Source organism: Triticum aestivum, chromosome 2B (assembly GCF_018294505.1).
Source record: "Triticum aestivum cultivar Chinese Spring chromosome 2B, IWGSC CS RefSeq v2.1, whole genome shotgun sequence".
Taxonomy (NCBI): Eukaryota; Viridiplantae; Streptophyta; class Magnoliopsida; order Poales; family Poaceae; genus Triticum; species Triticum aestivum.
Genome location: NC_057798.1, coordinates 537,424,635 through 537,496,723, shown reverse-complemented (window position 1 = coordinate 537,496,723; position 72,089 = coordinate 537,424,635).

Sequence of the window (72,089 nt, the reverse complement as noted above, 5' to 3'; positions counted from 1 at the left end):
GTTGTCTTCTAGTCCAAGAAAAATCATCGCGAAGGTTTTATTCCGTTTGGTATTCCTTTTCTGCGAAACTCGAAAATAGAGAAAAACAGGAACTGGCACTGGGCTCTAGGTTAATAGCTTAGTCCCAAAAATAATATAAAATAGCAAATTAATGCATAGAAAACATCCAGAATAGATAATATAATAGCATGGAACAATCAAAATTATAGATACGTTGGAGACGTATTAGGTACGCGTACCTATCTATCAGGAGGTTGGCTGACAAAGACAATTGCGAGAAGACACATTCTCTCTCCGCCATTTCTCCATCTCCTCCAGTTCCTTCTTCTTATTTTTCACCCGACGGTCGAGCGGCTTGGCTGCCTTCTTCCCCTTGGGGTCAGCTTTTTTAGGCGCCATGGCGGGCTCAAGAAGAGCGAAGGAAGATTGGGCTGGTGTGGGAGCAGCGGCGGCGACAGCGGAAGAAGTTCTGGTAGGAAGAAGAAGATGGAGAGGGGGAATAAGGGCGAATGAGCAGCGCCTCTTCGCGGTTACCTTTTTATTGGGAAGGCGCGAGGAGGCTGGATGTTCACTGTTCTCCCAGATACGTCCATTTTGCATCATGTTTCCCTACTGTTATTTATAATGTTTTATGCATAATAATGCCTTTTGGAGTATTTCTAATGCTTTTTATCTCATAATATGCAAGGTTTGCGCAAAGAGGGGGGATGCCGACAGCTGGAATTCTAGACCTGAAAAAGCTATGTCAGAGTTACCTATTCTACACATCTCCAAATGAGCTAAAATTTCCTGGAGGATTGTTTTGGAATATTTCAGAAATATTGGAGAAACTAAATACTGGAGGGTGGCCACCTGGAGAGCACAAGACACCAGGGCGCGCCAGGCCACCCAGGCGTGCCCTGGTAGGTTGTGCTCAGCACGGGCCACCTCCAGAGCCCATCTTCCGGCATATAGGTCACTTTTACCTAGAAAAAAATAGGAGGGGACTTTCGGGACAAAGCGCCGCCATCTCGAGGCGGAACTTGGGCAGGAGCACTTTTGCCCTCCAACGGAGCGATTTCGCAGGAGGAACTTCCCTCCCGGAGGGGTAAAGCATCGCCATCATCATCACCAACAACTCTCTCATCTTTGGGAGGGACATCTCCATCAACATCTTCAACAACACCATCTCCTCTCAAACCCTAGTTCATCTCTTGCGTTCAATCTTTGTACCGGAACCTTAGATTGGTACTTGTGGGTGACTAGTAATGTTGATTACATCTTGTAGTAGATCACTATATGGTTTATTTGGTGGAAGATTATATGTTCAGATCCATTATGCTATTTAACACCCCTCTGATCTTGAGCATGATTATAATTTGTGAGTAGTTACTTCTGTTCCTGAGTCACGGGAGAATTCATGTTGCAAGTAATCATGTGAACTTGATATGTGTTTGATATTTTTATGATATGTATGTTGTGATTCCCTTAGTGGTGTCATGTGAACGTTGACTACATGGCACTTCTGTTGGGGAACGTAGCAGAAATTCAAAATTTTCCTACGTGTCACCAAGATCTATCTATGGAGAAACTAGCAACGAGGGGAAGGAGAGTGCATCTACATACCCTTGTAGATCGCTAAGCGGAAGCGTTCAAAAGAACGGGGTTGAAGGATTCGTACTCGTCGTGATCCAAATCACCGGAGATCCTAGTGCCGAACGGACGGCACCTCCGCGTTCAACACACGTACAACCCGGTGACGTCTCCCATGCCTTGATCCAGCAAGGAGAGAGGGGGAGGTTGAGGAAGACTCCATCCAGCAGCAGCACAACGGCGTGGTGGTGATGGAGGAGCGTGGCAATCCTGCAGGGCTTCGCCAAGCACCGCGGGAGAGGAGGAGTAAGAGAGGTAGGGCTGCGCCAATAGAGGGAGAAACTCATCTGTTGAGCAGCCCCCAGGCCTCAAGTATTTATAGGGGGAGGGGAGGGGGCTGCGCCCCCTCTAGGGTTCCCTCCCCAAGGGTGGCAGCAGCCCCCAGATGCCAGCTGGGTGGCGGCCAGAGGGGGAGAGAGGGGAGGCGCGCCTGGGGTGGGCCCTAGGGTTTGCCCCTTCCCACTCTCCCTTGCGCCTTGGGCCCCTTGTGGGGGGCGCACCAGCCCACCTGGGGCTGGTTCCCTCCCACACTTGGCCCATGCAGCCCTCCGGGGTTGGTGGCCCCACTTGGTGGACCCCCGGGATCCTCCCGGTGGTCCCGGTACGTTACCGATAAAACCCGAAACTTTTTCGGTGACCAAAACAGGACTTCCCATATATAAATCTTTACCTCCGGACCATTCTGGAACTCCTCGTGACGTCTGGGATCTCATCCGGGACTCCGAACAACATTCGGTAACCACATACAAACTTCCTTTATAACCCTAGCGTCATCGAACCTTAAGTGTGTAGACCCTACGGGTTCGGGAATCATGCAGACATGACCGAGATGTTCTCCGATCAATAACCAACAGCGGGATCTGGATACCCATGTTGGATCCCACATGTTCCACGATGATCTCATCGGATGAACCATGATGTCAAGGACTCAATCGATCCTGTATACAATTCCCTTTGTCTAGCGGTATTGTACTTGCCCGAGATTCGATCGTCGGTATCCGATACCTTGTTCAATCTCGTTACCGGCAAGTCTCTTTACTCGTTCCGTAACACATCATCCCATGATCAACCCCTTGGTCACATTGTGCACATTATGATGATGTCCTACCGAGTGGGCCCAGAGATACCTCTCCGTCACACGGAGTGACAAATCCCAGTCTCGATTCGTGCCAACCCAACAGACACTTTCAGAGATACCTGTAGTGCACCTTTATAGTCACCCAGTTACGTTGTGACGTTTGGTACACCCAAAGCATTCCTACGGTATCCGGGAGTTGCACAATCTCATGGTCTAAGGAAAAGATACTTGACATTATAAAAGCTTTAGCATACGAACTACACAATCTTTGTGCTAGGCTTAGGATTGGGTCTTGTCCATCACATCATTCTCCTAATGATGTGATCCCGTTATCAATGACATCCAATGTCCATGGTTAGGAAACCGTAACCATCTATTGATCAACGAGCTAGTCAACAGAGGCTTACTAGGGACATGGTGTTGTCTATGTACCCACACATGTATCTGAGTTTCCTATCAATACAATTATAGCATGGATAATAAACGATTATCATGAACAAGGAAATATAATAATAACTAATTTATTATTGCCTCTAGGGCATATTTCCAACAGTCTCCCACTTGCACTAGAGTCAATAATCTAGTTCACATCGCCATGTGATTAACACTGATAGGTCACATCGCCATGTGACCAACATCCAAAGAGTTTACTAGTGTCTAAACTAGTTCACATCACCATGTGATTAAGTCTCAATGAGTTCTCGGGTTTGATCATGTTTTGCTTGTGAGATAAGTTTTAGTCAACGGGTCTGCAACATTCAGATCCGTATGTATTTTGCAAATTCTCTATGTCATATTGTAAATGCTGCTTCCGCGCTCCACTTGGAGCTATTCCAAATGGTTGCTCCACTATACGTATCCGGTTTGCTACTCAGAGTCATTCGGATAGGTGTTAAAGCTTGCATCGATGTAACCCTTTACATCGAACTCTTTATCACTTCCATAATCGAGAAACATATCCTTATTCCTCTAAGGATAATTTTGACCACTATCTGGTGATCCACTCCTTGATCACTTTTGTACCCTCTTGCCAGACATGTGGCAAGGCACACATCAGGTGTGGTACTCAGCATAGCAAACTGCAAAGCCTACGTCCAAAGCATAGGGGACGACCTTCGTCCTTTCTCTCTTTTCTGCCGTGGTCGAGCTTTAAGTCTTAACTTCATACCTTACATCTCAGGCAAGAACTCCTTCTTTGACTGATCCATCTTGAACACCTTCAAGATCATGTCAAGGTATATGCTCATTTGAAAGTACCATTAAGCGTTTTTAATCTATCCTCATAGATCTTGATGCTCAATGTTCAAGTAGCTTAGTCCAGGTTTTCTATTGAAAAACACCTTTCAAATAACCCTATATGCTTTCTAGAAATTCTACATCATTTCTGATCATCAATATGTCAACAACATATACTCATCAGAAATTCTATAGTGCTCCCACTCACTTCTTTGGAAATACAAGTTTCTCATAAACTTTGTATAAATCCAAAATCTTTGATCATCTCATCAAAGCGTACATTCCAACTCCGAGATGCTTACTCCAGTCCTTAGAAGGATCGCTGGTGCTAGCATACCTTTTAGCATCCTTAGGATCGACAAAACCTTTCTGATTGTATCACATACAACCTTTCCTTACAAAAACTGGTAAGGAAACTCGTTTTGACATCCATCTGCCAGATTTCATAAATGCAGCTAATGCTAACATGATTCTGATGGACTTAAGCATCGCTACAGATGAGAAAACCTCATCGTAGTCAACTCCTTGAACTTGTGAAAAACTCTTCACCACAAGTCGAGCTTCATAGACGGTGACATTACCGTCCACGTCCGTCTTCTTCTTAAAGATCCATTTATCTCAATGGCTTGCCGATCATCGGGCAAGTCCACCAAAGTCCATGCTTTGTTATGACACATGGATCCTGTCTCGGATTTCATGGCTTCTAACCATTTGTCGGAATATGGGCCCACCATCGCTTCTCCATAGCTCGTAGGTTCATTGTTGTCTAGCAACATGACCTTCAAGATAGGATCACCGTACCACTCCGAAGCAGTACGCGTCCTTGTCGTCCTACGAGGTTCAGTAGTGACTTGATTCGAAACTTCATGATCACTATCATAAGCTTCCACTTCAATTGGTGTAGGTGCCACATGAACAACTTCCTGTGCCCTGCTACACACTTGTTGAAGTGACGGTTCAATAACCTCATCAAGTCTCCACCATCCTCCCACTCAATTCTTTCGAGAGAAACCTTTCCTTGAGAAAGGACCCGATTCAAGAAACAATCCCTATTGCTTTCGGATCTGAATTAGGAGGTACACCCAACTTTTTTGGGTGTCCTATGAAGATGCTTTTATCCGCTTTGGGTTCGAGCTTATCAACCTGAAACTTTTTCATATAAGCGTTGCAGCCCCAAACTTTTAAGAAACGACAACTTAGGTTTCTCCAAACGGTGTCATCTCAACGGAATTACGTGGTGCCCTATTAAAGTGAGTGCGGTTGTCTCTAATGCCTAACCCATGAACGATAGTGGTAATTCGACAAGAGACATCATGGTACGCACCATATCCAATATGGTGCAACTATGATGTTCGGACACACCATCACACTATGGTGTTCCAAGCGGTATTAATTGTGAAACAATTTCCACAATGTCTCAATTGCGTGCCAAAGCTCACAACTCAGACACTCATCTCTATGATCATATCATAGACATTTTATCCTCTTGTCACGATGATCTTCAACTTCACTCTGAAATTACTTGAACCATTCAATAATTCAGACTTGTGCTTCATCAAGTAAATATACTCAGTATCTACTCAAATCATCCGTGAAGTAAGAACATAAGGATATTCAATGCATGCCTCATCACTCAATGGACTGCACACATCACAATGTGTTACTTCCTACAAGTTGCTTTCTTGTTCCATTTTACTGAAAACGAGGCTTTCAGTCATCTTGCCCATGTGGTATGATTTGCATATCTCAAATGATTCAAAATCAAGTGAGTCCAAACGATCCATCCGCATGGAGTTCCTTCATGCGTATACACCAATAGACATGGCTCGCATGTCTCAAACTTTTCAAAACCGAATGAGTCCAAAGATCCATCAACATGGAGCTTCTTCATGCGATTTATACCAATATGACTTACATGGCAGTGCCACATGTAAGTGGTACTATCATTACTATCTTATATCTTTTGGCATGAAAATGTGTATCACTACGATCGAGATTCAATCAACCATTCCTTTAGGTGCAAGACCATTGAAGGTATTATTCAAATAAATAGAGTAACCATTATTCTCTTTAAATGAATAACCGTATTGCGATAGACATAATCCAATCATGTCTATGCTCAACGCAAACACACAATGACAATTATTCAGGTTTGATACTAATCTTGATGGTAGAGGGAGCGTGCGATGTTTGATCACATCAAACTTGGAAACACTTCCAACACATATCGTCAGCTCACCTTTAGCTAGTCTCCGTTTATTCCGTAGCTTTTATTTCGAGTTACTAACACTTAGCAACCGAACCGGTATCTAATACCCTGGTGCTACTAGGAGTACTAGTAAAGTACACATTAACATAATGTATATCCAATATACTTCTATCGACCTTGCCAGCCTTCTTATCTACCAAGTATCTAGGGTAATTCTGCTCCAGTGGTTGTTCCCCTTATTACAGAAGCACTCAGTACCGGGTTTGGGTTAAACCTTGGGTTTCTTCACTAGAGCAGTAGCTGATTTGCCGTTTCATGAAGTATCCCTTCTTGCCCTCGCCCTTCTTGACACTAGTGGTTTCACCAACCATCAACAATTGATGCTCCTTCTTGATTTCTATTTTCGTGATGTCAAACAACGCGAATACCTCAAGGATCATCATCTCTATCCTTGATATGTTATAGTTCATCACGAAGCTCTAGCAGCTTGGTGGCAATGACTTTGGAGAAACATCACTATCTCATCTGGAAGATCAACTCCCACTCAATTCAAGTGATTGTTGCACTCAGACAATCTGAGCACAAGCTCAACGATTGAGCTTTTCTCCCTTAGTTTGTAGGCTAAGAAAAAAAAACGTCGGAGGTCTTATACCTCTTGACGTGGGCACGAGCCTGAAATCCCAATTTCATCCCTCGAAACATCTCATATGTTCCGCGATGTTTCGAAAACGTCTTTGGTGCCTCAACTCTAAACCGTGTAACTGAACTATCACGTAGTTATCAAAACGTGTATGTCCGATGTTCGCAACATCCACAAACGATGTTTGGGGTTTAGCACACTTAGCGGTGCATTAAGGACATGAGCTATCTATTGTCCGCATAATCGCTACTGTCAACTTTCAACTATATTTTCTCTAGGAACAAAACAGTGGAACTACAGCGCGAGCTTACGACATAATTTGCAAAGATCTTTTGACTATGTTCAGGATAATTAAGTTCATCTTATGAACTCCCACTCAGATAGACATCCCTCTAGTCATCTAAGTGATTACATGATCCGAGTCAACTAGGTCATGTCCGATCATGACGTGAGACGGACTAGTCATCATCGGTGAACATCTTCATGTTGATCGTATCTACTATATGACTCATGCTCGACCTTTCGGTCTCCGTGTTCCGAGGCCATGTCTGTACATGCTAGGCTCGTCAAGTTAACCCTAAGTGTTTCGCGTGTGTAAATCTGTCTTACACCCGTTGTATGTGAACGTAAGGATCTATCACACCCGATCATCACGTGGTGCTTCGAAACGACGAACTTTAGCAACGGTGCACAGTTAGGGGAGAACACTTCTTGAAATTGTTGTAAGGGATCATCTTATTTACTACCGTCGTTCTAAGTAAACAAGATGCATAAACATAATAAACATCACATGCAATTATATAGTAGTGACATGATATGGCCAATATCATATAGCTCCATTGATCTCCATCTTCGGGGCTCCATGATCATCATCGTCACCGGCATGACACCATGATCTCCATCATCATGATCTCCATCATTGTGTCTTCATGAAGTTGTCTCGCCAACTATTACTTCTACTACTATGGCTACCGGTTAGCAATAAAGTAAAGTAATTACATGGCGTTGTTCAATGACACGCATGTCATACAATAAATAAAGACAACTCCTATGGCTCCTGCCGGTTGTCATACTCATCGACATGCAAGTCGCGAATCCTATTACAAGAACATGATCAATCTCATACATCACATATCATTCATCACATTCTTATTGGCCATATCACATCACAAAGCATACCCTGCAAAAACAAGTTAGACGTCCTCTAATTGTTGTTTGCATGTTTTACGTGGCTGCTATGGGTTTCTAGCAAGAACGTTTCTTACCTACGCAAAACCACAACGTGATATGCCAATTGCTATTTACCCTTCATAAGGACCCTTTTCATCGAATCCGTTCCGACTAAAGTGGGAGAGACTGGCACCCGCTAGCCACCTTATGCACCAAGTGCATGTCAGTCGGTGGAACCTGTCTCACGTAAGAGTACGTGTAAGGTCGGTCCGGGCCGCTTCATCCCATAATACCGTCGAAACAAGATTGGACTAGTAACGGTAAGCATATTGAAGAAAATCAACGCCCACAACTACTTTGTGTTCTACTCATGCAAAGAATCTACGCAATAGACCTAGCTCATGATGCCACTATTGGGGAACATAGCAGAAATTCAAAATTTTCCTACGTGTCACCAAGATCTATCTATGGAGAAACCAGCAACGAGGGGAAGGAGAGTGCATCTACATACCCTTGTAGATCGCTAAGCGGAAGTGTTCAAAAGAACGGGGTTGAAGGAGTCGTACTCGTCGTGATCCAAATCACCGGAGATCCTAGTGCCGAACGGACGGCACCTCCGCGTTCAACACACGTACAACCCGGTGATGTCTCCCATGCCTTGATCCAGCAAGGAGAGAGGGAGAGGTTGAGGAAGACTCCATCCAGCAGCAGCACAACGGCGTGGTGGTGATGGAGGAGCGTGGCAATCCTACAGGGCTTCGCCAAGCACCGCGGGAGAGGAGGAGTAAGAGAGGTAGGGCTGCGCCAATAGAGGGAGAAACTCATCTGTTGAGCAGCCCCCAGGCCTCAAGTACTTATAGGGGGAGGGGAGGGGGCTGCGCCCCCTCTAGGGTTCCCTCCCCAAGGGTGGCGGCAGCCCCCAGATGCCATCTGGGTGGCGGCCAGAGGGGGAGAGAGGGGAGGCGCGCCTGGGGTGGGCCTTAGGGCCCATTTGCCATAGGGTTTGCCCCTTCCCACTCTCCCTTGCGCCTTGGGCCCCTTGTGGGGGGCGCACCAGCCCACCTGGGGCTGGTTCCCTCCCACACTTGGACCATGCAGCCCTCCGGGGTTGGTGGCCCCACTTGGTGGACCCCCGGGACCCTCCCGGTGGTCCCGGTACGTTACCGATAAAACCCGAAACTTTTCCGGTGACCAAAACAGGACTTCCCATATATAAATCTTTACCTCCGGACCATTCCGGAACTCCTCGTGACGTCCGGGATCTCATCCGGGACTCCGAACAACATTCGGTAACCACATACAAACTTCCTTTATAACCCTAGTGTCACCGAACCTTAAGTGTGTAGACCCTACGGGTTCGGGAACCATGCAGACATGACCGAGACGTTCTCCGGTCAATAACCAACAGCGGGATCTGGATACCCATGTTGGCTCCCACATGTTCCACGATGATGTCATCGGATGAACCACGATGTCAAGGACTCAATCGATCCCGTATACAATTCCCTTTGTCTAGCGGTATTGTACTTGCCCGAGATTCGATCGTCGGTATCCGATACCTTGTTCAATCTCGTTACTGGCAAGTCTCTTTACTCATCCCGTAACACATCATCCCGTGATCAACCCCTTGGTCACATTGTGCACATTATGATGATGTCCTACCGAGTGGGCCTAGAGATACCTCTCTGTCACACGGAGTGACAAATCCCAGTCTCGATTCGTGCCAACCCAACAGACACTTTCGGAGATACCTGTAGTGCACCTTTATAGTCACCCAGTTACGTTGTGATGTTTGGTACACCCAAAGCATTCCTACGGTATTCGGGAGTTGCACAATCTCATGGTCTAAGGAAAAGGTACTTGACATTATAAAAGCTTTAGCATACGAACTACACGATCTTTGTGCTAGGCTTAGGATTGGGTCTTGTCCATCACATCATTCTCCTAATGATGTGATCCCATTATCAATGACATCCAATGTCCATGGTTAGGAAACCGTAACCATCTATTGATTTAACGAGCTAGTCAACAGAGGCTTACTAGGGACATGGTGTTGTCTATGTACCCACACATGTATCTGAGTTTCCTGTCAATACAATTATAGCATGGATAATAAACGATTATCATGAACAAGGAAATATAATAATAACTAATTTATTATTGCCTCTAGGGCATATTTCCAACAACTTCACCATATTTGGGCCTAAGGGAATGCATTGTGGAGTAGTTTTTAGATGAGGGTTGCTAGAGTGACAGAAGTTTAAACCGTAGTTTATGCGCTACTTTGTAAGGGACCGATTTGGATCCAAAAGTTTAATGCTATGGTTAGATTTTATCTTAATACTTTTCTCGTAGTTGTGGATGCTTGATGTTTGCTTGAACTACGTCGGTATTTCCCCAAAGAGGAAGGGATGATGCAGCAAAGCAACAGTAGGTATTTCCCTCGATGATGAGACCAAGGTTTATAGAACTAGTAGGAGAACCATGCAACACCACGTAATTAGCTCCTCCATACAAAGAACAATACTTGCAACCCGACGTAAGAGAGGGGTTGTCAATCCCTCACGGGTAAAAGATAGATAAAATTGTAGTAGATTGGATAAATAGAACTCACGGGAACGCGAGATAAAATAAATTACTAAAAATTGCAGCAAGGTATTTTTGGTTTAATATATCTGAAAATAAAAGCAAAAAAAATAGATCACGAAGGCAAATATATTAAAGAAGAGACCCCGGGGCCGTAGGTTTCACTAGTGGCTTCTCTCGAGAAAAATAGCAAATCATGGAATAGAAAATTACTGTTGGGAAATTGATAGAACTTCAAATACTCATGATGGTATCCAGGAAATGATCATTATATAGGCATCACGTCCAAGATTAGTAAACCGACTCATGCCTGCATCTACTACTATTACTCCACACATCGGCCGCTATCCAGCATGCATTTAGTGTATTAAGTTCATGGAAAAACGGAGTAATGCAATAAGAACGATGACATGATGTATACAAGATCTATTTATGTAGAAATAGACCCCATCTTGTTATCCTTAATAGCAACGATACATACATGTCGGTTCCCCTTCTGTCACTGGGATCAAGCAGCGTAAGATCGAACCCATCACAAAGCACCTCTTCCCATTACAAGATAAATAGATCAAGTTGGCCAAAGAAAACCCAAATATCGGAGAAGAAATACGAGGCTATAATCAATCATGCATATAAGAGATCAAAGAAGACTCAAATAACTTTCATGGACAACAACATAGATCTGATCATAAACTCAAAGTTCATCGGATCCCAACAAACACACCACAAAAAGATTTACATCATATGGATCTCCAAGTGACCATTGTATTGAGAATCAAACTAGAGAGGGGAATCCATCTAGATACTAACTATGGACCCATAGGTCTACAATGAACTACTCACGCATCATCGGAGAGGCACCAATGGACATGATGAACCCCTCTGTGATGGTGTTTAGATTGGATCTGGTGGTTCTGGAACTTGCAGCGGCTGGAATTGATTTTCGTCGACTCCCCTAGGGTTTTTGGAATATTGGGGTATATAGAGCAAAGAGGCGGCGCGGGAGGCCACCGAGGTGGGCATAACCCACCTGGGCGCGCCTGGGCCCCTAGGTGCGCCCTGGTGGGTTGTGCCCCCCTCGAGGCACCCTTCTGGTACTTCTTCGGCCCATCTTGTGTCTTCTGGTCCAAAAAAAAATCCACAAGAGGTTCTGCTGCGTTTGGACTCCGTTTGGTATTGATTTCGTGCGATGTAAAAAACAAGCAGAAAACATCAACTGGCATTGGGCACTATGTCAATAGGTTAGTACCAAAAAATGATATAAAATGATTGTAAAACATCCAAGAATGATAATATAATAGCATGGAAGAATCAAAAATTATGGATACATTGGAGACGTATCAGCATCCCCAAGCTTAATTCCTGCTCGTCCTCGAGTAGGTAAATGATAAAAACAGAATTTTTGATGTAGAATGCTGCCTAACATGTTCATCACATATTCTTTCTTTGTAGCATGGACATTTGGACTTTTATATGGTTCAAAGCAATAGTCTAGTTTTGACATGAAGACTTTAATACTCAAGCATATCAACAAGCAACCATATCTTTCAAAATATCAACACTAAAGCAAGTTATCCCTAGCCCGTTATGCTCAATCATTGATCCATTCATGAACACACTCGAATACTAGCTATACCCAATGCTCAAGTACGATCATAGTGCCCCTTAGTTGGTGCTTTATAAGAGAAGGTGGAGACACAAGTAAAATAAAAATTGCATAAAGTAAAAGGAAGGCCCTTCACAAAGGGAAGTAGTGATTTGTAGAGGTGCCAGAGCTCAAAGCGAAAATTGAGAGATAAAAACAATTTGGGAGGCATACTTTTCCCACCAACGAAAACGACTTAGAGTTCCCAACACTTTCCATGCTAGATACATCATAGGAGGTTCCCAAACAGAAAATAAGTTTTATTCCTTTTTCCACCATGCTTTCACTTTCCATGGCTAACCGTATCCACGGGTGCCCTCCATACTAACACTTTCCAAGGAATTTATTATTTGACAACATAAAGTAAATTCATTTTTCATTTCGAGACTGGGCATCCCTAATACCTTTGTCGTACTCTCGTGCAATGATAAGTGAATAAACACTCATCGTGAGAATAACACATCTAGCATGGAAAACATTGGCCACCCCTCACCGCCTTGCGAGCGGTAGGAGCACACAAAAGAGAAATTTATTTTCAAAATTAGAGATGGCACATACAAATTTGATTAGAACGGCACGGAAATACCGCATATAGGTAGGTATAGTGGACTCATATGGCAACTGGTTTAAAGGGTTTTGGATGCACAAGTAGTGATCATACTTAGTGCAAATGAAGGCTAGCAAAAATACTGGGAAGCGTCCAACCAAGAAACAAAAAATCTCGTAAGCGAGCATTAAGCATAACTAACACCGAATAATGCACCACAAGTAGGATGTAATTTCATTGCATAACTATTGACTTTCATGCTTGCATTGGGAATCACAAACCTTAACACCAATATTCTTACTAAAGCATAATTACTCATCAACATGACTCACATATCATATCGTCATATCTCAAAACCATTACAAAGAACCAAGTTTATTTTGTCCAATGATCTTCATGAAAGTTTTTATTATATCCTCCTTGGATATCTATCACTTTGGGATTAGTTTCATATGTTGCTTTTAATAAGCTCAAACAAATATAAGTGAAGAACATGAGCATAATATTTCTTTCTATCAAAATAATTTAAGTGAAGCAAGAGAGAATTTATTAAAAAAATTACTAACTCCCAAATAAATCTAAGTGAAGCACTAGAGCAATTCCATAGCTCTAAAAATTTAAGTGAAGCATAGAAGAAAGCATAGCATAGTTTTTGGCTTTCTCAAAAAGGTGTGTCTAGCAAGGATTAAAGACCTAAAACACAAAGAAAAATAAGCAACGGCTCATATCATACAAGATGCTCCAAGCAAAACTCATAATATGTGATGAATAAAAATATCGCTCCAAGTAAAATACCGATGGTTGTAGAAGAAAGAGGGGATGCCACTCGGGGGCATCCCCAAGCTTAGTTGCTTGCTACTTCTTGAATATTATCTTGGGGTGCCTCGGGCATCCCCAAGCTTAGCCTTTTGCTAATCCTTATTCCTTCATCCATTGTAATATCACACAAAACTCAACAAAACCTTCGTGAGATCCGTTAGTATAAGAAAGCAAACCACTACTATAAGTATTGTTGCAAATCCATTCATATTTTATTTTTGCATTATATCTACTGTATTCCAACTTTTGTATGGCAAAAACTCTTCAAAGAAAACCATAGAGTCATCAAAACAAGCACACAACGCAAAGAAAACAGAATCTGTCAAAAACAGAACAATCTGTAGCAATCTAGAAACTTTGAATACTTCTATATCTCTAAGAATTCTGACAAATTAGGACAGTATAGACAATTTGTTTATTAATATTCTCCAAAAAGAATCAACTCAAAAGCACTCTTCTATTAAAAATGGGAATTATTTTTGTGAGCGCAAAACTTTTTTGTTTTTTAGCAAGATCAAATCAACTCTCACCCAAATCATCCAAAGGCCTTGCTTGGCACAAACACTAATTTATACCACAAAAACACATCTAATCACATGCATAATTGGGTATTTTATTGAAAACAGCAAGAAAACCAAAAAGCAAAAAGATACAAGTTGGGTTGCCTCCCAACGAGCGCTATCGTTTTACGCCCCTAGCTAGGCATAATGTGAAGGATCTAAGTGTTGTCATTTTTGTCCTTGTTTTCCTTGGGGGCATTTTTGTTAGGGGGTTTTGCAAATAAAACATAAAACACATTATCCATGGAAACCTTAGCACTATCAAGTTGCTTATCATCATAACACTTTTGATTTCCGGCAGCAGTCCAAGAATAGTGTTGATTAACATCATTGAAAACTTGTTGGATCATGTCTAAAACAGGGACTTGCTTTTTAAGATTCTCATCAAAGATTTGATTATTCCCTAGCAAATGTCTCAATGCATAATCACTATTGAATTTCATCAATCATTGGTTTTTCATGATTCATACCATAAAAATCAAAGATTTCCCTAGCTTCCCGTATTATGTAGTCAAATTCATTCATGAGAACAAGAGTGGCTACCTTTTTAGCTTTAGGATTCTTTATAATGGGTAACTCATAGAACAATCTTTGCAAAGTAGGATGAGTATGAAGAAATTTATTTGTAAGTTTCAGAACTAGTGCCGAAATAGCTTCCGCATAAGATTCAGTCTTTTTAAGTATAGGAGCATCATCAAGACTTAATTTTCCAACACAATTGAAAAATTCTTGGATAAGTTCGTTTCCCATAAAATTCCCCTGCCCCAAGACAAATGTTTTGGCATCCAGATTACCCATACACTCCATTTCAGGAGTTAGGCCATCATCTGTTTCTGCCATACCAAAATCACTCATGATTGCAAGCAAAAAGATAGATCTAATGGGAAAATGGTGAACGAAAAAGAGGGCGAATAAAACGGAAATTTTTTGTGAAGTGGGGGAGAGGAAAACGAGAGGCAAAATGGCAATGTAAATTGCAAGGAGATGATACTTGTGATTAGGAACTTGGTTGAAGTTGATGATGTCTCCCCCGGCAACGGCGCCACAAATTCCTTTTGATGTTTGCTTGAACTACGTTGGTATTTCCCCAAAGAGGAAGGGATGATGCAGCACAACAACAGTAGGTATTTCCCTCTGTGATGAGACCAAGGTTATTGAACCAGTAGGAGAACCACACAACACCACATAATAAGCTCCTGCACCCAAATAACAAATACTTGCAACCCGACATAAGAGAGGGGTTGTCAATCCCTCACGGGTAAAAAGATAGGTAAAATTGTAGTAGATTGGATAAATAGATCTCGCGGGAACGCGAGATCAAATAAATTACTAAAAATTACAGCAAGATATTTTTGTATTGTTGGTTTAATAGATCTGAAAATAAAGCAAATAAAAATAGATCGCAAAGGCAAATATATTAAAGAAGAGACTGGGGCTGTAGGTTTCACTAGTGGCTTCTCTCGAGAAAAATAGCAAACGGTGGAATAGAAAAATACTATTGGGCAATTGATAGAACTTCAAATACTCATGACGATATCCAGGCAATGATCATTATATAGGCATCACGTCCAAGACTAGTAGAGCAACTCCTGCCTGCATCTACTACTATTACTCCACACATCAACAGCTATCCAGCATGCATCTAGTGTATTAAGTTCATGGAAAAACGGAGTAATGCAATAAGAACGATGAAATGATGTAGACAAGATCTATTATGTAGAAATAGACCCCATGTTGTTTTCCTTAATAGCAACGATACATACGTGTCGGTTCCCCTTCTATCATTGGGATCAAGCACCGTAAGATCGAACCCATCACAAAGCACCTATTCCCATTGCAAGATAAATAGATCAAGTTGGCCAAACAAAACCAAAATATCAGAGAAGAAATATGAGGCTATAATCAATCATGCATATAAGAGATCAAAGAAGACTCAAATAACTTTCATGGATAAAAACATAGGTTTGATCATAAACTCAAAGTTCATCGGATCCCACCAAACACACCGCAAAAAGAGTTACATGGATCTCCAAGAGACCATTGTATTGAGAATCAAACGAGAGAGAGGAAGCTATCTAGCTACTAACTATGGACCCGTAGGTCTACAATGAACTACTCACGCATCATCGGAGAGGCACCAATGGACATGATGAACCCCTCCGTGATGTTGTTTAGATTGGATCTGGTGGTTCTGGAACTTGCGGCAGCTGGAATTGGGTTTCGTCGATTCCCCTATGGTTTCTGGAATATTGCGGAATTTATATAGCAAAGAGGCAGTGCGGGAGGCCACCGAGGTGGGCATAACCCACCTAGGTGCACCTGGGCCCCTAGGCGCACCCTGGTGGGTTGTGCCCCCTCGAGGCACCCCTCTGGTACTTCTTCGACCCATCTTGTGTCTTCTGGTCCAGAAAAAATCCACAAAAATTTAAGCTGCATTTGGACCCCGTTTGGTATTGATTTCCCGCAATGTAAAAAACAAGCAGAAAACAGGAACTGGCACTGCGCACTATGTCAATAGGTTAGTACCATAAAATGATATAAAATGATTGTAAAACATCCAAGAATGATAATATAACAGCATGGAACAATAAAAAATTATAGATACACTAGAGACGTATCAGTGCTTGCGAGTGGGTTAATCATAAGTAGGAGGTTTGTTTAAGTAAGAACAACGCCTAAGCACTGATCCCCCCACATATCAAGTTATCAAAGTAGCGAACACGAATTAAACCAACATGATGAAAGTAGAATGGTGAAATTCCCGTGTTTTGGCCTGTCCTTTGCCACAAAAGAATTGGGCTACCTTGTTGCACTTTCTTTCCTATTACCGTTACTTGTCTGTTACAAAGTATCTTGATAGCAAACTACCTTTTACTGACTATTTCAGTGCTTGCAGAAAATAGCTTGCTGAAAACCACTTGCCATTTCCTTCTGTTCCTCGTTGGGTTCGACACTCTTACTTATTGAAAGGACTACGATTGACCCCCTATACTTGAGGGTCATCAAGGCTCTTTTCTGGAGCTATTGCCGGGGAGTGAAGCGCATTTGGTAAGTGGAAATTGGTAAGGAAAATTATTATTAAGTGCTGAAATTTATTGACACTTGTTACTATGGAAAACAATCCTTTGAGGGGTTTGTTCTAGGTATCTTCACCTCAACCGGAACCACAATTAGTTGCTCCTCAACCTACTGCACCTATTGAAAATATTGGTTATGAAATTCCTTCGGGTATGATAGAACAACTACTAGCTGATCCTTATGCACGAGATGGAACTGAACATCCCGATATGCACTTGATCTATGTGGATGAAATTTGTGGATTATTTAAGCTTGCAGGTTTACCCAGAGATGAAGCTAACACTACTGCAGGATGCTGCTAACGCGACACTACGATCAGCGACCCTTCGACGAAACTGTGTGCGATGCAATAATCGCAAACGATGGTGTGAAAAACCCGTCAAAAAAGGTGCAAAATGTTTGCAATGGTAGAGACATCAAACACGGTTCAGATTTTACTTACGTGTGCGATGTTGGGCATACGGTTGATCCAACAGAACTGTTTGCAATGAGGAAGAACAACATAAATGGGCAGCCATATCAATGTTTGTGCGATATACGGCATACAGTTCGCTCCGATGAACTGTGTGCTATTAGGGAATGCAACAGAAATGGTCAGCCAGATCAAGGTGTGCGTGTGATATATATACGGCATACGGTTCATTCGGACAAACTATTTTTGATTAGGCTAGACAACGGAAATGTTTCATCTTAACAAGATGTGTGTGATATGCGGTATTTGCAATGATCCGAAAGAACACAAACGATTCGTGTAAACTAGATTTGTGTGATACGCATCAAACAGCCCACTCGGATGAACTGTTTGCGATGAGAAATTATAACAAAGACGGTTACTATAGTAAGTTCGTGTGCGATTCTATTCGTACAAAAAACTTTGGAAAATGCAAACTAGTTGCTTGTGGTGGATAGGAGTATCGCACATGATGCGTCTGCGAGTACTCGTGTGCGATGATTAGTACGTTATACATAATGAACGGCTGCAAGGGTGATATGCTGATCATGGAGTCTGAGAAGACCATCGTCGGAAGGCCGTCGGCTCAGCTTTTAGCCTACATTTTATTATATATGTATGCATAAGTAGGTCGTGAGTGTTTTATGCCTTGTCGCATGTGACATTTTAAAATATCCTGAATATGTAAGACAATTATTAACCGTTGCCATTGTAAATTTGCCTCAATGGTGAGCAAAGCGCGTGCAGGGACGCCACGATGAGCAACCACGTGGTCAACGTTCTGGCACCCCGTGGGAGACGCGGCGACGCATCCATAGGACAAGATGGTGATATCATGACCGTGTGTGATAGTGGGCATACACGTACACGTACATCCGAGAACAAGGGCCCATGTTTCAGGCTTCCGATGCGTGGCATACGCTTGATCCAAAAGAACTATTTGCGATGAGGTAGAACAACAGAAACAGGGCTTTGTAGGCCCAGAACCATCAATAAATTTTGACTTTGTTTCTCGTCACATCACAGAAATAAGTAATTGCAAATCTGTTCACACCGATCAAACTAATATGTGTTCACACTTAGCACCGGGCTATAAAAACTACCCACTCGAAAATTACTTCACAGTTCCTCTCTTCATCACCCACAAAACTGGTCTTTCCTATCAAGTCATTCCGCCATGACCGGTAGGAGGAGTTTCAGGTGGGCATATAACCAGGCAGCAAAGACCAAGGCTGCGGAAGCACTAGAGAGGTCCCGCCGCAAAGCAGCAGCCGTAGAAGAGATGTCGCGGCATGCTGCGGAGCCCTTGATCGAGCTCCCACGGAAACGCGAGGGCTCTCACAGCGCACTCAACGCATCGGCGATCGCGATGAGATGGCATTGCTGAAGTCCTTGGCCGGCAACGATGACATTCTTGTTGACCTCATTAAGCAGCAGGAGCTGGTCGGCGGCTTGATGAAGCTGCTCGATGTTAATGATGCCTTAGTTGACAAGGTGACCGGCCTCGTTGAGCAATTCATGGGAGACAATGCAAAGCTCCTCAAGTTGCTTGCTGAGAAAGAGGAGGAGGCCGCCGACTGGAGGATGTTGCATGAGCAGAGCAGTGCCTCGGGGATGACGCTGACAGCGGTCGTCGAGGAACTGATGGGTGACTTGAGGAAGCTTCGGATCGAGCGTGAGCAGGAGGTGGAGGAATTCGTGGCTGCTTTCAAGCAAAGTCGTGAGGAATTGAAGAAGGAGCTGGAGGATGTCATCGCCCGGCGATCCATCGAAGAGTAGATACAGTAGCGATCCAGATTGTTGTGCGATTTCCTTCTTCTCTTGCCCACGTGTCTTTCGGGCTTTGCCGCATGTGGCATTTTAGATTATCCGGAATATGTAAGACAATTATTATCTGCGCCATTGTAAATTTGTCGTTGTACTATCCGTTGCCATTTTATTTTTGTTGTATTATCCGTTGCCCTATGTGGCAATTTAAATTAGGCTGGAATACGAGTTGAAAACACGAACAAAGCAAATACTGCCATGGGATCACAAGCAAACACCCTCCACCCACCCATAAAAAACCCTCTGTCCAGGCGCTTTAATTAACCCATTAATGGAGAAGTTGTGAGCGAGGCGGGCGACGGCTGGTGCATGGAGGTCAAAGAGCTCGCTTTCCGATGAGGATGGGCGGCCTTGCTGCTCGCACGTGTCTCGTCGAGCCTACGCGGCGGACTGCTCGCACGCGTCCCGTCGAGCCTGCATGGCGGACTTCTCGCGCTCGCCCCGTCTAATAAAACAACTACACACACGCCACTGAGTATGGTTAAATTTTGACACGGTTCATATAATACAACCGTTTATGATATTAACGTGTCGGCTTTTTGTTTCAAAAAGGACTTCGTTGGCTACTAATGTGTGTGCCTCTTCTCAAACTGGACGATTTTTTTTACCACGACATATATGTGCCACGTCATGAAACCATGCCAAGTTTCATGTTTTTTGGGTGAGTTTTTGATTTACTAGGATTTAAAAACCGAGATTCTCAATGTTTCAGGACGACGACAAGTCTGTAATTCATTCTCATTCCTTAAATGAGACCTAAACATGCACCCAATGACACATGTACGATTTCCAACCCATTTTTCTTCACTGGAGCATGTGCTTGTAGTTCAAATTTGAATTATGGACTACATTAAATGCGTAGAAAACTTAATTAGTAATATATACAATGGCCAAATGAACCCTGAACAATTTCAAATTTCAGCACGACACTCCTGTTATTCTATGTTGCCTGTAGAAAACAAAGTTCAAGTCTTGAAGAGGCAGTGATTATCGTTTCGCCCACCGAAACCACGAGGGTGGTGAGAAGCTTCAGTTTATAAGAGGCTTGTAATACAGCTTCGCCCAAATTGGACAATTATATGTACCGTGTAGTGACACCCTGCCAAGTTTCATGATTTCTTGGTGAGTTTTGGATTTACAGAGATTTATAAACCGAGATTCGCAATGTTTGTGGCCAAGGCAAGACGGCGAGACGGTTGAATTAATTCCCATTTGTTCCCTGGGACCTAAACATGCACCCCAAGGACACATGTATGTTTTTTCTAGCCATTTTGGTCCACTGTAACATGTATTTGTTGTTCGGATTTCAATTATGGACATTAAATGCCCAGAAAACTCAACTGATGAATAAAAATGGTCAAACGAACCCTGAATAATTTCAAAGTTTAGCGCGAATCTCCCGTTGTTCCATGTTGCTTGTAGAAGAAAATACGAGGCTAGAAGAGGGATCGATTATCGTTTGGCCCACAAGGGGACATGTTTCCCTATCAAAACCACGAGGGTTCTTGCGATAGGCTCTGGTTTGTAAGAGGTTAGTAATAAAGCTTGGCCCAAATTGGTAATGTTTTTACCACGACATATATGTGCCATGACGTGACACCATGCCACCTTTGATGACTTTCTCGTGAGTTTTGGATTTACGGGGATTTAAAAACTGAGATTCCAAATGTTTGAGGATGAGCCATGATGCCGACAAGGTTGTAATTCATTCCCATTCCTGGCATGGAACCTAAACATGCACCCAAGGACACATGTATAGTTTTTCTAGCTATTTTGGTGAACTGGAGCATGTATTTATAGTTCAAATTTTAGTTATGGACATTAAATTCCTAGGAAACTCAACTAGTGTATAAAAAGGCCAAACGAACCCTGAATAAGTATAAATTTCAGCATGGATATCAGGTCGTTCCATGTTGCTCGTAGAAGGAAATACAAGGCAAAAAGAGGGAGCGGACTATGTTTCGCCACAAGGGGAACACGTTTCCCTATCGGAACCACTAGGCTTCCTTGAGAGAAGCTCCGGTTTGTAAGAGGTTTGTAAGAAATCTTGGCCCAAATTGGCAATGTTTTTAACACGACATATATGTGCCATGACGTGACACCATGCCACCTTTGATGACTTTCGGCTGAGTTTTGTATTTATGGGGATTTAAAAACCGAGATTCCAAATGTTTCAGGATGAGCTAGGACGCCGGTATAGTTGTAATTCATTCCCATTCCTGGCATGGGACCTAAACATGCACCCAAGGACACATGTATAATTTTTCTAGCCATCTTGGTGAACTTGAGCATGTATTTGTAGTTCAGATTTGAATTATGGACATGAAATGCCTAGGAAACTCAATTAGTGTATAAAAAGTCCAAGCGGACCTTGAATAAGTTTAAATTTCAGCAAGGATATCATGTCGTTCCATGTTGCCCGTAGAAGAAAATACAAAGCGAAAAGTGGCAGTGATTACGTTTCGACAACAAGGGGAACATGTTTCCCTATCAGAACCATGAGGCTTCTTTGAGAGAAGCTCCGGTTTGTAAGAGGTTTGTAATAAAGCTTGGCCCAAATTGGATAATGTATTTACCATGACATATATGTGCCATGACACCATGCCCACTTTCATGACTTTCTGGTGAGTTTTAGATTTACGTGGATTTAAAAACCGATATTCCAAATGTTTGAGGATGAGCCAGGACACTGAAATGGTTGTAATTCGTTCCCATTCCTAGCATGGGACCTAAACATGCACCCAAGGACACATGCATATATAATTTTTCTAGTCATTTTGGTGAACTGGAGCATGTATTTGACGTTCAAATTTCAATTATGAACATTAAATGCCTAGGAAACTCAATTAGTGTATAAAAAGGCCAAACGAACCCTGAATAAGTTTAAATTTCAGCATGGATATCATGTCGTTCCATGTTGCCCGTAGAAGAAAATACAAGGCGAAAAGAGGCAGTGATTACGTTTCGCCATAAGGGGAACATGTTTCCCTATCGGAACCACGAGGCTTCTTTGAGGGAAGCTCCGGTTTGTAAGAGGTTTGTAATAAAGATTGGCCCAAATTGGACAATGTTTTTATCACGACATATATGTGCCATGACGTGACACCATGCCAACTTTCATGACTTTCTGGTGAGTTTAGGATTTACGGGGATTTAAAAACCGAGATTCTAAATGTTTGAGGACGAGCCAGGATGACGGTATGGTTGTAATTTGTTCCCATTCCTGGCATGGGACCTAAACATGCACCCAAGGACACATGTATAATTTTTCTAGCCATTTTGGTGAACTGGAGCATGTATTTGAAGTTCAGATTTGTTAGGGACATTAAATGCCTAGGAAACTCAATTAGTGTATAAAAAGGCCAAAAGAACCTTGAATAAGTTTAATTTTTAGCACGGATATCCTGTCGTTCAATGTTGCCCGTAGAAGAAAATACAAGGCAAAAAGAGGCAATGATTATGTTTCGACAACAAGGGGAACACATTTCCCTAACGGAACCACGAGGCTTCCTTAAGAGAAGCTCTGGTTTGTAAGAGGTTTGTAATAAATCTTGGCCCAAATTGGCAATGTTTTTACCACGACATATATGTGCCATCACGTGACACCATGCCACCTTTGATGACTTTCTGGTGAGTTTTGGATTTATGGGGACTTAAAAACCGAGATTCCAAATGTTTCAGGATGATCTAGGACGATGTTACGGTTGTAATTCATTGCCATTCCTGGCATGGGACCTAAACATGCACCCAAGGACACATGTACAATTTTTCTAGCCATTTTGGTGAACTTGAGCATGTATTTGTAGTCCAGATTTGAATTATGGACATTAAATGCCTAGGAAACTCAATTAGTGTATAAAAAGTCCAAACAAGCCTTGAATAAGTTTAAATTTCAGCATGGATATCATGTCGTTCCCTGTTGCATGTAGAAGAAAATACAAAGCGAAAAGAGGCAGCGATTATGTTTCGACAACAAGGGGAACATGTTTACCTATCGGAACCACGAGGCTTCTTTGAGAGAAGCTCCGGTTTGTAAGAGGTTTGTAATAAAGCTTGGCCGAAATTGGACAATGTCTTCACCATGACATATATGTGCCATGACGTGACACCATGCCCACTTTCATGACTTTCTGGCGAATTTTGGATTTACGGGGATTTAAAAACTGATATTCCAAATGTTTGAGGACGAGCCAGGACACTGGTATGGTTGTAATTTGTTCCCATTCCTAGCATGGGACCTAAACATGCACCCAAGGACACATGCATATATAATTTTTCTAGCCATTTTGGTGAACTGGAGCATGTAATTGAGGTTTAGATTTGAATTATGAACATTAAATGCCTAGCAAACTCAATTAGTGTATAAAAAGGCCAAACGAACCCTGAATAAGTTTAAATTTCAGCATGGATATCATGTCGTTCCATGTTGCTCGTAGAAGAAAATACAAGGCGAAAAGAGGCATTGATTACATTTTGCCATAAGGGGAACACGTTTCCCTATCGGAACCACGAGGCTTCTTTGAGAGATGCTCTGGTTTGTAAGAGGTTTGTAATAAAGCTTGGCCCAAATTGGATAATGTTTTTACCACAACATATATGTGCCATGACGTGACACCATGCCAACTTTCATGACTTTCTGGTGAGATTAGGATTTACGGGGATTTAAAAACCGAGATTCTAAATGTTTGAGGACGAGCCAGGATGCCGGTATGGTTGTAATTCGTTCCCATTCCTGGCATGGGACCTAAACATGCACCCAAGGACACATGTATCATTTTGTAGCCATTTTGGTGAACTGGGGCATGTATTTGAAGTTCGGATTTGAATTATGGACATTAAATGCCTAGGAAACTCAATTAGTATATAAAAAGGCCAAAAGAACTCTGAATAAGTTTAATTTTTAGCACAAATATCCTATCGTTCAATGTTGCCCGTAGAAGAAAATACAAGGTGAAAAGAGGTAGTGATTATGTTTTGACAGCAAGGGGAACACGTTTCCCTAACGGAACCACGAGGCTTCTTTGAGAGAAGCTCCGGTTTGTAAGTGGTTTGTAATAAAGCTTGGCCCAAATTGGACAATGTTTTTAGAACGACATATATGTGCCATGACGTGACACCATGCCTACTTTCATGACTTTCTGGTGAGTTTAGGATTTACGGGGATTTAATAACCAAGATTCCAAATGTTTGAACGAGCCAGGACGCCGGTACAGTTGTAATCCATTCACATTCCTGGCATGGGACCTAAACATGCACCCAAGGACACATGCATGTATAATTTTTCTAGCCATTTTAGTGAACTGGAGCATGTATTTGACGTTCAGATTCGAATTATGGACATTAAATGCCTAGGAAACTCAATTCGTGTATAAAAAGGCTAAAAGAACCCTGGATAAGTTTAAACTTTAGCACGGATATCTTGTCGTTCCATGTTGCTGGTAGAAGAAAAGACAAGGCGAAAAGAGGCAGTGATTATCGTTTCCCCCACAAGGGGGCACGTTTCCCTATCAGAACCACGAGGCTTTCTTTGAGAGAAGCTCCGGTTTGTAAGAGGCTTGTAATAAAACTTGCGCCAAAATGGACGAAAAAATTCCTTGACGTATATGTGCCATGTCGTGACACCATGCCAAGTTTCACAATTTTCGGGTGAGTTTTGGATTTACTGGGATTTAAAAACCGAGATTCTTCTCACGAAATATTTTCAAATAGCACACGGTTCACTCACGAAAGTCGCGTGCCTACCAAACCATGGGTGCCCCCCTCCCCCTGCTGCGCAGGCGATCTAAGTCGTGTGTTCTGATTGGCCAGAACCCAAACCCCACGGATCATACGTCTGCATCGTTGGATGCTCCTAGATTGAGCGACAACCCTCAGCCTTTTCGATCGCACATGTAGTACATGGGTAAGCACTATGTGCATGCGTCGTGGTAGCTCACACATCCTTCTCTTCTACGTTTCTAAACAGGCTGCCATTTCCCACCAGTCCTCTCATCAGTTTCCCGCCTCTTCTCCCATCGGTTTCCCGCTACCAATGTTAGTGCTCATTGAAGGCTAGGCAGCAACACACCAGCCATGTAAATATTGCACACAGTTTCTGAAACAACAAATGTGCGTGATAGGAGGGAGTAGGTCCCATAGGGTGACCAACGTGAAACTCCTTAAAGGCAAGGAGGCAATTCCTATCAGCAAAGTGCCGCTTCCCATCTGCTAACATAGTCGAATAAAACACAGAAGTTAACCATGCTCGGGCTGGAGTAGTCCAGGGATGGGTGACCCAATGGGAAGTTGCATATCTCAAGATCCATTTAATTGCCATGACACGGTCATTATAGAGATAAAGAGATAAATATCTCTATAGTGACCTGACATGATGATTATATAAACCTTGGGATCCTTGTTTTGCTAATTTGTAGACTATGTTTTTATAGGGTTTTTTTGCTGTAAAATCACCACGACTGCGCAAGAGCGAGCAAATGGTGCAGGTACTGGCTTAACCGTGTGCGATGCAAGTGTGCTGTAAAATCACCACGACTGCGCAAGCGCGAGCAAATGGTGGAGGTACTGGCTTAACCGTGTGCGATGCAAGTGCGCTGTAAAATCACCACGACTGCGCAAGCGTGAGCAAATGGTGCATGTACTTGCTTAACCGTGTGTGATGCAAGTGCACTGTAGAATCACCACGACTACGTAAGCATGAGAAAATGGTGGAGGTACTGGCTTAACCGTGTTTGATGCAAGTGCGTTGTGAAATCACCACGACTGCGCAAGCTAAAGGTGGGTAAGTTTATTTAGAAACGAGGACGAACCGTGTGCGATAGACCAGATAGCTAGAAATATAAAAACAAACTACCCTCCTTGAGCGTTGCAAAAATCGGCGGTTCCGCCACTTTTCCTTATTATCATACACGCATATTCTTATTGGACCGTGCGCGATCTTGGGCACTCCCGCCCCACATCAATTCCTTTACCCAAATTTTAGTAGCTGTCGTACTTCAACCATCGCCCACACTCCTCCAGCACCGACCTTACAATAAAATTGCAGTAGCTGAGGCATTTGAACCGTCGCACTCCCTCGTCCACCACCATCTCCACCAACCATTACTAAAATTTTCAGTAGTCGTGGCGTAACCTCAAACAACACCATCCCCCTCCACATTCCCCCCAGCTGGCCCCCTCTCCCCCTTGAACCCTAGCTCGCGGCCGCCGCCAGCACCGCCACCAACTCATGCAGGTCTACCAGTTCCTCCTAGCTTAGATAATAAAGTTCATGTTACCGAGAGATTCCCATACCATTGCCCCACTCCCCTGAGTTTTTAGATGAGGCCTACGGTGTCTGTCCCCGCCAGATCCACATCCCCTGCTCCAGAATGTCGTAGCCTAAGCTCGACAATGTATCCCAGGGAGCCCGACGAGCGTTTGGCCAAGAAGAGATTTATCATGGCCTCTCTGGCGGAGGTTGGCGAGGTGGCTACCATTCGCCCTGATCTGTCGATCCTGGAGCAACACGTCTCTGCGGAAGCCCACGAAGACGTTGACTATGTTGCAATGTCAAAGGCTTCATGTCAGCGGGCTTGCGTATTACTGTATCTCAGGAAAGCTGGCGACGACATAAAGCTCATCGACATCGACGGCTTCACGTGGGCCATGTCACATGTTACGTGGTCCATCCCCAACCCCTCTGGTTCAACCGCCATCGATCTCTTTGACGGCCCTACTGCTGATCTCCTCCGCCAAGCAGTTAAGGATTTGCGATCCTTATACACCATCGAGCCTATTTTGTCATTTCTAAAGGACACGTTCTATGGCGGAGGCTTGGGATCCTCAATTGCCAAGTCAGATTTCATCGACCATGACCACGACCACGAGGAGGGCCCCCACAAGGTTCTTCCAAGGTGAAACAGCCCATCGGTGACATCAAAGAGCGCACCATGGGTATGTGCTCTTCCAACTGGAAGAATCCCGTCCATGAAATGTGAGGCAACATCCTATCAGAAAATCTTACCTTTTCTAGCTTGCCAACCTGTACCCTTTGTTGTAGTAGCATTTGTCGTGCGGTGCTATAACTATGTCGTGTTTAATTATTTCAGTTATGCAAAAATGTATTGTTTAATAGGGCTATGTGATGTTTAAATATGAATTGTCCACTTCAATTTCACGAATGGCTATATTTGGTTGTTTATAGTGAGTAGATGCCTTGTTTATCAGTGTTTGGTTGCTAGGTTGGTTGCAATGAGCATTTTTCCAGTTATCGAGCCGATGCCTTGTTTATATGTATTTGGTTCTTAGTTTGGTTGTAGTGAGCATTTGTCCAGTTATCAAGCAGATGCCTTGTTTATCTGTATTTGGTTGTCAGGTTGCTTTTTTAGCATTTGTCCAGTTTTCAAGCAGATGCCTTGTTTATCTCTATTTGCTTGTTAGGTTGGTTGAGTGAGCATTTGTCCAGTTTTCAAGCATATGCCTTGTTTATCTGTATTTGCTTGTTACGTTGGTTGAAGTGAGACTCTGTCCAGTTTTCAATGGCTATATTTGGTTGTTATACTGATCATTTATGCCTTGTTTATTTCAGTCATTCACAATGTGTTGTTCATTATGTGCAAGTCGGAACTGTGCCGCTCGACTGCATCAATACCAGTTTGAATGGCTATATTTGGTTCCAGTTATGCCTGGTGTAGTTAACACATGCCCTTTATTTCAGTTTTACACATTTATCTAGTGTGATGTTTAAGCATTACTATGTTTTATTCATTTTCAACAATACCAATTTGAATTGCAATATTTGATGGGTGTTAAGCCTGCTGCCGGTAACATTGCCTTCCATTTTATATATGCTTTAATAGCATGCTGAAACCAACACATTCAAGCTATCATTTGGATATGATGTTGTTTACCTTTGCTATATTTGTTTGATGTTAAGGTTGTTGTACTTATCATGCCTTTCCACTACTTATGCAGGACAACTATGGGAGTGGCCACCATTTTCCGCCGAGGTTAGCTTCATCCCTCGGCTTGTACTCCCCCGTTGTTCCATAATGTAGTGCATATAGATCCAGGCCTAGACACTTGTTAGCTTCTAATATTGACTTGTTGCTTGTAGGTACATATGCCCTAGGCAAGGATCCACGCATCGACCCTTTTTGCGTATGGGGCAATGAGATATTCATGAACAAGCATCAAGTGAGGAAATTGATAAGGATTATTAGCAAAAAGATACGAATGGTGGCAAGCAAATTATTTATTTATGCTCTATCCAACACAACAGTGAGATGTAGGATGGTAACTACAAACTCTGCATCCTTCTCCTTTTACTGCCCATAATGAGTTGTTAGACAACAATGTCTGAATCTTTTTCATTCGTAGTGGTTCCCGAAGCAGTTCACTCAAGATTACCTCGCAAAGTACATGATTGGTGGACACGCAATGAAGGTTAAAGTATTTCATCCAGACTATAATGAGCATCGAGAAGTTGTAATGAAGACAGTGAAAGATGGACGTGCAACCATCACAAGGGGTTGGCCTAGAGTCATGTGCGCAGTACGCATGGAGGAGGGCACAATATGGGCATTCTACTTCAATTTCTCCAGCAACCAGAATGTCTTTCGCCTCTCTCTTTACAGTCTTTAGTACAACTATGGTTCATCATTATTTACTTGGTGCTTCTGTAGTTCTTCAGTACATGTACCTGTGCATCGAATTATGCATCCATGGTTGAACCTATATTTTTAATAAACATGGTTGGATATGAAATAAGTGATTGCCTACTATCAAATTCAAAACATACGATTTATAAATTAGGGATTACACTCACACGGTTGGCAAAATTGAAACGTGTGTGATAGACGTGTAGATCAGACACATTTCTAGGATCCGCTACGTGTGCGATCAATCTCCACTGGACACACGATCGGCCAAGAAAAAAACTTGTGCAATTAATCTCCACAGCACACACGATCAGCCAAGAAAAAACATGTGCGATTAACAACAACATCACACACAGTTCTTTCTTATTAAATGTTTGCGATAGTCACCTTATCGCACACGCTTCAAAATTATAGACTCTTTGTGATGTTGTGCGCATCGCAAACATTTGGTACTTCTTGGATTAACTATGTGGGATGTACATACTATTGGAAACGTATTCCTTAGATGGATTGTGTGGAATGTACATACAAACGGAAACGTTTAGCGAGGACTAATTGTGTGGGATGTACTTACGACTGGAAACGATTTCGCATGTATACTTGTATTTTTTTAGCACTACTATACGTATAACTGTATTTGAGTGCTCACCGGTCGCACACGACCTCATTTTGCCAAGCGTCTGTGCTAGGAGGGCATATCCCCGACAGTTTTTGGGTCGTGTGGGAGGGACCCCCCCTATCGCAGTCACTCACTTGGCGACGATTCCGAACGCCGTCGCAGAAAGGGGTTAAAAACTGTTTGTATAGCACCGACACGTACCAGTGTAAGAAGAAGGTTTTCCCTTTATCTTTGAAGGGAAAAGCATTGACATGGTACATGCTATGTGATGATATTGGATCTTGGAACTGGAAAAATTGATCAAAATTGGAATTTCACCAAAAAGTGTGTCCTATGCATCTAGTTCATCGTGATCGAAATTATATATATAATTTTTGGCCTCGTGAAGGAGAAAGTATCGCTCCAGCTTGGGGGAGGCTTAAGTCAATGTTATATTCATGCACCAATCATGAGCTCTCAAGAGTAATTATTATTCATAATTTTTATGCTCAGCTTTCTCGTGATGATCACTCAATGCTCGATACTTCTTGTACTGGTTCTTTTATGAAGAAGACTATTGAATTTAGATGGGATCTTTTAGAAAGAATTAAATACAACTCTAAAGATTGGGAAATCGATGAAGGTAAAGATTCAGCACTAACCTTTCAGAACATGGATAAGAAAGATTATTAAAAACTCTGAGGAAGCACTGTGCTGTTATTGGATATACTCTTGATGATCTTAAGGGCATAAGTCCCACTCAACGTCAACATAAGATTAATATGGAATCTGATGCTAAACCCATTGTTGATCACCAACGATGTTTTAATCCTAAGATGAAAGAAGTGGTAAGAACTGAAATACTAAAGCTTCTGGAAGCAGGTATAATCTATCCCATATCTGATAGTAGATGGGTAAGTCTCATTCATTGCGTCCCTAAGAAGGGAGGTATTACTGCTGTTCCTAATGATAAAAACAAACTTATCCCACAAAGAATTGTTACTGTCTATACAATGGTAATTGATTTTGGAAAGATAAATAAAGCAACTAGAAAAGATCATTACCCTTTACCATTTATTGATCAAATGTTGGGAAGATTATCTAAGCACACACACTTTTGCTTTCCCGATGGATATTCTGGTTTCTTTCAGATACCTGTTTCACAACTTGATCAAGAGAAAACCACCTTTACTTGCCCTTTTGGAACTTATGCTTATAGACGTATGACTTTTGGTTTATGCAATGCACCTACTACCTTTCAGAGATGTATGACTACTATATTCTTTGATTTTTGTGAAAAGATTGTTGAGGTTTTCATGGATGATTTTTCTATTTATGGAACCTCTTTTGATGATTGCTTAAGCAACTTTGATCGAGTTTTGCAGATATATGAGCAAACTAATCTTGTCTTGAATTGGGAGAAGTGCCACTTTATGGTTAATGAAGGTATTGTCTTGGGGCATAAAATTTCCGAACGAGGTATTGAAGTGGATAAAGCCAAAATTGATGCAATTGAGAAAATGCCATATCCTAGAGATATTGAAGGTATTCGTAGATTCCTTGGTCATGCTTGTTTCTATAGGAGGTTTATTAAAGACTTCTCAAAAAATTAGGCCTCTTACTAATCTTTTACAAAAGGATGTTCCATTTGTTTTTGATGATGATTGTGTAGAAGCCTTTGAAACACTTAACAATGCCTTGACTTCCGCACCTATTGTTCAACCACCTAATTGGAACTTGCCTTTTGAAATTATGTGTGATGTTAGTGATTATGTTGTTTGTGTTGTTCTAGGATAAAGATTTGATAAGAAATTGCTAGCAAAACTCTAGACAGTGCTCAAAGAAATTATGCTACTACTAAAAATGATTTTTTAGCAGTTGTGTTTGCTTGTGATAAATTCATATCATACATTGTTGATTCCAAAGTGATTGTTCACACTGATCATGGTGCTATAAAATATCTTATGAAAAACAAAGATGTTAAACCTAGTCTCATTAGGTGGGTATTCTTGCTACAAGAATTTGATTTACATATCACTGATAGGAAAGGAGCTGAGAACCCCGTAGCTGATAACTTGTCTAGGTTAGAGAATATTCTTGATGACCCACTACCTGATAGCTTTCCTGATGAACAATTAGCTATAATAAATGTTTCTCATAATGCTCCTCGGTATGCTGACTATGCTAATTACATTATTGCTAGATACATACCACCGAGTTTCACATACCAACAAAAGAAAAAAAATCTTCTATGACTTAGGACATTACTTTTGGGATGACCCACGTATTTATAAAGGAGTAGATGGTATTATTAGACGTTGTGTACCTGAGCATGAACAAGAACAAATCCTATGGAAATGTCACTCCGAAGCTTATGGAGGGCATCATGCGGGAGATAGAACTGCTCACAAGGTATTGCAATCCGGTTTTTATTCGCCTACTCTCTTCAAGGATGCTCGTAAGTTTGTCTTATCTTGTGATGGATGTCAAAGAATTGGTAATATTGGTAAGCATCAAGAAATGCCTATGAATTATTCACTTGTTGTTGAACCATTTGATGTTTGGGGTTTTGATTATATGGGACCATTTCCTTCCTCTAATGGGTACACACATATTTCGGTTGTTGTTGATTATGTTACTAAGTGGGTAGAAGTTATTCCAACTAGTAGCGCTGATCATAACACTTCCATTAAAATGCTCAAAGAAGTTACTTTCCCAAGGTTTGGAGTCCCTAGATATTTAATAATTGATGGTGGTTCACACTTCATTCATGGTCCTTTCCGTAAAATGCTTGCTAAATATGATGTTAACCATAGAATTGCATCACCCTATTATCCTCAATCTAGTGGTCAAGTTGAACTTATTAATAGAGAAATAAAACTAATATTACAAAAAAATGGTAATAGGTCCCAAAAGAATTGGTCTAAGAAATTGGATGACACACTTTGGGCCTACAGAACAAGTTGTAAAAACCCTATGGGTATGTCTCCCTATAAAATGGTTTGTTGAAAAGGTTGTCATTTACCTCTTGAGTTAGAACATAAAGCACATTGGGCAATTAAAGAACTGAACTATGATTTCAAACTTGCCGATGAAAAGAGGTTATTTGATATTAGCTCACTAGATGAATGGAGAACCCAAGCGTATGAAAATGCAAAATTATTTAAATAAAAAGTTAAAAGATGGCATGACAAAAGAATCCAAAAGAGGGAATTCAAAGTGGGAGAATATGTTCTCTTGTACAACTCTCGTTTCAGATTCTTTGCAGGAAAACTTCTCTCTAAATGGGAAGGACCATATATCATCGAGGAGGTTTATCTCTCTGGAGCTATCAAGATCAATAATGCTGAAGGTACTAATCCAAAGGTAGTCAATGGGCAAAGAATTAACCATCCACCCATAATGGAGAGAATAGTGAGAGAGTGAACCACTAATAAGAGAGTGAGCGCCAGAAGCCAAAAATGAGTGCCTCCATGATGAGCAACAAGAAAAACTTAGTGCTTTTAGCTACCAAAAGAGACATGAGAGAAGTGTGTGAGAACCCATCTAGTGTCATACACTATGTTCTAGTATGCAAAGATGAAGCGGCAAGGACTAACACTTCTAACCATCTTCCTCTAGTGTTGTCTAATTTGTTACAGGAGTTCGCGGACATGTTCCACGATGAGCTACCTCCCGGCCTTCCTCCACTATGAGGCATCGAACACTGGATCGACCTCATCCCCGGCGAACCTATATCAAACAAGGCTCCATGTCGCGTCAACCCCGAAGAAACTAAGGAGATACAAAGGCAAGTACAACACCTCATTGACAACGGACATGTACATGAAATCTTAAGTCCTTATGTCATTCCGGTTATTCTTGTGCCTAGGAAAGGTGGTAGTTTTCGCGTGTGTTCTGATTGCCGTCCAATAAATGCTATCACTGTTCGCTATAGACATCCCATTCCACGCTTTGACGATATACTAGATGAGCTTAGCGGCGCCACCATTTTCTAAAAAATTGATCTTAAAAGTGGCTATTACCAAAATTCGCATTCAACAAGGTGATGAGTGGAAAACTGCTTTTAAAACTAAATTTGGCTTGTACGAGTGGTTAGTTATGCCTATGGGCTTATCGTAAGCACCCGGTACTTTCATGCATGTCATGCGTTATGTTCTTCGCCCCTACATTGGCATATTTGTTGTGGTCTACTTTTATGATATACTTGTGTTTAGCAAATCTCTAAAAGATCATGTAAATCGTGTTAGGGTCGTTTTGTAAACTCTTAGATACGAGCATCTTTATGCTAATATGGAGAAATACACATTCGGTGTTGACAAGCTTGTTTCCTTGGGTTTTGTTGTGTCTTGTAAGGGTGTTCATGTAGATGAAGCTAAAATTGATGCTATTAAAACTTGGCCACAACCAACCAACTTGCAACAAGTGCGTAGCTTCCTTGTCTTAGCCGGATTCAATCGCCGGTTCATTAAGGACTTTAGCACTATTGCATCACCTTTGCATGCCTTGAGTAAGAAGAATGCACCTTTTGTTGGGGACCATCCCAGGATACCACATTTCATGAACTTAAGAATTTGCTTACACATGCTCCATTGCTTGCATTGCCCAATTTTGATAAAACTTTCAAAGTCCATTTTGATTCTAGTGGTAATGGTATTGGTGGAGTTTTGATGCAAGAAAAGTGATCCATTGCATATTTTAGCGAAAAACTTTCCGGTGCTCAACTTAACTATCCCATCTATGACAAAGAATTATATGCTTTAGTGCGGGTATTGCATGTTTGGGAGCATTACCTTCACCCACATGAATTTGTCATACATACCAATCACGATATGCTTAAATACCTTAAAGGTCAAACCAAGTTGAACAAACTTCATGCTAAATGGAGTGAATTTATTGATCTTTTCCTTATGTGATCAAGTACATTAAGGGTAAAGAGAATGTTGTGGCGGATGCCCTTTCCCGCAAGTGCATAATTACTCAACTTGAAGTGAATGTCATTGGCTTTGAGCATGTTAAAGATCTATATGCACATGATCCTTCATTTGCGATTCCTTATTCCAAATGTCTTGCTAATACTTGTTGGGAGAATTATTACCTCAAGAATGGTTATCTTATGCGCGCTGACAAACTTTGTATACCCGAGTCGTCTCTTCATTTGTTATTTTTGCAAGAGGCTCACGACGGGGGACTTATGGGACATTTCGGGCGCGACAAGACCTTTGCAACACTCTCCTTCAAGTAATTTTGGCCCAAGATGTTTCGCGATGTTGCACGCTTCACCAACCGGTGCTCTACATGCCGCAAAGCTAAGTCACAAGCTCAATCTCATGGTTTACATATGCCACTTCCTACTCCATATTAACCATGGGAAGATATAAGCATGGATTTTGTGTTTGGATTACCTAGGACTCAAAATGGCAAGGATTCAGTATTTGTTGTTGTGGACCAATTTTATAAAATGGCACATTTCATCCCATGCAATAAGATAGATGATGCTTCACATGTTGCAAATCTCTTTTGTAGGGAAATCTTGAGTTTACATGGAGTGCCAAGGACAATTGTGTCGGACCGCGACGTCAAGTTCCTAAGCTACTTTTGGAAGACATTGTGCACCAAGATCGGCATCAAGCTACTATTCTCGATGGCCGATCACCCTCAAACCGATGGCCAAACGGAAGTCACCAACCGGACGCTATCTACTCTCCTATATGTGTTAATCAATAAGAACATCAAGGAGTGGGAGGAGTGTTTACCCATCGCCAAGTACACCTATAATCGCTCAAGACACCCGACTACCGGCAAGTTCCCCTTCGAGGTCGTCTACGGCTTCAACCCTTTGTCGCCCTTGGACATCCATCCTCTACCGCTACAAGAACGAGCTAACATGGACGAAAGTGCAAGAGAAAGTTATCTCAAGAGGGTGCATGAAGATACAAGGTCCACGATCAAGCGTCAAGTACACCGCCTTGCCACCAAACTCAATATTAACAAGACTCCAATGGTGTTCAAACCGGGCGATCTCGTATGGCTTCATCTCCGCAAGGAGCGCTTCCCCAACGAGCACAAGTCCAAGCTACTACCCCGAGCCGATGGACCCTTCAAGGTGCTACCACGATACAATGACAACGCCTACAAGATCGACATCCCACACGACAAGTACAACGTAAGCGACATCTTCAACGTCAAAGACTTGGCCCCATACCATGGTGATGAAGATCTCAATCCAAGGTCGGATCTCTCCCAAGGAGGGGATGATGTAGAGCATCCTTCCATCATCCCCATGGACTCTACACCAACACATCAAACACGACGTGGACCCATGATAAGAGCCCGAGCATGCGCCATTGAAACCGAGGTGAACTCACTCCTACTTGAGATCGATATGAATATAAATGGAACTTGGATGCTACGCCACCAAAACATGCTATGTGTCATTAGGTACGCAGACTAACGCCACCAAGAAGCTAAGGGACACCCCAAAGGAGGAGGGGAAGCACTGCAAGCCACGAGGAAGGAGAAGGAGCCCAAGAAAAAGAAGACTGCACCTCCCACGCGACCCCATGCCCAAGGCGCTCAAGACCCCATGCTGGGATGACCATGATGGCTTTGTCTATGGTGTCCTCGGTCTTGTCCTCCTAGTCACCTGATGAGGCATTTCTAGAGTTGCGGAAGCCGAGGCCTCCTCTTGGATCTCTTGGATTTTGACAGGTGCCTTCTGCAGGAGCTTGATACGTCTCCAGCGTATCTATAATTTTTGATTGTTCCATGCTATTATATTATCTGTTTTGGACGTTTAATAGGCATTTATATGCTATTTCATATTATTTTTTGGGACTAACCTATTAACCGAGGGCCCAGTGCCAATTTCTATTTTTTTGCCTATTTTAGAGTTTCGCGGAAAAGGAATACCAAACGGAGTCCAAACGGAATGAAACCTTCGCAATGATCTTTCTTGGACCAAAAGCAAACCAGAAGACTTGGAGATGAAGTCGGAGACGCAACGAGGCAGCCATGAGGCAGGAGGGCGTGCGTAGGGGGTAGGGCGTGCTCCCCTACCTCGTGGGCCCCTCATAGCTCCCCTGACCTAGTTCCTTCGCCTATATATACTCTTATACCCTGAAAACATCCAGGAGAGCCATGAAATCACTTTTCCACCGCTGCAACCTTCTGTACCCGTGAGATCCCATCTAGGGGCCTTTTTTGGCGTCCTGCCGGAGGGGGATTCGATCACGGAGAGCTTCTACATCAAGACCATTACCTCTTCGATGAAGCGTGAGTAGTTTACCATAGACCTTCGGGTCCATACTTATTAGCTAGATGGCTTCTTCTCTCTCTTCGATTCTCAATACCATGTGTGTAACGCCCACGATGCGGCTATATCTCCCACGGGTCGAGGCATGACTTAGAGGCATAACCGCATTGTGGTTTTGTCGCAAGAAGGGTCATCTTCACACAATCCCATGTAATGAACAAGAAAGGGATAAATAGAGTTGGCTTACAATCGCAAGTTCACACAATGAACAAATAATGCATACATCATTCAGAGTACACACATAGTCTGACTACAGACAAATCCAAATGAAAAGAAGATAACCCCAAATGCTAGATCCCCGATTGTCTCAATTGGGTTCCACTACTAATCATCAGGAAAAGACACGTAGTAACGACCAAGGTCCTCGTCAAACTCCCAACTGAGCTCGGTTGCATCACCTGCACTGGTATCATCGGCACCTGCAACTATTTGGTAGTATCTGGTGAGTCACGAGGACTCAGCAATCTCAAAGCCCGCGAGATCAAGACTATTTAAGCTTAAGGGTAGGACAAGGTAATGAGGTGGGGTTGCAGCAGACACTAAGCAAATATGGTGGCTAATGATGTCTACTACACAACCTTCTTCTTGTAGACGTTTTTGGGCCTCCAAGTGCAGAGGTTTGTAGGACAGTAGCAAATTTCCCTCAAGTGGACGACCTAAGGTTTATCAATCTGTGGGAGGCGTAGGATGAAGATGGTCTCTCTCAAACAACCCTGCAACCAAATAACAAAGAGTCTCTTGTGTCCCCAACACACCCAATACAATGATAAATTGTATAGGTGCACTAGTTCAGCGAAGAGATGGTGATACAAGTGCAATATGGATGGTAGATATGAGTATTTGTAATCTGAAATTATAAAAACAGCAAGGTAGAAAGCGATAAAAGTGAGCGTAAATGGTATTGCAATGGTAGGAAACAAGGCCTAAGGTTCATACTTTCACTAGTGCAAGTTCTCTCAACAATAATAACATAACTGGATCATATAACTATCCCTCAACATGCAACAAAGACTCACTCCAAAGCCACTAATAGCGGAGAACAAACGAAAAGACTATGGTAGGGTATGAAACCACCTCAAAGTTATCCTTTCTGATCTATCTATTCAAGAGTCCGTAGTAAAAATAACATGAAGCTATTCTTTCTGTTCGATCTATCATAGAGTTCATACTAGAATAACACCTTGAGACACAAATCAACCAAAACCCTAATGTCACCTAGATACTCCATTGTCACCTCAAGTATTTGTGGGCATGATTATACTATATGCATCACACAATCTTAGATTCATCTATTCAACCAACACAAAGTACTTCAAAGAGTGCCCCAAAGTTTCTACCGGAGAGTCAAGACGAAAACGTGTGCCAGCCCCTATGCATAGATTCCCAAGGTCACAGAACCCGCAAGTTGATCACCAAAACATACATCAACTAGATCACGTGAATATCCCATTGTCACCACAGATAAGCACGGCAAGACATACATCAAGTGTTCTCAGATCCTTAAAGACTCAATCCGATAAGATAGCTTCAAAGGGAAAACTCAATCCATTACAAGAGAGTAGAGGGGGAGAAACATCATGGGATCCAACTATAATAGCAAAGCTCACGATACATCAAGATCGTCGTGCCAAATCAAGAACACAAGAGAGAGAGAGAGAGAGAGAGATCAAACACATAGCTACTGGTACATACCCTCAGCCCCGAGGGTGAACTACTCCCTCCTCGTCATGGAGAGTGCCGGGATGATGAAGATGGCCACCGGTGAGGGATTCCCCCTCTGGCAGGGTGCCGGAACAGGGTCCCGATTGGTTTTTGGTGGCTACAGAGGCTTGCGGCGGTAGAACTCCTGATCTATTGTGCTCGTCGGTGCTTTTAGGGTATATGGACATATATAGGCGAAAGAAGTTGGTCAGGGGAGCCACAAGGGGCCCACAAGGGTGGGGGCGCGCCCAGGGGGTAGGGCGCGCCCTCCTACCTCGTGGCTTCCTTGAAGCTGCCCTGACTTCTACTCGAAGTCTCCTAGATTGCTTCCGTTCCAAAAATAACTCTCCTGAAGGTTTCATTCCGTTTGGACTCCGTTTGATATTCCTTTTCTGTGAAACACCGAAATAGGCAAAAAACAGCAATATGGGCTGGGCTTCCGGTTAATAGGTTAGTCCCAAAAATAATATAAAAGTGTATAATAAAGCCCATTAACCATCTAATACAGATAATATAATAGCATGAATGCTTCATAAATTATAGATACGTTGGAGACGTATCAGCATCCCCAAGCTTAATTCCTACTCGTCCTCGAGTAGGTAAATGATAAAAGAAAGAATTTATGAAGTGTGAATGCTAGAAGGTGCACAAGTTTGATCAATGATAATTTCAGTCACCTTTTCTAGCATCATTATATGTTATAACAGTAGTTCATCTCCTAAAACCTTTCATGATCAAGTAACAAAATATTCACATGTTAAAGCATAGACCATAAACTTTCTTGAAAACTAACAAACTATGTTCTCAGTCATCAAACAATTACAATTCATCTTATTTTCAGGAAGGGTCTATGTCAGAGCTTTGATTTAGCAAACTCCAGATACACAACTATCATTTAGTCTTTCACAATTGCTAACACTCACGTGATATTTATGGGTCCAAAGTTTTAATCGAACACAACGAAACATAGGGGCTTATACTTTCGCCTCCCAACCTTTTACCTCAAGGGTAATGTCAACAATAATAATTTATGAACGCCTATATCCAAGTGGATATATATATCCGGATCACCCCAACACAAAGTACTTGCCAAAGGAAAAAAATGTAAAAAGGAAAGGTGTTGATCACCATGACTCTTGCATAAGGGTTGAAGATAATAGTAAAAGATAGGCCCTTCGCAGAGGGAAGCAGAGGTTGTCATGCGCTTTTATGGTTGGATGCACATAATCTTAATGCAAAAGAACGTCACTTTATATTAGCACTTGTGATATGGACCTTTATTATGTAGTCCATCGCTTTTATTGCTTCCATAACAAGATCATATAAAGCTTATTTTCTTCACACTAATAAGTCATACATATTTAGAGAGCAAATTTTTATTGCATGCATTGATGACAACTTACTTGAAGGATCTTACTCAGTCCATAGGTAGGTATGGTGGACTCTCATGGAAAAACTGGTTTAAAGGATATTTGGAAGCACAAGTAGTATTTCTACTTAGTGCAAAGAATTTGGCTAGCATGAGGGGGAAAGGCAAGCTCAACATGTTGGATGATCCAAGACAATATAACTTTTCAGATATAGGAAAACATAACCCATTACGTTGTCTTCCTTGTCCAACATCAACCTTTTAGCATGTCATATTTTAATGAGTGCTCACAACTACAAAAGATGTCCATGATATTATATTTATATGTGAACTCTCTCTTCCTTCAATATTCTTTCATGAATTGTTCAAGTGACCAATACAATGTTTGCTAACCTTCAATAAATTTACAATCTATACTTCTTATATGTGAAGTCATTACTCCCCACGGCATAAGTATATGAAGCATATATAATTTCAGATTTATGATATTTAACTCATTCAACCATTTACTCATAGGATATAAGTGAAGCACATGAGTAAATGACAAACTACTCCGAAAAGATATAAGTGAAGATCAACGAGTAGTTAAATAATTATGTAACTATGTGAAGACTCTCTCTCATTTAAGTATTTCAGATCTTGGTATCTTATTCAAACATCAAGCAAAGCAAAACAAAATAAAATGGCAATGCAAGGATAGCATGACTCATGTGAAGAAGCAAAAACTTAGGTTCAACCGATACTAACCGATAATTGTTGAAGAAGAAAGATGGGATGCCTACAGGGGCATCCCCAAGATTAGATGCTTGAGATTTCTTAGAATATTATCTTGGGGTGCCTTGGGCATCCCCAAGCTTGATCTTTTATGTCTCCTTAATTCCTCTCACATCACGGTTTTCCTAAATCTCAAAAACTTCATCCACATAAAACTCAACAAGAACTCGCGAGATAAGTTAGTATAAAACAATGCAAAAACCTTATCATTTTCTACTGCAAAAAATTACTAACATTATTATTCAACATTGCATACTAAATTTCTCTGCATATTTAATACTCCTATCCTCAAATAGAATCATTAGACAAGCAAACATATACAAACAATGCAAACATAAGAGCAATCTGCCAAAACAGTATAGTCTGTAAAGAATGCAAGATTCATCATACTTACCTAACTCCAAAAATTATAATAAAATTACTATGCTGTAGAATATTTATCAGATCTCAATATGCAAAAATATTCAACATTATATCACTCTCTGAATTTCCTAGGAAAGTTTTGCAACAGCGGTAAACTTTCTGTTTTCAAACAGCAACATGTATACTTGCAAAATAAGCATGGTAAAGGCTATTCTTGACATTTTTATTGAAAATAGAGATGCAAAACATTATTATAAATAACAGCAAGCAAATACTAACAAAATAAAATGACGCTCCGAGCAAAACACATATCATGTGGTGAATAAAAATATAGCTCCAAGTAAAGTTACCGATGAACGAAGATGAAAGAGGGGATGCCTTCCGGGGCATCCCCAAGCTTAGGCTCTTGGTTGTCCTTGAATATTACCTTGGAGTGCCTTGGGCATACCCAAGCTTAGGCTCTTCCCACTCTTTATTCCATATTCCATCGACTCTTTACCCAAAACTTGAAAACTTCACAACACAAAACTCAACAGAAAATCTCATGAGCTCCGTTAGTACAATAAAAATAAAACCACCACTTAGGTACTGTTGTGAACTCATTATTAATTGATATTTTTGTTAAACCTACTGTATTCCAACTTCTCTATGGTTCATACCCTCCGATACTACTCGTAGATTCATGAAAATAAGCAAACAACACAATGAAAACAGAATCTGTCAAAAACAGAACAGTCTGTGGTAATATGTATCATTCGAATACTTCTGGAACTCCAAAAATTCTGAAATAAATTGGTGGACCTGAGGAATTTTTCTATTAATCATTTCCAAAAAGAATCAACTTAAAATCACTCTTCTGTAAAAAATGGCAGCTAATCTCGTAAGCGCTAAAGTTTCTGTTTTTTACAGTAAGATCATAAAGACTTCACCCAAGTCTTCCCAAAGGTTCTACTTGGCAGTGGCACAAACACTAATTAAAACACTAAACCACATCTAACCAGAGGCTAGATGAATTATTTATTACTAAACAGGAGCAAAAAGTAAAGAACAAAAATAAAGTTGGGTTGCCTCCCAACAAGCACTATCGTTTAACGCCCCTAGCTAGGCATGATGATTTCAATGATGCTCACATAAAGATAAGAATTGAAACATAAAGAGAGCATCATGAAGAATATGACTAGCACATTTAAGCACGGCAAGATATACATCAAGTGTTCTCAAATCCTTAAAGACTCAATCTTATATGATAACTTCAAAGGGAAAACTCAATCCATTACAAGAGAGTAGAGGGGGAGAAACATCATAGGATCCAACTATAATAGCAAAGCTCGCGATACATCAAGATCGTGCCAAATCAAGAACACGAGAGAGAGAGATCAAACACATAGCTACTGGTACATACCCTCGGCCCCGAGGCTGAACTACTCCCTCCTCGTCATGGAGAGCGTCGGGATGATGAAGATGGCCACCAGTGAGGGATCCCCCCTCTGGCAGGGTGCCGGAACGGGTCCCGATTGGTTTTTGGTGGCTACAGAGGCTTGCGGCGGCGGAACTCTCGATCTATTGTGCTCCTCGTTGCTTTTAGGGTATATGGACATATATATATGCGAAAGAAGTCGGTCAGGGGAGCCACGAGGGGCCCACGAGGGTGGGGGCGCGCTCAGGGGGTAGGGCGCGCCCTCCTGCGTCATGGCTTCCTCGAAGCTTCCATGACGTCTACTCCAACTCTCCTGGATTGCTTCCATTCCAAAAATAACTCTCCCGAAGGTTTCATTCCGTTTGGACTCCGTGTGATATTCCTTTTCTGCAAAACACTGAAATAGGCAAAAAAAACAACAATATGGGTTGGGCCTCCGGTTAATAGGTTAGTCCCAAAAATAATATAAAAGTGTATAATAAAGCCCATTAACCATCTAAAACAGATAATATAATAGCATGAATGCTTCATAAATTATAGATACGTTGGAGACGTATCAACTAACATACACAAATAAGAGAGAGAAGAGAAGCAACGCAACGGTCGTGAAGCCAGAAGTGATCCTAAAACTACTTACCTCATCCATAACACAAACCGTGTTCACTTCCCGGACTCCACCAAGAAGAGACCATCATGGCTACACACGCGGTTGATGCATTTTAATTAAGTCAAGTGTCAAGTTCTCTACAACCGGATATTAACAAATTCCTAACTACCACATAACCGTGAGCACGACTTTTGAAAGTTTAAACCCTGCAGGGGTGTCCCAACTTAGCCCATCACAAGCTCTCACGATCAACGAAGGATATCCCTTCTCCCGGAAAGACCCGATCAATCTCGGAATCCCGGTTACAAGACATTTCGACAATGGTAAAACAAGACCAGCAAGACCGCCCGAATGTGCTGACAAATCCCGATAGGAGCTGCACATATCTCGTTCTCAGGGCACACTGGATAAGTCAAGCTACGAGTAAAACCAGCCCTCAAGTTTCCCCAAGGTGGCCCCGCAGGTTGCTCGGTTCGGACCAACACTTAGAGGAGCACTGGCCCGGGGGGTTAAAATAAAGATGACCCTCGGGCTCGCGAAAACCCAAGGGAAAGGTAATAGGTTGTTAGGCAAATGTAAAACCAAGGTTGGGCCTTGCTGGAGGAGTTTTATTTAAAGCGAACTGTCAAGGGGTTCCCATAAACCCAACTACGCGAGGAATGTAAAAATCAAGGAACATAACACCGGCATGATGGAAACTAAGGCGGCAAGAGTGGAACAAAACACCAGGAAAAAGGCCGAGCCTTTCACCCTTTACCAGGTTGTATATGCATTAATTAAAATAAGAGATATTGTGATATCCCAACATAAACATGTTCCAACATGGAGCAATCTTCAACTTCACCTGCAACTAACAACGCTATAAGAGGGGCTGAGAAAAAGTGGTAACTTAGCCAAACAACGGTTTGCTAGGAAAGGTGGGTTAGAGGCTTAACATGGCAATATGGGAGGCATAGTAAACAAGCAGTAGGTAGCGCAGCATAGCGATAGAACGAAGCAACTAGCAAGCAAATATAGAAGTGATATCGAGGGTAATGGTCATCTCGCCTGAGATCTCGCAAAGAAGGAGTCCATCATGTAGACGAACCAACATAGTCGAATGAATCCTCACAAACGCAACGTTACCAGAACTATGAAGGAGAAGCGCAACCGAAAAGAAGCAAACAACCTGGTAAACAACCATCACATAAGCATGGCATGATGCAAAATCAAGTATGATGCATGTCCGGTTTAAAGAGGCAGGTCATGGCAAAGTGCAACAAACAATACTACTAATTAAGTGGAGCTCAATATGCAACGAGTTGCATATTGACAAAACACCACATCAATTATTTAGTTCTCTCTCGTTTATGTACCCAATAATATTAAATGTTATTAAGCATGACAAGGGGTGAAGCATAAGAAAACTACCTATTTAGGCAAGTTTAAATGAGGCCAGAACAATAAACAACAATTCCGGAAAATCCCCATGTGCATAATTTGAGTTTGGTACTGTTCTGCCTATTACATAACTTTAGAGTTGTTAAACATGCAAAGTAAGTGCACCAAGTTAAACTAGGCATTTTTCAACCCATTTACATATAAAGTTTATTAAAATTGGAGCTACGGTTATTTAGTTATGAAATAAAGCATTTTAGCATGTCATTTATGCAAAATAAATGAAACAGAAAGTTTAAACATTTTAAACATGGATGAAAGTGGCATATTATGAAACTAGATGCAATTCTAAGCATTTTACATATATGAAGTTTTTACATATGATGCATAGTTTGTGAATTATTAAATGCATGAAGAACGGGGTTTTTCTGTAAAACAGTAATACCTGGATAAATAGACAAATTCGCAGATCTGAAAAAAAACGTACGCGGGCCGAAACTACTGGCCCAACAGCGGAAAAAATAGGAGGGCGGGCGCTTGGGGGGTTGCTCACCTAGCAGCCAGATCTAGCTAGGCCGAACGAGGAAGAGGCCCGTGGGCGAGGCAGAGGTGAGTTGGGCCTTGGCGCGCGGCTGGAGACGATGTTGACCCGCTCGGGCGGGTTGACGATATGGTCAACTCGTGCGTGGTTGCCTGGCCTCGCTCGATGTAGAGGCTCAGCTGCAGCGGCTTGCGGATGGTGCGCCCATGGCAGCAGAGGGCGAGGGCGATGGCTGGGAACGATTGTGGGTGATGCAAGGAGCAGCAGGAGACAAGGGCGGCTCCGGGAACTTGACGGGGTGGTGGAGCTGCAGGTGAGGTCTGAGACGAGGTAGGCTCCAGATCCGGGGCGGAGGGATTCATTCCCGGCGGCGATGGAGCTTGAGGAGGCCGGCGGCCATGGCGGTTCCCTGAGAGAGAGAGAGAGAGAGAGAGAGAGAGAGAGAGAGAGAGAGAGAGAGAGAGAGAAGCACGGGGAGGAAGGGAGACAGGAGAGGAGATGAGCGGGACAAGGCCGGTCCTGGTCGAAGCAGAAGACTTGGAGCGGCTACGACAATGGGGACCTGCCGGGTCCGATGAGGAATCGAACGAGGAGGTCGGGGATGGGGCGTCGGGGCCGGATTTTGTGCAGAGGAGGTCATAGGCAAGGCGGAGGAAGGCGGGCGCGGTCGAGGTGGCTGGGTTCGCTACCGGCGACAGCGCCAAGGAGGGAGGAGCAAACGGGAGGAGCTCGGGGCAGCTAGCTTGAACAAAATGCAAAACAAAAGACAAAAACCCAATCATGAAGGAAATATCATAACACATAGCCAGAAATGGAAAGAGTTGGAGTTACAACTATGGAAAATTACATCCGGGGTGTATGTGTCTCCTCGATGTTCTTGGAGATCTATTCGATGTAATATTCTTTTGCGGTGTGTTTACCGAGATCCGATGAATTGTGGATTTATGATCAGATTATCTATGAATATTATTTGGTTCTTCTCTGAATTCTTATATGCATGATTTGATATCTTTGCAAGTCTCTTCGAATTATCGGTTTAGTTTGGCCTACTAGATTGGTTTTTCTTGCAATGGGAGAAGTGCTTAGCTTTGGGTTCAATCTTGCGGTGTCCTTTCCCAGTGACTGTAGGGGCAGCAAGGCATGTATGTATTGTGCCATAGAGGATAAAAATATGGAGTTTTCATCATATTGCTTGAGTTAATTCCTTTACATCATGTCATCTTACTTAATGCATCATGCGGATTTCGTGAATTTGATGATTGTTCTTTAAATTTGCATCTTGCGGCTTCCACTATTAAGAAACCTATGGGAAGGATTAATGATGTTCTTATTGTTGCAAATAGGAATTATGCGCCTGTATATTTCATTGTTCTTGATATAGATTGCAATCCTACATGTCCTATTATTCTTGGTAAACTTTTCCTTAGAATGATTGGTGCAATTATTTGTATGAAAGAAGGAAACATTAGATTCCAATTTCCGTTAAGGAAAGGTATGGAACACTTTCCTAGGAAGAAAATTAAATTGCCTTATGAATCTATTATAAGAGCTACTTATGGATTGCATACCAAAGATGGCAATACCTAGATGTATTCGTGTCTTTATGCCTAGCTAGGGGCGTTAAACGATAGCACTTGTTGGGGAGGCAACCCAATTTTATTTTTGTTCTTTTCTTTTTGATCCTGTTTAGTAATAAATAATTCATCTAGCCTCTGGTTAGATGTGGTTTTATGTTTTAATTAGTGTTTGTGCCAAGTAGAACCTTTGGGAAGACTTGGGTGAAAGTTGATTTGATCTTGCTGAAAAACAGAAACTTTTGCACTCACGAGATCATTTGTAATTTTTAACAGAAGAGCGATTTTGAGTTGATTCTTTTTTCATAAGATTAATAGACAAATTCCTCACATCCACAAATTTAGTTCAGAAAGTTTGGAGGTACAGAAGTATTCGAGAGTTGCAGATTACTACAGACTGTTCTGTTTTTGACAGATTCTATTTTCCGTGTGTTGTTTGCTTATTTTGATGAATCTATGGGTATTATCGGAGGTTATGAACCATGGAGAAGTTGGAATACAGTAGATATTACACCAATATAAATAAAGGATGAGTTTGCAACAGTACCTTAAAGTGGTGATTTATTTTCTTATACTAACGGAGCTCATGAGATTTTCTATCGAGTTTTGTGTTATGAAGTTTTCAAGTTTTGGGTAAGGATTTGATGGACTATGGAATAAGGAGTGGCAAGAGCCTAAGCTTGGGGATTCCCAAGGTACCCCAAGGTAACATTCTAGGACAGCCAAAATCCTAAGCTTGAGGATGCCCCGGAAGGCATCCCCTCTTTCGTCTTCGTCTATCGGTAACTTTACTTGAGGCTATATTTTTATTCACCACATGATATGTGTTTTGCTTGGAGCGTCTTGTATGATTTGAGTCTTTTCTTTTTAGTTTACCACAATCATCCTTGCTGTAAACACCTTTTGGGAGAGACACTCATGAATCGTGATTTATTAGAATACTCTATGTGCTTCACTTATATTTTTTGAGCTCGGCAATATTGCTCTAGTGATTCACTTATATCTTTTTAGAGCACGATGGCGGATTTATTTTATATAAATTGTTGAACTCTCATGCTTCACTTATATCATTTTGAGAGTCTTTTAGAACAGCATGGTAATTTTCTTGGGTTATTACACTAGTCCTAATATGATGGGCATCCAAGATGGATATAATAAAAAACTTTCATATAAAGTGCATTGAATACTATGAGAAGTTTGACTCTTTATGATTGTTTTGAGATATAAAGATGGTGATATTAGAGTTATGCTAGTGGAGTAAGAACGTAATTGTAAATTTGAGAGATACTTGTGTTAAAGTTTGTGATTCCCGTAGCATGCATGTATGGTGAACCGTTATGTGATGAAGTTGGAGCATGATTTATTTATTTATTGTCTTCCTTATGAGTGGAGGTCGGGATCGCGTGATGGTTAACTCCTACCAACCATTCCCCTATGAGCATGTGCATAGTAATTTGTTTTGATGACTTGTAGATTTTTGCAATAAGTATGTGAGTTCTTCATGACTAATGTTGAGTCCATGGATTATACGCACTCTCAACCTTCCACCATTGCTAGCTTCTCTTGTGTCGCGCAACTTTCGCTGATACCATAACACCCACCATTACCTTCCTCAAAACAGACACCATACCTACCCATAATGGCATTTCCATAGCCATTCCGAGATATATTACCATGCAACTTTCCACCGTTCCGTTTATTATTACACGCTCCATCATTGTCATATTGCTTTGCATGATCATGTAGTTGACATCGTATTTGTGGCAAAGCAACCGTTCATAATATTTTCATACATGTCACTCTTGAATCATTGCACATCCCGGTACTCCGCGGAGGCATTCACATAGAGTCATATTTTGTTCTAAGCATTGAGTTGTAATTCTTGAGTTGTAAGTAAATAAAGTGTGATGATCTTGATTATTAGAGTATTGTCCCAAGTGAGGAAAGGATGATGGAGACTACGATTCCCCCACAAGTAGGGATGAGACTCCGGACGAAAAATAATAAAAAAGAGAAAAAGGAGGTCATAAAAAGGAGAAGTCCCAGTGAAAAAGGGATAATTAGATTTATGCCCCTAGTTGTGTCCCACTCATCTATTTTACCCCTAATTCCCAAAAGTCACCGGTTCTGTCCAAGGCACTTTGCTCCTCTTATGCTTTTGCCCTTTGACCGTTTGACTGTCAGTTTGAAAACTTCATAACTAATTCATACAAAATCAGAAAAATGAAAATAAGATACCAAAATGTTCAGAAAAACATCACCTATATGTCAGTCTCATTTGCATTCATGAAAAAGTGTTGGAAAGTACACATCCAAGTTTTATCTCTTTTGATACCACCATGAATAGTGAACTCTAAAAAAGTTCAAAAGAATTAAAAAAATTGGTGGCAAAGAATGAAAAATGTTTTAAGTGCCTGCCAAGTTTTATCACGGAATAACATTCGTGGGTGCCGCGGCAAAAAAAACAATCAACACTCCAAAATAGATTATTTTTTTGCCACGACTTCCACGAATGTCGTTCCATAATGACACTTGGCAAGCACTTAGAACATTTGTTGTTCTTTGCCACCATTTTTTTTGAATTTTTTTGAACTTTTTTAGAGTTCACTATTCATGGTGGCATCAAAAGAGCTAAAACACGGATGTGCACTTTCCAACACTTTTTTCATGAATGCAAATGACACTGACATATAGGTGATGTTTTTTTGAACATTTTGGTATCTTATTTGCATTTTTATAATTTAGTATGAATTAGTTATGAAGTTTTCAAACTGATGGTTAAACGGTTAAAGGGCAAAAGCATAAGAGGAGCAAAGTGACTTGGACAGAACCGGTGACTTTTGGGAATTAGGGGTAAAACAGAAGAGTGGGACACAACTAGGGGCATAACTCTAATTATCCCAATGAAAAAATGAGAGAAAAAGACAGAAAGGACAATGTTACTATCCTTTTTCCACACTTGTGCTTCAAAGTAGCACCATAATCTTGATGATAGAGAGTCTCCTATGTTGTCGCTTTCATATACTAGTGGGAATTTTCATTATGAGAACTTGGCTTGTATATTCCAATGATGGGCTTCCCCAAAGTGCCCTAGGTCTTCGTGAGCAAGCGAATTGGATGCACACCCACTTAGTTTCTTTTTGAGCTTTCATACACTTATAGCTCTAGGGCATCTGTTGCATGGCAATCCCTACTCACTCACATTGATATCTATTGATGGGCATCTCCATAGCCTATTGATACGCCTAGTTGATGTGAGACTATCTTCTCCTTTTTGTATTCTCCACAACCACCATTCTATTCCACCTATAGTGTTATGTCCATGGCTCACGCTCATGTATTGCGTGAAAGTTGAAAAAGTTTGAAAATTCTAAAGTATGAAACAATTGCTTGGCTAAAACCGGGGTTGTGCATGATTTAAATATTTTGTGTAATGAAGATAGAGCATAGACAAACTATATGATTTTGTAGGGATAGCTTTCTTTAGCCATGTTATTTTGAGAAGACATGATTGCTTTGTTAGTATGCTTGAAGTATTATTATTTTTTTGTCAATATTAAACTTTTGTTTTGAATCTTCCGGATCTAAACATTCATGCCACAAAAAAGAAAATTACATTGATAAACATGTTTTTATCATTTACCTACTCGAGGACGAGCAGGAATTAAGCTTGGGGACGCTTGATACATCTCCAACGTATCTATAATTTTTGATTGTTCCATGCTATTATATTATCTGTTTTGGATGTTTAATAGGCATCTGTATGCTATTTTATATAATTTTGGGGACTAACCTATTAACCGAGGGCTGCTACCTCTTGAGCATGCGTTGGTTTTTCCCTTGAAGAGGAAAGGGTGATGCAGCAAAGTAGCGTAAGTATTTCCCTCAGTTTTGAGAACCAAGGTATCAATCTAGTAGGAGGCTCCTCACAAGTCCCACACGCCTACAGAAACAAACAAGAACCTCGCAACCAACACGATAAAGGGGTTGTAAATTGAGGGAGTCCTGGATTAGGGGTATCCGTACAGCCGGACTGTATACATCGTCCGGACTATTGAAGTGTGAAGATACAAGACTCAAGACTTTGGCCCGTGTCCGGATGGGACTCTCCTTTGCGTGGAAGACAAGCTTGGTGATCTGGATATTATATTTCCTTCCTTGTAACTTACTCCATGTAAACCCTAGCTCTCTCCGGTGTCTATATTAACCAGAGAGGATGGTCCTTAGAAGGCCGATCACAATTACAATCATACAATCATAGGCTAGCTCTTAGGGTTTAGCCTCTACGATCTCGTGGTAGATCTACTCTTGTACTACTCATATCTTCAATATTAATCAAGCAGGAAGTAGGGTTTTACCTCCATCGAGAGGGCCCGAACCTGGGTAAACATTGTGTCCCTTGCTTCCTGTTACCATCAGCCTAAGACGCACAGATCGGGACCCCCTACCCGAGATCCACCGGTTTTGACACCGACATTGGTGCTTTCATTGAGAGTTCCTCTGTGTCGTTGCTTCGAGGCTTGATGGCGTCTTCAATCGTCAACAACACGGTCCAGGGCGAGAATTTTCTCCCCGGACAGATCTTCGTGTTCGGTGGCTTCGCACTACGGGCCAATTCGCTTGGCCATCTGGAGCAAATCGACAGCCACGCCCCTGGCCACCAGATCAGGTTTGGAAACTTGAACTACACGGCGGATATTCACGGAGACTTGATCTTCGACAGATTCAGCCATGTGCCAGACGCGCCGGACAGTCACGACGAGCACGGCCTAGACCTACCGTCGAACAATGCTTAGGACATCCCCCCAGCAGTAGACCCGGATCTAAATCCGGAGAAGGTTGCGTTGCCTAAGGATGAAGGGTGGACCCCGCCCCGTGGGCCGCATACTCATTGGCCGTAGATCCGAACACAGGTCTCACCTCTGTGGAGGCCTGTAACCACGCCCCCCGGACTCGTATCCGGTTGTTGGTCCCGGTTCGCATACCCTCGAGCCAGCCAAGCCAGGTTGGGCTCCGGTAATGGAGTTTACCGTTGCGGACATCTTCCAGCACTCGCCCTTTGGCGACATGCTGAACTCGTTAAAGTCTCTCTCTCTTTCAGGAGGCTCTAGGCCGAACTATGTCCGGCCTGAGTGGGAAGCAGGCGACGAAGGAATTCGTTGCCCACCCACCACCCACTTCATTGCCACGATCGATGATTTAACCGACATTCTTAACTTCGACTCCGAAGACATCGACGGTATGGACGGCGATGCAGGAGAAGCTTCAGAATCTCTGGGGCGCGGGACTACTACCTTGTCACACGATATATACATGGTGGATACGCCCAAGAAGGACGACGACGATAGTCCGGAAGATAAAACACCCGGGCCAAAGCCAAAACAGCGGTGCAGATGTCGCTCAAAGTCCAGCAACATAAAAAATAGCGACAAGAGCGCAAGAAGGGTCGACATACCAGAAGGCAGTAATGACCACACGGACCCAGCGATGGAGCAGGACGAGCCAGGTCACACCAAACCAAGTTCGGAGCAAATATCCGATCACAATCATCCGGAGGGACAGGCTCATGAAACTGCCCCAGAACAGGAACACAGTCCGGACGACGATGCATTCATCATCCCAGACGAACGAGTGGAACGAGACAACCTCCACCGAAAGCTTATGGCCACAGCAAGAAGTCTAAAGAAGCAGAAACAATGGCTTAAAACCGCACAGGAAAAGCTCAGTCACAGATGGAATAAAGTGCTAGTCACTGAAGAAAGATATGGCAACGATCGCCATACAAAAAGCTATCCAAAACGCAAGCTACTGCCAGAATTCGACGACGGGGCCGTTCCACCAAAGAATAATACGACCAGGAGACCAGATGTACCGCTTCATAACCACAACAGAGCGGCTACTGACACCGCACACGATCTACGTGAGAAGCTGGATAAGAAGGCCGGTGCAGCCAGGTCCATCTACGGATTAAAGGACACACCCCGGCGAGGGACTATGGTCACCCAAACACTCATACAAGCCAAATACCAGTACGGAATAAGCACCGGACACAACATCAGCCGACTACATGCCACAACGCACCCAAATATAGAGGGGCTGCTCACCCCCTGTGCTTCACCGAAGAAGTAGTGGACCATGAATTCCCACAAGGCTTTAAACCTGTGAACATAGAGGCATACGACGGCACGACAGACCAAGGGGTCTGGATCGAGGATTTTATCCTGCATATTCATATGGCTCGTGGGGATGACCTCCACGCCATCAAATACCTTCCCCTCAAGTTGAAGGGACCAACTCGACACTGCTTGAAAAGCCTCCTCGAAAACTCAATTGGAACTTGGGAGGAACTTGAAGACGCTTTCAGGGCCAATTTTCAAGGGACTTATGTCCAGCCTCCGGATGCAGACGATCTAAGTCACATAATCCAACAGCCCGGAGAGTCCGCCCGCAAGCTTTGGAACAGATTCCTCACTAAGAAGAATCAAATTGTCGATTGTCCGGACGCCGAAGCCTTAGCGGCATTCAAACACAGCATCCGTGATGAATGGCTGGCCAGACACCTCGGCCAAGAAAAGCCAAGGACAATGGCAGCCTTAACAAGCCTTATGACCCACTTTTGCGCGGGTAAAGATAGTTGGCTAGCCTGTAAAGGCACCAGCAACCCCAGCACATCCGAAATAAGGGATGGCAACGGGAAGCCACGGCATAATAAAAACAAATGCCAAAATAAGGAAGAGAGCCTGGATAACACAATGGTCAATGCTGAATTCAGGGGCTCTCGACCTGATCAGCAAAAGAAGCCATTTAAAGGCAGTAAAGAGGGACCGTCCGGTCTGAACAGAGTCCTGGACAGACTATGCCAAATTCATGGCACCCCGGAGAAACCTGCGAACCACATTCATAGAGAATGCAGGGGCTCTGTCATGCTGGAAGTAACATTCGGCTCCCCAGGCAACTCCAGAAGCGAAGACCTACTCTTCACCATCGCCCCTTCCAGAGCGGCTATCATGCATTGCTTGGAAGAACGGCCTTCGCCTGCTTCAACGCACTGCTGCACAATGGCTTCCTTACACTCAAGATGCCCGATCCACGTGGCGTCATCACCGTTAGCCGAATCACAGAGTGCTCCTCACGAGCAGAGGAACACGCGACGGCCCTGGCGGCCGGACTGTAAGCGACCTCCAATATCAAAAAACATGACTGGTCATTATGACCACAGACTCGGTTAGACGAGTTCGGTAGCCCGGATACAACTGAACCAGGGCACCGTACATGTAATCCCATAGCGGAAACCAGGGGCTGTAAATATTTAATGCAGCCCCACGGCTGGCTCAACCTTACTGGCAGGCCAACATCTTACACTTTTTATTATCCATCGCATACTTACGTCGTACTCTCTTACGAGCTTTCTTTTTTCACAGACAACGTTTGCATGGTACCCATCTAGGATACGGCACAACGGAGACAAAGGCGCAGACATGCAGCAGGGTCCCGTTCAACAGGTTTCTTTTTAGATTAAGCCCCTGTGTCAACCTTTTCTACTGCCTCTTCTTGTTTAACCATCCCATGGGTTTCATATCCACAGAGGATACTGCCGTTATTGGCATTTCGCCACGACAGATTTATTGCACGTACCTAGAAATTTAGGGTTTATAACAGGCTTTTTGTTAGCCTGTTTTCCTTTACAAAGACCGAATACTTTCGGGAGTGTTCGGCGTCACGAGTTTGGCCTTATATGCATCAGCTCCGAATCATGTCTTTGGTTAAATGTTGGGTTTGCCCGGCTCCTGGGTTTGCCGCCTTATGTTCCGTTATTATCGGCTAAGGCAGGCCAAAGGAGAACTACTGCGATTGTGCCCTGGTTATTCTGGATGTGCACCTCAGTAGAGAAAGCCAAAAACTGACTGTCATGATACAGCGAGAGACTGTTCAACCACTCGAAGACTCACCAGAATCTTTAAGGATTCCTCCGCATTAACGAAGGGCCGTTTCCCGGCCATGTACATACGCGCCCGTATTCGGATGCATGCGAAGGTACCAGGGGCTACATAGTAGCCCCACTGTTACACCCCCATGGCTAAGCGAAAGTGTTACAGCTATATAGTCCGGTTGCCTAGTTCGACGTGCGATCACATCCTTAATGGACCAAGACGTTGGATCAAGTGTGATTAAGCATATTTCTCGCGAACACCCCCGCATTGTATGCGTGGGGGCTGAAGCCAACGACTGCTAACTTTTGGACTACTCATATCTATATAAAAACGGCCGCAAAGGGGACACAATCATACTTCCGGGCAAAAAGTATAAATACAACCTCATAATCAAAATAAACATTGTTTTTTTACAATGATTCGACTTATCATTCGAACAAGATATTCTTCGAGCACTGCACCTCTATCAGGCGGGCACCTTCTGTGACCTGCGCCAAGTAGTGCTCGGCCGGATATTGCCCTCCCGCCGGATCCTGGGTCGCTGCAATAGTGGCCTCCATATCCGTCCAATAGGCTTTTACGTGGGCAAGAGCCATTCGCGCACCCTCTATGCACGCCGACCTCCTCATGGCGTCAATCCGAGACACGACCCCAAGGAATTGCTGAACCAAACCAAAGTAGTTATCCGGCTTAGGCACCTTCGGCCAAAGATGGTCTATTACAGACCGCATTGCAAGCTCGGACAGCCTGTGGAGCTCCGCCATAGCAGCCACCTTCTCATTTAGCGGCAGCGGGGAAGTGGGAGCATTGAACTGCGACCAGAAAAGCTTCTCCACTTCTTTATCACCTTGACCCTCGAAGAACTTGACAGCGTGAGCTGTACTATTCGCCAAGTCCGCATATGCGTCTGCAGGACTCAAGCGCCCAGCCAGGGGAGCATACTTCGGATCCAAGAACTTCGTCCGTAGTAAGTAGGAGCTCCCAGCCACAATTTTGTCGGCCTGTTGGAGCTCCTCCCGCATACCCCGGATCTTGGTCCGCATCTCCTTGGTGCCATTAAGTGCCTTGTCCAGCTCGGCCGAACTAGCCTTATTCTCCTTTTCCAAGAGTACATATCGGTCGGCGGCATTTTTCAACTCCTCAGCCATTTCGGCTATCTTCCCTCGCTTCGGCGATGAGCAGCCTATTCGGCTCTCAATTCTTCGGCCACCTTTAGGGCAGCCGCATTGCTAGCCCGAGCTTGTTCCTTGGCCTGAGCAAGTTCCTCCCTCAGAGCCTCCACGGCAGCAACACCATCTGCAGTGCAAACACATGGCATTAACATCATGCGACTCTCGCATTTTCCTATACAACATAATAAGGGAAGCAGAGCTCATACCCTGTGACTCTTCCAGCCTCTTGTTCACCAGCGTGATATCGGCATCGATTGATCCGATCCGCCTCCTTAGTTCAGCAACTTCAACAGACTGGTCGGCTGCCGGATCCTTAGACACCTGCGCACACGTACAGTGCAGCCATTACTATATGATCCCCCGTTTGCCGCCTATGGCGGGCAACCAGAGTTTTAGGGGCTACTATCCATAGGGAGCGCACCTAGCGCGTGCTTCATAACCAAAAAATAGTGCATTTTTCACTACATACCTCAAAGCCTTTGAGCAGGCTTGTAAATGCCTCATTCAAACCGCTGGTAGCAGATGAAATCTTCGTGAGCACCGTGCTCACTAAAGGGCGATGCTCCTCCGAGAGCGCGGCTCGCTCCATAAGGCCTGTCAGTACGTCTGGCCGGACGTCGAACTGTGCCGGACCCTTCTCATCACCCCCCGTGGAAGCTGAATGCTCCGGGCTCAGGGCGAATGACGTGTTCGTTTCCGGCTTCGGCAGATCCAGACTCCTCCGTGACGACACCTCAGTGTCGCCCGCCTCATGAGGCGGAGAGGTGGGTGGGGTCTCACTCTCCATCATCTCTGGACGAAGATCCCCCGAAGACGAACTCTGTTGAGAAGAGCTGCTCACCGGACTGCAAAAGACGAAGTCCCGGTTATGGATCTCAGAGAAACACCATACCTTCGAATTAATGAATAACTTACGGCTCACTGGAGGGTTGGCCCATTGGTGAGCATGACGCGGTGAGGGTGCCCGTCGTGGCAGAGCCCCCTGGTGATACCTTCTTCCCTTGCTTGGGCATCTCTGCCTCCAAGTCTTCGGAGGCGGCCCTTTTCTTCCCGCATGGGGAGGAGGCTTTAACCTCCCCTTCCCGACTATCCTCCATAGGAGAGGTATCGATTCCCCCGGTCTGGATGCATAGTGTGTGAAGTTCGGCTTCACTTCCCTTTCCTTCGCCTTTCCCTGAGGGGATTTTGCTGAGCGCCCGGCCAAGCATCTTGGCAATGGTTGGACCAGGCGAGCCTTCAGGAAGTGGCGCCGGACACCTGATTCTCTCCGCCTTGTTGAGCCATTCCTGGCCACAGAGGGATTTTCAGAATAATAGTTATGATAAATATAAATGAAGTGTCGAGCTTTAAGGTTACTTACTTGGGCATCTAGGCGATTGCAGCTTAGGCCCGCATCCTCGGTGGTGTCCGGACACTTTACTTGTGGTCCGAAGAATAATTTACACATTCCTTCAAGCTTCAGGCCGAAAAAGTGTTTAATAGTCCGCGGACCCTCTGGATTAAACTCCCACATCCGAAGAGGCCGACGTTTGCACGACAATATCCGTCGGATTAGCATCACTTGCATTATGCTGACAAGATTTATGTCCCTCTCAATAAGCTCCCGGATGCGATTCTGCAGTTCTGGTACATCGCCAGCAGGCCCATAATTCCGTCCTACGTCGGTCCAAGACGCTAACTGTGACAGAGGGCCTGAGCGGAACTCGGGGGCGGCTACCCACTTTGTGCCTCTGGGAGTTGTAGCATAAAACCATCTCCATACATCAGATATTTCCGGGAAAGAACCCTTTGGCCATGGGGCATCAGCATTCCTGCTTATTATGGCACCTCCGCACTCCGCATGTCGCCCCTCGATCATCTTCGGCTTCACATTGAAGGTCTTGAGCCATAAGCCGAAGTGTGGGGAAACATGGAGAAATGCCTCACACACGATAATGAACGACGAGATATGGAGGATGGCGTCTGGAGCCAGATCATGAAAATCCAACCCATAGTAGAATATGAGCCCCCTCACAAAGGGGTCGAGGGTGAGACCCAGGCCTCGGAGGAAGTGAGGAACGAACACAACGCTCTCATTGGGCTCCGAAGTAGGGATGACTTGCCCCAGAGCAGGAAGCCTATGCTGGATATCGGCAGTCAGGTATCCGACCTCCCTAAGCTTCATAATGTCCTCCTCTTGAATCGAGGAGGCCACCTTGTCGGCGTTCTAGGAATGGGGGTACCCAGACTTGCCTGCCTGCGGCGTGGCTCAAGGAGTGGCCCAGTGCGACCCATCTTCGTCAACACAAGCTCAAGACCCTCGCGAGGGGCCAAGCCTCGTGGGGCGGACGACAGGAAGCTTCCTCAGGCACAGCCTCGTTAGGCTGGCTCACGAGGAGGCGGAGAGATCAAGGCGGGGCACCTCACGAGGTGCCCGTGACGCAAGACATGACGACCAAAGCCAGGCGGGCGCCGGCCTGCACAGAGTCGTTGTTTTCTCTTTGGTGCAAAGGGGGCAAACGCAGGCAAGGGTATCAAGCAAAGGCAACCATTTCGGTGCAACAAAACAAAGACCAGCAGAACGGCGGGATGGAGGTCATTGTGGAGCCCAAGCCCGCGTCATCATCAGAGCCTTTGGCAGGCGAGGACCAACTTTAGTCAGGATAAGTGTACTAGATGTTCCCCTTCAAAATGGCCAATTGTTGGCGCCCTCCCCGCTCAATATTTGGGAAGAGGACCAGGGCCTCGCACTATAAATAGGGCTAGCCACCACAGTAGAAAGGGATCCGGATTCAATCCTTCCCAAGAGGCATCACCTCCACAAGAACTCCTCCCCTCGAGAGGCAGTTCTTCCTTTGTATTGTTCATCATCAGCCCCTGAGGCAATCCACCACACCACAAACTAGAGTAGGGTATTACACCACAATGGTGGCCCGAACTAGTATAAACCTCGTGTCCCTTGTGTTGTTCTCCGTGTAGTCTAGATCCTTTGTGAGGCGACGAGACGTAAGTAGGTAGGTGCTACCTCTTGAGCACTGCGTTGGATTTCCCCGAAGAGGAGAGGATGATGCAGTAAAGTAGCGTAAGTATTTCCCTCAGTTTTTGAGAACCAAGGTATCAATCCAGTAGGAGATCACGCACGAGTCCCTCGTACCTACACGAAACGATAGCTACTTGCAACCAACACGATTAGGGGTTGTCAATCCCTTCACGGTCACTTACAAGGGTGAGATCTGATAGAGATGATAAATAATATTTTTGGTATTCTTGATATAGAGATGCAAAGTAAAAAGTAAAAAGCAAAGTAAAAACAAAGCAAGTAAATAAAGTAATGGAGATTGATATGATGAGAATAGACCCGGGGGCCATAGGTTTCACTAGTGGCTTCTCTCAAGAGCATAAGTATTCTACGGTGGGTGAACAAATTACTGTTGAGCAATTGATAGAAAAGCGAATAATTATGAGATTATCTAGGTATGATCATGTATATAGGCATCACGTCCAAAACAAGTAGATCGAAACGATTCTGCATCTACTACTATTACTCCACTCATCGACCGCTATCCAGCATGCATCTAGAGTATTAAGTTAAAAACAGAGTAATGCCTTAAGCAAGATGACATGATGTAGAGGGATAAATTCATGCAATATGATAAAAACCCCATCTTGTTATCCTCGATGGCAACAATACAATACGTGCCTTGCAACCCTTTCTGTCACTAGGTAAGGACACCGCAAGATTGAACCCAAAACTAAACACTTCTCCCATTGCAAGAACTACCAATCTAGTTGGCCAAACCAAACGGATAATTCGAAGAGACTTGCAAATATAACTCAATCATACATAAAAGAATTCAGAGAAGAATCAAATATTATTAATAGATAAGCTGGATCATAAACCCAGAATTCATCGGTCTCAACAAACACACCGCAAAAAAGAAGATTACATCGAATAGATCTCCACAAGAGAGGGGGAGAACATTGTATTGAGATCCAAAAAGAGAGAAGAAGCCATCTAGCTACTAGCTATGGACCCGAAGGTCTGAAGTAAGCTACTCACACTTCATCGGAGAGGCTATGGTGTTGATGTAGAAGCCCTCCGTGGTAGATACCCCCTCCGGCGGAGCTTCGGAACAGGCCCCAAGATGGGATCTCGCGGATACAGAAAGTTGCGGCGGTGGAATTAGGTTTTTGGCTCCGTCTCTGATCTGACGGAGGTACGTAGGTATATATAGGAGGAAGGAGTACGTCGGTGGAGCAACAGGGGGGCCACGAGGCAGGGGGGTGCGCCCAGGGGGGGCGCACCCTCCACCCTCGTGACCGCCTCTGGCACTTATTGGAGTAGGGTCCAAGTCTCCTGGATCACGTTCGGTGAGAAAATCACGTTCCCGAAGGTTTCATTCCGTTTGGACTCCGTTTGATATTCTGTTTCTTCGAAATACTGAAATAGGCAAAAAACAACACTTCTGGGCTGGGCCTCCGGTTAATAGGTTAGTCCCAAAAGTAATATAAAAGTGGAAAATAAAGCCCAATATAGTCCAAAACAGTAGATAAAGTAGCATGGAGCAATCAAAAATTATAGATACGTTGGAGACGTATCAAGCATCCCCAAGCTTAATTCCTGCTCGTCCTCGAGTATGTAAATGATAAAAAAGAATTTTTGATGTGGAGTGGTACTTTGGCATAATTTCAATGTAAATCTTCTTGATTGTGATATGAATATTCAGATCCGAAAGATTCAAGACAAAAGTTCATATTGGCACAAAAATAATAATACTTCAAGCATACTAATCAAAGTAATCATGTGTTCTCAAAATAGCAAGGCAAAAGAAAGTTCATCCCTACAAAATCATATAGTTAGGCTATGCTTCATTTTCGTCACACAAAGATGTTCCCAACTTCTATACCCCCGATGACAAGCGAAGCAATTGTTTCATACTTAAATAATCTCAAAAAATTTCAACCTTCACGCAATACATGAGCGTGAGCCATGAATATAGCACTGTGGGTGGAATAGAATATGATGATGGGGATTGTGTGGAGAAGACAAAAAAGAGAAAGTCTCACATTGACGAGGATAACCAACGGGCTATGGAGATGCTCATCAATTGATTTCAACATGAGGAGTAGGGATTGCCATGCAACAGATGCACTAGAGCTATGAATGCTCAACAAAAGAAAACTAGTGGGTGTGCATCCAACTTGCTTGCTCATGAAGACCTAGGGAATTTGAGGAAGCCCATCGTAGGAATATACAAGCCAAGTTCTATAATGAAAGATTCCCACTAGTATAAAAAACAACTTATGAGACTCACTACATGAGAAACAAGGTGCTACTTTGAAGCACAATATATGAGACTCACTACATGAAGAACAAGGTGCTACTTTGAAGCACAAGTGTGGAAAAAGAGATAGTAGCATTGCCCTTTTTTCTTTTTTTGGGCCTTTCCTTTTTTTTCTTTTGGCCTTTCTTCTTTTTTTTTCTCTTTTTTTTTCTTTTTTTCTTTTTTTTTCTTTTGGGCAATGCTCTAATAATGATGATCATCACACTTCTATTGATTACAACATAAGGATTACAACTCGAAACTTAGAACAAGATATGACTCTATATGAATGCCTCCGACGGTGTACCGGGATGGTGCAATGAATCAAGAGTGACATGTATGGAAAATAATGCATGGTGGCCTTGCCACAAATACGATGTCAACTACATGATCATGCAATGGCAATATGACAAAAGTAATGTATGTCATGATGATGATGATGGAAGTTGCATGGCAATATATCTCGGAATGGCTATGGAAATGCCTTAAATAGGTAGGTATGATGGCTGTTTTGAGAAGATATAAAGGGGTTTATGTGTGATAGAGCGTATCGTATCACGGGGTTTGGATGCACCGGCGAAGTTTGCGCCAACCCTCAAGGTGAGAAAGGGAAATGCAGGGTACCGAAGAGGCTAGCAAAGGCGGAAAGGTGAGAGTGCGTATAATCCATGGACTAAACATTAGTCAAAAGAACTCATATACTTATTGCAAAGATTTAGAAGTCGTCAAAAATCAAGTACTACGCGCATGCTCCTAGGGGATAGATTGGTAGGAAAAGACCATCGCTCGTCCCCGACCGCCACTCATAAGGATGCACAAGCCAGGTACACTTCATGTTTCAAATTCGTTACACAACTTTAACCATACATGCATGCTACGGGACTTGCAAACTTCAACACAAGCATTTCTCAAATTCATAATCACCCAACTAGCACGACTTTGATACTATCACCTCCATATCTCAAAACAATTATCAAGCATCAAACTTATCTTAGTATTCAATTCACTAAAAAGAAAGTTTCACATATCTTGAATACCAAGTATATTAACATGAAGCAAATTACCATGCTATTAACGACTCTCAAAATAATCTAAGTGAAGCATGAGAGATCAATAGTTTCTTTAAAACAAATCCATCACCGTGCTCTAAAAGATCTAAGTGAAGCACTAGAGCAAAAATATCAAGCTCAAAAGATATAAGTGAAGCACATAGAATATTCTAGCAAATTCTAAATCATGTATGGCTCTCTCAAAAGGTGTGTACAGCAAGGATTATTGTGGTAAACTAACAAGCAAAGACGCAAATAATACAAGACGCTCCAAGCAAAACACATGACATGTGGTGAATAAAAATATAGCTCCAAGTAAATTACCGATGGAAGTAGACGAAAGAGGGGATGCCTTCCGGGGCATCCCCAAGCTTTGACTTTTTGGTGTCCTTGTATTATCTTGGGGGTTCCATGGGCATCCCCAAGCTTAGGCTCTTGCCACTCTTTGTTCCATAATCCATCAAAAGAATTCACCCAAAACTTGAAAACTTCACAACACAAAACTCAATAGAAATCTCGTGAGTTCCGTTAGTGAAAGAAAACAAAAGGCTACTTTAAGGTACTGTAATGAACTCATTCTTTATTTATATTGGTGTTAAACCTACTGTATTCCAACTTCCTTATGGTTTATAAACTAATTTATTAGCCATAGATGCGTTGAAATAAGCAAACAACACACGAAAAACAGAATCTGTCAAAAACAGAACAGTCTGTAGCAATATGTAACTAACGCAAACTTATGGAACTATAAAAATTCTACCAAAATAGGAAGTACTGGACAATTTGTTTATTGATGAGCAGAAAAAAGAATCAATGCAAAATCACGTTTCTGTGATTTATTGAATTTTTTCTCGTGAGTGCAAAGTTTCTGTTTTTCAGCAGAATCAAATCAACTATCATCATAGCTTAGCCTATAGGTTCTACTTGGCACAAACACTAATTAAAACATAAAACCACATCTAAACAGAAAGTAGATGGATTATTTATTCCTAAACAGAAGCAAAAACAAAAACACAAAATAAAATTGGGTTGCCTCCCAACAAGCGCTATCGTTTAACGCCCCTAGCTAGGCATAAAAGCGAAGATAGATCTAGGTTTTGCCATCTTTGGTAGGCAATCCATAAGTGGCTCTCATGATAGATTCATATGGTAATTTTATTTTCTTTCTAGGGAAGTGTTCCATACCCTTTTTCAAGGGAAATTGGAATCTAATATTCCCTTCCTTCATATCAATAATCGCACCAATCATTCTAAGCAAAGGTCTACCAAGAATAATAGGACATGAAGGATTGCAATCTATATCAAGAACGATAAAATCTACGGGCACATAATTCCTATTTGCAACAATAAGAACATCACTAATTATTCCCATAGGCTTTTTAATAGTGTAATCCGCAAGATGCAAGTTTAGAGAGCAATCTTCAAAGTCACGGAAATCTAGTAAATCACACAAAGTTTTGGGAATAGTGGAGACACTAGCACCCAAATCACACAAGGCATGAAACTCATAATCTTTAATTTTAATTTTGATAGTAGGCTCCCACTCATCATAGAGTTTTCTAGGGATAGAAACTTTCAACTCAAGTTTTTCTTCATAAGATTGCATCAAGGCATCAACAATGTGTTCGGTAAAGGCCTTATTTTGACTATAAGCATGAGGAGAATCTAGCACGGATTGCAACAAGGAAATACAACCAATCAAAGAGCAATTTTCATAATTAAATTCCTTGAGATCCAAAATAGTGGGTTTAGCAACATCAAGATTTTTATTTCTTTCAATCCCACTTTCATCAATTTCATCATCAAGATCTAGAAACTCCGAATTCTTAGAACACCTTCTAGGTAAAGGAAAATCATATTCAGTTTCATCAAGATTCATATTGCAAAATAAAGATTTAATTGGGGACACATCAATAACTTTTAGATCTTCATCTTGATTTTCATAGAAATCGGAAGAACACACTTTAATAAAGGCATCTTTGGAAGCACGCATCCTAGCGGTTCTTTCCTTGCACTCATCAATGGAAATTCTCATAGCTTTGAGAGACTCATTGATATCATGCTTACGAGGAATATATCTAAGCTTTAAAGAATCAACTTCAAGAGAAATTCTATCAATGCTCCTAGCCAAATCATCAACTTTAAGCAATTTCTCTTCAAGCAAAGCATTAAAATTCTTTTGTGAATTCATAAACTCTTTAACACTACTCTCAAATTCAGAGGGCATCTTATTAAAATTTCCATAAGAGCTGTTGTAGGAATTTCCATAATTATTAGAAGGATTGCTAGGATAAGGCCTAGGATTAAAATTCCCTCTATATGCATTATTTCCAAAACTATTCCTACCAACAAAATTCACATCCATAGATTCATTATTATTCTCAATCAACATAGATAAAGGCATATCATTGGGATCAAGAGAAGTATTTTTAGTAGCAAACATCTTCATAAGTTCATCCATCTTTTCACTCAACACATTGATTTCTTCTATAGCATGCACTTTTTTACTAGAAGATCTTTCAGTATGCCATTGAGAATAATAAGCCATAATATTGTCAAGCAATTTTGTAGCATCCCCTAATGTAATTTCCATAAATGTGCCTCCTGCGGCCGAATCTAAAAGATTTCTAGAAGCAAAATTTAATCCAGCATAAAATTTTTGTATGATCATTCATAAATTCAAACCATGAGTAGGGCAATTGCGAAGCATCAATTTCATTCTTTCCCAAGATTGGGCAACATGCTCATGATCAAGTTGTTTAAAATTCATAATATCGTTCCTAAGAGTGATGATCTTAGCGAGAGGAAAATACTTAGAGATAAAAGCATCTTTGCACTTGTTCTAGGAATCAATACTATTTTTAGGCAAAGACGAAAACCAAATTTTAGAACGATCTCTAAGTGAAAACGGAAATAACTTTAATTTGACAATATTGTTATCCGTATCTTTCTTCTTTTGCATATCACACAAATCAACAAAATTGTTTAGATGAGTAGCGGCATCTGCACTAGGAAGGCCGGCGAATTGATCTTTCATAACAAGATTCAGCAAAGCGGTATTGATTTCACAAGACTCATCATTATTAAGAGGAGCGATCGGAGTACTAAGGAAATCATTATTATTGGTATTCGAGAAATCACACAACTTGGTATTATCTTGTGCCATGGCAACAAGTACTCCAACACACAAGCAAAGGCAAACGAGAAAAAGGCGAAAGAGAAAGAGAGGAGGAGATTGGGAAAGAGAGGGCGAATAAAACGACAAGGGTGAAGTGGGGGAGAGGAAAACGAGAGGCAAATAATGTAATGCGAGAGATAGGGATTGTGATGGGTACTTGGTATGGTTGACTTTTGCGCAAACTCCCCGGCAACGGCGCCAGAAATTCTTCTAGCTACCTCTTGAGCACTGCGTTGGATTTCCCCGAAGAGGAGAGGATGATGCAGTAAAGTAGCGTAAGTATTTCCCTTAGTTTTTGAGAACCAAGGTATCAATCCAGTAGGAGATCACGCACGAGTCCCTCGTACCTACACAAAACGATAGCTACTTGCAACCAACGCGATTAGGGGTTGTCAATCCCTTCACAGTCACTTATGAGGGTGAGATATGATAGAGATGATAAATAATATTTTTGGTATTTTTGATATAGAGATGCAAAGTAAAAAGTAAAAAGCAAAGTAAAAATAAAGCAAGTAAATAAAGTAATGGAGATTGATATGATGAGAATAAACCCGGGGGCCATAGGTTTCACTAGTGGCTTCTCTCAAGAGCATAGGTATTCTACGGTGGGTGAACAAATTACTATTGAGCAATTGATAGAAAAGCGAGTAATTATGAGATTATCTAGGTATGATCATGTTTATAGGCATCACGTCCAAAACAAGTAGATCGAAACGATTCTGCGTCTACTACTATTACTCCACTCATTGACCGCTATCCAGCATGCATCTAGAGTATTAAGTTAAAAACAGAGTAACACCTTAAGCAAGATGACATGATGTAGAGGGATAAATTCATGCAATATGATAAAAAAAACATCTTGTTATCCACGATGGCAACAATACAATACGTGCCTTGCAACCCTTTCTGTCACTAGGTAAGGACACCGCAAGATTGAACCCAAAGCTAAACACTTCTCCCATTGCAAGAACTACCAATCTAGTTGGCCAAACCAAACGGATAATTTGAAGAGACTTGCAAAGATAACTCAATCATACATAAAAGAATTCAGAGAAGAATCAAATATTATTCATAGATAAGCTGGATCATAAACCCACAATTCATCGGTCTCAACAAACACACCGCAAAAAAGAAGATTACATCGAATAGATCTCCACAAGAGAGGGGGAGAACATTGTATTGTGATCCAAAAAGAGAGAAGAAGACATCTAGCTACTTGCTATGGACCCGAAGGTCTGAAGTAAACTACTCACACTTCATCGGAGAGGCTATGGTGTTGATGTAGAAGCCCTCCGTGGTAGATTCCCTCTCCGACGGAGCTCCAAAATAGGCCCCAAGATGGGATCTCGTGGATACAGAAAGTTGTGGTGGTGGAATTAGGTTTTTGGCTCCGTATCTGATCTGACAGAGGTACGTAGGTATATATAGGAGGAAGGAGTACGTCGGTGGAGCAACAGGGGGTCCACGAGGCAGGGGGCGCGCCCAGGGGGGCGCCCTCCACCCTCGTGACCGCCTCTGGCACTTCTTGGAGTAGGGTCCAAGTCTCCTGGATCATGTTCGGTGAGAAAATCACGTTCCCGAAGGTTTCATTCCGTTTGGACTCCGTTTAATATTCTGTTTCTTCGAAATACTGAAATAGGCAAAAAACAGCAATTCTGGGCTAGGCCTCCGGTTAATAGGTTAGTCCCAAAAGTAATATAAAAGTGGAAAATAAAGCCCAATATAGTCCAAAACAGTAGATAAAGTAGCATGGAGCAATCAAAAATTATAGATACGTTGGAGACGTATCAATAGGGGGAGTGATCTCCGAGCGCACCCCAGAGTTCGAACCTTAAGGGTCTGCCGGAACCCGAAATCCGACATTTGGCGCGCCACGTAGGGGTGCGCTGGAATCTTTCCTCCACGCCTTGCGTTCCATCACATCGTCGTCATCATGTCCAGCGACCCAACGGGCAACCCCGACCCCTGGGCGGCCTGGCCTGGCCGCACCGGGCCGCCCGCGCAGGGCGACCTCAACCTTGTGCCCTAGGCAGCCCGCGGGCGACGCGGCCAGGCATCACCAGCTCTCACTCCACGGCAGGTGCGGTCGGCAGCAAGGGCCTCAAGCCACGCCACAGCCACAACGCCGTACACCTGGCGAGAGCAGGCGAACTCAAGGGCCGCGCTTACGGTGGCCCGAGAACTACTATGATGCAAGCTGCTGGAGGGCGGCCACGACGTGCTACTGGAGCGGGTGGCAGAGCTCCTAGGCTCCGCCGCCTCGTGGGCTCACCCCTTATGTGCCCAGCTGCCACCTCAGGTTCAGGGGCGGACCACACGGAGGCATCATACGCGCCCGTGCAGCTCCGGGCAGGTTCGAAGGCCCCCCAACGCCAACCTGGCCATTAGCGCCGGGCTGCCAACAGTGCCGGCTCCGCCTCCGACCAGCGAAGGGGCATTCACTGTAGCCCACAGTCCCGGCGGGACGTCACGCTATCACCCCCAAGTTGGGACCTCGAGCAGGACCTCGTGGCACGCGGGGCACTACAACGAGGCGTTCGGGGCGGCGGCCCAAGAAGTGTATGTGCCCCACATGGTAGATCAAGGGCGCACGCTGGAAGAAGATGGCTCATTCCTCGGCCCAGGCTAGGGGGAGGAGACACCGGAAGCTGAGCTCTTTCAGGAGCCCCAGGAGAGCCTAGTTGACCGCGTTGGAGGCAGCGACTATCGGGTACCACTAATTCCTTAGTAGCAAGCTTACGCTAATCATGGGTGACAGGAGGTACAAGTCGCCATGGCAGATGGCTGCCCCAATCCAGCAGCTTCTTACCCCTCAGGAGGAGGGCACCGGGGGCTGCAGGAGAGGGGCCGAGATCCGGCCTCACCCCCGCGGCGCTTGGAGCAAGGCGTCCTCAGGAGGTAGGCCCTCTTCCGGGGAGGTGCCCTAGGGCCTGCCCCCGGCAGAGGACCCGTGGTCGTCGGGGGAACCGCTGGCGACCGCTCTATCCCATCGGCAGCATCCCCGGTCTCTGGCCGTCGTCGATGGCAATAGAGTGTGGCGCAAGGCGGGGCCCTCGTCTGGCGATATGAAGCAAGGCCGGTACCTGTGAAGAAGGCCCAGTGCCTATGAAGCTCGCCGCCCCATGACACTCTCACGTAATAATGAGTGGGGCTGTACACGCCCCGGAGTCTCCGGGGAACTGCCCTCGGGCCTCGGGGGCTCCCGCCCATGCCCAGTGGCAGCACTTAGCTCAGCGCTGGTGAGAAGACGTTGAATACTAGACTAGGTGCCGGACGCGACCTTTTTTTGCTTTTTTGCCTTTCTCTTGGTTGTCAATTTCCCTGGTTTGAATTTAAGTTGAATTTGAGCTTGAAACTTGTGTGTGTTCGGGGAAGGGGTGTTTAGTCTCGTTCGAGCAATTTCTCGCGTTCTGGTTTCGGCTTTGCGTCCAAAGCTAACATCAGCTGCCTCCCTTCGCGAGCCCCTCGCGAGTCGGGCTGGGCCAGGCATGTGCGCAGCCTGGACTGTTGTCACTACTTCCTCTCAGGAGGTTCTTATCACAGGATCAGTGGGCTCGCTCAGGACCCACGCGGGTCGAATGTAAACAAGACAACTGACTCATCACGAGGCCAATCGCTCGGCATAAGCATGCATGCGACATCATGTCTACAAATACGCTAACTGCAAGTTTTTACACGAGGGGCTTCCCCTCCCAAAATGCTCTTACGACCTTCAGGGCCAAGCCCGAACTCTCCCTGCGCTGGATAAAACAGCAGGAATGACGTGCGGTCAATCGGATAAATCTCCCAATGCATCTTCAGGGGCACCTCCGGAGTCATCACTGGCGTCGCTGGCCTCGCCATTGTCCGCTACATCGCCGTCATCAGCATCCGGATCATTCACCACACCGCCCTCATCGGCACCACGACCACGCCGTCGTCATCGGCAGTGAAGGCCCTAACAAGGGCGTCCCCGTTGTCCTCCACCCAATGCGCCAGGTCGCCCCGGATGGCCACGGGTACCGGTGCGATGGCGGCGTTGAAGTCAAAGTGGGGGTCCATGTTCTGAAGATGACTGAAGACGTGAGAAAAAGCACGTCCAAGCAGGGCTCGGCTCCTCTCCTCCACCAACATGTCGGCCCTGCCCGACCGAGTCTCCAGCTGCATCACCACATCAGTGAAGAACCGAAGGTTGCCGGCATAGTTAACCTCATGGGGCTCCTCCACGGTTGCCTCACAGATGTTGCCCAAGGCCGCATTAGCCCTTTCCCGGAGCTCGCGAAGCATGGGGCCATGCATATGCTCCAGGGTCTGCCGCTGACGTATCTCGTCCTCGTTCCGCCGTGCAACAGCCTCAGCTTCATCAACCCTCTAATGAAGAAGGAGCACCTCGGTGCGGGAGGAAGCCAGCTCCACCTGCGCAGCGCCAAGGGCGGCCCCAGAAGCGTCCGCACGCCGCGCCACTTCATCCAGCTTGGCCTTAATGGCAGCGGTCCTGCCCTCCGCTTCGGCCCTAATCAGCTCCAGCCTTTCCCCATACTCGCGCTCAAGATTCGAGCGAGCCTCTGCCACGCGACGATCAACCTCCTCTTGGACTCGGGCTTCCCGCACACTGACATCATCCTCCACCAGTGCCACCAGGCGCTCCCTCGTCTCCAACCGCTCAAGATCAAGGGTGCGCTCAGCGGTCTCTAGCGCCAGTGCCTCCTCACGTCTCTGGAGCTCCGCCTGGTCGATGGAAGCCCCCTTCAGAGACACAAGAGCCGCCTGACACAGCTCCACCTGCTGCTCCAAGGAGTTGCTCCAAGCCTGGAGCTCCCACACGCGTTCCTCTGCAGCCTTGCGCCGTCGGTCTGTGCCTCCTCGACGGCTTGGGAGCAGGCTTCCCGTGAAGCCGCCAGCGACGCTTCGGCCTTCACATTGTCAACGTTACATTGATGATGCGCAAGGGCGACGGCTACCTTTAGCTTGCGCCTTTCCTCAGCAAGGCGCAGGCCTTCGGCCTTAAGACGCGCGTCCTCGCCGGCAAGCTCCGCACCGAGGTGGCTTACTGCATCAGCCACCCTCTGGAGAAACTATTGGCGAAGGGCGCGGCGCTCCCGAGCACGCCCGAGCACGTCTTCCGCGTCGTCCTCCGCCCCCTGGCGCATGCGGAGGGCCGTGGACCGACACGCCCCCTCTAGGCAGGGGGCTAGGGTTGGCGCCCTCGTGATGGCCGGGCACGCCCCGCCAGGAGCCTGGCCCAGGGCCAGTTCGTCCCCCAAGGAAGAATGTGAGATCGACCTCAGCCAGTCGCCGTCCACGACCAAAGGAGGAGCTCGGGGCAGGCTGGCTGTGCCCCGGGAGAGCTAGCGAAGGAGGGGCACGAGGCGCACCGAATCAGGATGCTCCGCTGGATGGCTCACCTCTCCAACTGGCCTCACAGCAAGGGTGGTACCCAAGATTGGGATGCTTGGAGTCGGTGGGGAGGGCGAAGCCTGGGGGATGGCTCCTCAACCGTCTCCATGAACTTGGTAGGGAGGACCCTGCAGGGCGATGGTCAGCTAAAGCAACGGGAAAGTAAGGGACTAAGAAAGGAGAAGGCTTACTCATCAATGGCTAAGTACTTCCTGCGCTTCAATAGGCGGCAGAGCTAATCATCACCACCCAAGACCTCCTTTCTCTTTCGGAGGGCCTCGAAGTCCACACGGAAGCGGCCTAGGAGCTCGGCGCAAGGGTCAGTCTGCGGCAAGGAAGAAGCGTCAAGGTAACCGGCGTCAGAGGCATCGCCCTGGAGTACACCGCCAGGCGCCGCCTCATGGAGGGCGGCCGGGGCCTCGGGAGCCTCTGCCATGGGAGCCGCAGGCCGCAGCTCGACGCCTGCGGCTGCCACAGGACAGGCTTTAGGAGGTGCCACCTCAGTTCTGCGCGGTGTCATTATCTCGACGACAGCCCCCTCAGCCCCCGACGGCCCTTGCCTCCCGGCTCCACCACTCGAGGAAGGACCGCCGCGGGCAACTGGGAGGGCAACCACCGCAATTGGGTTCTCACGAGGTCCCATGAGGCCTGCTGGGCGCAGCCCCCATTCATCGAAGTTGGGCATCTGCTTCACAAAGTCAGCCCTGCCCGAGCAAAGGTACAGCAGGGCAGCTCCCTGTCGAAGGCTACCTAGGGAAGGATCCCCAATCAGAATCATGAGGACCTTCCTTAGCACTTCGGGCGCCAGATCTTCCTTCTGGAGCCTCATACGGTCTTCACGCCCCAAAGGCCCATATCCGGCGAGAATGACGCTAGAGAGGGGCAATGTGGCTCTGAAGGAACTCCTTCACCACCTTGGGCGCCGTCACATCGAGCGCCCTCAAGTTCCCGAAGCGACACCAGACAAAGGCGAGCCGGGGGCTCGTGAGCATCTCATGGCCCCAGCCCGAGCTGGGTACAGCGGGCAAGGTTGGCTCCAAGAGCAGGGGGCTGGGCACTCCGACATCCACATACATCCACCGCTCTCGGAACCCAGCCGCGGGCGGAGGAAGGCTGAAATCAATCCCCGAGGAAGCCGTCTCTGGTACGGCGAGGAAGCTCACGCACCCCGAGCATTGAGTGGGGTCGCTAAGGCGCAAAGAGAAGAAATGGCACAACAGGGCAACTGAAGGAGGAATGCCCACCATCGCCTCGCAAACAAAGGCGAAAACGGCTAGAAGAGTAATGGATTCGGGACCCAAGTGCATCATGTGGATCTGATAATGGGA